We start from the raw sequence: 72,089 nt of genomic DNA on the forward strand, positions 1-72,089 counted from the left end.
GCAAAATAAACTCTTGACAAAATGTTCTTTACTTCCCCCCGTTACTGTGATTGTGACCACCTTGAAGGGCATACCACCCCCTCACCCCAATGCCCCCGGGGCGCATCCTTCCGCAGACACGGCTCACCTGCAGAGGCCGCTGACTTACTTAAATGACCTGATGTGCAGTTTTACTGCCTTCTTGGAAAGGAAAGCGATTTTGTAGGGAACACAGATCTCCCCTCATCCTTGGGCAATAAGGGATGTAAACGTATCTCTGGCCACACCTTTTGACAAACAGAAGCTCTCTTCTTTCTACCCATCCCTCTCCTCCACACAGGTCCCTCATGGATCATATTCTGTCTCCTTTCCTCCCCGTCTTCCACCAGCAGACACACACCACCCTGCCTCCTTTTTCAGCAGGAGACTCTGACTTCCCTTCTGTTCAGATATTCACGGGCCTCTCCGTGAAATGTGGATGTGAAAACTAGAGGCGAGAGAGTAAATTATCATGGTCAGCAGTGATCAAAAATAAATGGGGCAAAACTGTCTCATGGAGAACTGATGAAAACCAGCTGAGTCCGGGAAGACGGCTGGCTCCTCTTGTTCTCACAACAGAGCAGGGGCTACATTGGGACTGCACCCCCAGATGCACTGGGGTGACTGGTTCTCATGTGCCCACTGGATGGTCATCGTCACAGTGGCTATGCATTGGTTTAACAGACAGTAAGGGCACTTGAACCCTGAGCAGAGCCTAATGACCACATAGGGCATTACAGATAATTTTTAAAAATTTATTTTATTGATGTATGGTTGATTTATTCTATGGAAGTATAGTTGTTTTATAGTTGTGTTAATTTCTGCTATATAGCAAAGTGACTCAAGTACATATATATTAATGTTCTTTTTCTTTTTCATATTCTTTTCCATTATGGCTTGTCACAGGATATTGAATATAGTTCTCTGTCCTGTGCAGTAGGGTTTTGTTATTCATTCATTTTATATATAATAGTTTGCATCTGCTAATCCCAAGCTCCCAATCCTTCTCTCTCCCCATTCCCTCTCCCGTGTCAACCGCAAGGCTGTTCTCTTCGTCCATTACAGTTTATTTTGACTGAATGAAGAAAGGAAACACAGGAGAAGAGATGGGGAGGGAAGGAAAGAGGGAGGCAGGGGAGGAGAAAGAAAATGTGGGGAATAAAGAGGAGTGAGGCTCCCTGCTCATCAGACACAGAGCACATGCATCATTCTGCAGCCCCGGTGCCCTGGGAGGGAGCGGTCTTTACCTGCATCGTGCAGGCGGGCCAGGCTGCGCTCAGAGCTGGAGGTCACCTTGCTTGCAAAGGTGGAGCAAAGCCTTCAACTCAGAACCAGGCGAAAGGCAAAGACATTCATTTCATTAGTGATGGGCGACAGTCTGGCCAGAAAATAACCTCTTTTTTTTTCTGAATTTACTCCTGGAAATGACATAAATGTCAACTGGTTGCTTCAGACCTTTAAAGTTGAAGCTCAGATGACCCCAGCCCGACGGTGACGGTGGCCTCCACTGCACCTTGGCTGTCGGGCCTCACAGACCTCCCCCTGTCGGGCACAGGCCCCGAGGAGCCCTGGAGGGCCCCCAGGGGCGCAGGCACAGTCCTCTTGTCTTTATCCTCACGAAGTCACTTTGTGCTCTGGCTTCACGTCGGCTCAGCGGGGGCTCCGGTGTGGCTTAGGGACCCCATGCAAAGCAGGCGTCAGCTCCACCGCCAGCCCCTTGGTATGCAGCGCTCAGACCAAGGTGCCCGAGCTGACATGCAGGACAATATTCAGAACAGGCTCAAGGGACCCTGGACTCGGCATGGAAAACCACTCCCTCATTCTCCTTCCGTCACAAACAACCCCAAATCTCTCTAAATTGACTCCTGGGAGGGGTCTGGCAGGGCCTTTCCCTAACAGGCCCAGACTTGTCTGAATTCCAGAGTGGGCTCAGCTAGAATCCTCACCCTCTGATTCAGTGTAGGAAACAATTTCCTACCTACTCTCTCCAGTAAGCTTGCAAATAATCCCGTGAATCTGGCAGGGAACTGAGTTCTTTCTCCTTTGCAAGTGGAGAGGCTGAAGCTCGGAAGGCCACGTGGGTGGAGGGGTCAGGGTCTGACCCCTGTCTTCTGAAAGCGCGGCTCCCCTCCTCTGCTGCAACCCCCTATCCCACTCCCAGGCCCCCTGCCATCCCCTCCTTGGAGGCTGGTGGACACGAGCGTGAGTCTGGAGTCAGGGAACCTGTCTTCCATCCCTGGCTCCTTAGTCAGTTCCTTAGCCTGGGTCTCTTTGTCTGAAAAACAAAGGTAGAAACCATGCTACCCCTTAAGGCTGCTGTGAGGATTAAATGGAAGAATTCCTACCAAGACCTGTGCCGAGCTCCTGACACGGAGACGCTGCTCGCCGGCCGTCGGCTGTCCACACAGATGCGCTGGAGACAATGACGTCCCGCCTGAAACATGCAGCTTTAAACAGCCGTTCACCCTCCATTGGAGGAAATGTTCCATGCATGACCTCAGTGGGACACGTTCGCTATAAAATGGGTATAAAAATACATCTTATTCCACAGAGCTCTTGTAAAGATTAAACAACAAGAAATGTGATGACTTCTCTGGAAACTATGACGGGCAAATCAGTTCTTACTGTCATTACCGGCCTAGAGCCTTCTTTGCAAAGACTGTTAGGGAAGATTCTCCTAGGTTGGAAGAAGAAACGAGGGCAGGCCCTGTTGACTGAGGCCCCAGGGGGGGCAAGCACATTGCAAACACTGGCTCCTTCTCAGGTGCAACCTTTTTACAGATGGGGAAACGGAGGCTCAGAGAGGCCGCCCAAGCTGCCCACGGTCCCAAGGCTTGCGAGTTGAGAACCAGGGGTTCAAACCCTGCTCCATCCACCTCTTCTAGGCATAAAGATCCTGGAGAAAGACCAACGGAGCCGCTTCTCATCCATCTCCATGGAGATTTTCACTGAAAATGGAGACTTGCTTTGGTAAGACGGGAAAGAAAGAAATGGTCCAGAGGAGGCCTTCCTAGAAAAATCCCCCAAATGAAGGGCCAAGCAGGGGCTCCTTGGCCGGGACTGGGCTGGTGAGGGGGCAGCGACAGGTTGGAGTCTGAGGCAGCACAGGGTGAGTTATCACCTGGGGCTCAGAGGCTGCCACCCCCCACTCTCCTGCCGCCCAGGCCAAGTGCAGAAACCAGATCCCAGATGTATCGCCGAGAGGCCACGGCTTAGGCTGGCGGCCTCTTTGTCAGACAATGGCGCCCTCTGCTGGCAGCACAAAGGGACGCGGCTTCAAGGAGATGCCTCCCCCCGCAGCGCTTGTTGATTTGGTCTCAGTCCTGCCATCCCACGGACTGTAGCCCGCCAAGCTCCTCTGTCCACGGGGTTTCCCAGGCAAGGATACTTGAGTAGGTTGCCATTTTCTTCTCCAGGGGATCTTTCTGACCCAGGGATCAAACTCTCGTCTCCTGCATTGCAGGCTGATTCATATACATATGGAACTTCTCTAGTGGCTCAGACAGTAAAAAATCTGCCTGCAAGGCGAGAGACCTGGGTTCCATCCCTGGGTTGGGAAGACCTCCTGGAAGAGAAAGTGGCTACCCACTCCAGTATTCTTGCCTGGAGAATTCCTGGAGCCTTGTGGGCTAGAGTCCATGGGGTAGCAAAGAGTCAGACACGACTGAAGCGGCTAACACTCTCACTTTCACACACACACACACATATGGCCCTAAAAACATCTTCAGCCGTGTGGGATACAGATCTTGAAAGAAACAAGTGAGGCAGAGCTGGCAGAGACCAGAGCCCTGAAGACCCCAGAATTCCAAGACTGGGCATTGGCCGTCTGGGCACCAGAAGTCACAAAGAGCAGTGGCCACAGGGCCGGGAAGACCCATTCCACACTGGCCGCTTTCAGCACGTGGGGGCCCCTCTTGCTCAGCGGCAGAGCCTACCCCAAGGTCTGGTGGAGCCTCTGCCCAGCTCCCAGTCCATGAAATTTCACATCTTCCCTGTGGCTCAAGGAACCCAGGTCTCACTCTGTCCCCCAAGTGGGTCCCCCAGAGCCAGATGATATTAGCATAGGAGGACACAGCGTGGGGTCAGGTGAGACATCCCCATGTGGCTTCAGAAACCACTTCATCAAGAACAGGTATCCAGGGCGAGGTCTGCGAAACTGAAGGAAGTTTTATGACCTGAAGAAAGACCTTCAGAGTTGGAAACTCTGGAAGGGAGTTAGGGGCACGCCTTCCCCAGTGATGTGAAGATGGTGGAACTGACTTCATGGATGTAAAGTGAGATTTATTTATCCATATTCTTTACCATTGAGCCACCAGGGAAGCCAAAGTCCTTTAATGCTGACAATAAATAAGACATCTAATGTTAATAATAGAAATAATAACAGTGAGGATAACACACAGTAGTACCACAAAATGACCACAAAAAGGAGGCAGAGGAAGAATAGAGACTTTTATGGAGCTCTTAGAGCCAGGTTCTGAGCTAAGCATTTTATAGATCTAATCTCATTTGATCTTAAGTACTAGTATTTTTTGTCAACTTGCAGAAAAATAAGTGCAATCCAGAGAGGTTAATGAACTTGCCCAAGGTAAAACTAGATATGCCTGCCACTGCCCTACACTGTCTAGCCTGGCCCAGTTCGTCTCCATCCCAGACAGAGCCCTGATCACACCGTCCAGTCCCGTCCTTGTTTTCCTAGGCGGCAGCATGATGGGTGGACTGAGCGCAGCACCTCTGCAGGGACGTAAAAGCAAGCTCCCCGTGCTAAAGGGTTGCCAGCTTAGCAAATAAACACGCAGGATACCCCGTTAAAACTGAACTCCAGGAAAATAACATATTTCAGTATAAGGTGAAAGTAGTATAAGTAGATGATAGGATGGATGAGATGGCTATATAGCACCACTGATTCAATGGACATGAATGTGAGCAAACTCCAGGAGATAGTGAAGGAAGGGAAGAATGGTGTGCTGCAGTCCATGGGGTCGCAAAGAGCTAGACAGGACTTGGCGTCTGAACAACGACAATAAGTAGACCCCGAATGCTTGCATGGGGCATGGTTATAGCTGGGCTTCCCTGGTGGGTGGCTTGGATGGTAAGGAAACTGCCTGCAATGTGGGAGACCTGGGTTCAATCCCTGGGTTGGGAAGATCCCCTGAAGGAGGGCATGGCAACCCACTCCAGTATTCTTGCCTGGAGAATCCCCATGGACAGAGGAGCCTGGCAGGGACAGTCCATGGGGTTGCAAAGAGTCAGACACGATTGAGCAGCTAAGCACAGCACATAGTTATAGTTTAAAAAAATGCTGTTTATCTACAATTCAAGCTTAGGGACTTCCCTGGTGGTCCAGTGGTTAAGACTCTGTGCTTCCAATGCAGGAGCACAGGTTCAATCCCTGGTCGGGGAACTAGAATCCTGTATGCTGTGTGGCATGGCAGAAAATAGTAAAATATATATATATAAATGAAATTTTAAGTTTAAATAAGTGTCTTACATTTTATCTAACTCCTCTCCCCAGCTTCAAAAACCTAGACTGGAATCTCTGTCCCACCACTTTCTAGTTGTATAATCTTGGCAAATTATATAACCTCTGAGTTTTAGCTGCTGTAACATAGAAAATATATCTGCTTCTTAGAGTCATCATGATGACCGTGATCACCTGCTACTAGTCCTGATTCCGTGGACACATCAATAATCTCTCATAGCCTTGGGGCCCTCAGGAGCCAGGCTAGCCCAGGCTTGGTTAACCCAGCAGATCAACATCAGAGCCTGGTTGGCTTCTACATGATTCTTTCATACTTCTGCCTGAGGTTCGCCTCGGCTTCCAATACCACTTCCCATCATAACACTAGGTCCAAAGACAGGAAAAGGAATTTCCATCCCAGCCAACTTTCCCTCAGATCTCATTGTCTGAAATTGAGCATCAGAGGCTGGAGAAAATGAATAGCTTGCATTTTCAGCCTTAGGAGTGGAAGACAGTCTCTACCTGCAAAGAAAAGGCAAGAAAAACAGTCTCTGATAAAGAGCAAACACATTGTAGTCATTCTCTACCAAGCACTGTCCAAACAGGCCTAAAGATATTCATGCATCTAACCCTCATAAGATAAAATCATTGAATCGTAAAATCGTTATCGCATTTTACAGATGACAGAAGTGAGGTTCAGAGACGTGAAGGTGGCTCCTTGGACAGACGGGCAGATTAGCAAGCGGAAGGACGGTGCTCTGGGCCCAGGTAGGCAGCGTCGGCGTCTGTGAGCCTCGCCACTCCGCCGTCTAGTCTGACTCACCTCTCTCCTGGTGCCGCACGAGGCCCGGCACGGTGCGTCCCTAGCTGAGTCCCAGGGCTGGCTGCACAGCGGTCAGCCGGCGCACGTCAACAAGGACAGACTCCTGCCTCCTCTCCAACCTCCCGGACCCCCTCGCCGTGTGTGACGCTTCGCGAGGTCCCTGTGCAAACATTTGGCCGGTGGAGGGGGCGCTGTGCCCCGTGATCCGGGCGCTGTCCCTGCCTGCTCTGCTCCCATCAGTTACTGGAAAGAGGGTTGCTGGTGAGACAATGCAATAACCATCACGATTAGAATGCAAGAGATGTAAGAGCTGGTCTGGAAAATGACAAATGTAATATATTAATTATTCTTAGACTTTGGCATCTTACATTTATTATTTTACTATTCATGTATTCATATTTGTGTTTATTATGCATTAGCATGTATTATATTAATGTGTAGTTTTAATTATTATTGTTGGGGATTAAATTTATCAATGCTTACTGGATTGGAAATTAAAATGGGGAAATTTATAAAAACACTTATTTTAACTCATTTGTAAGCCCAGTACATCTAACATATCATACTTTATTTTTTTTAAATGTATTTTTCAAAACAAAAAATTTAGTGGAAGAGTGGCATCAATTTTTGTGCAAATCTCTTTAGTGTCTGGCTTAATAGAAGAGACCTGGATTTTTGTATTTGCTGCACACTCAATCTGTTGAGATATTTGGGTGAAGAATAGAAAGAAAATCTGGTCTCACATAAATATGTAGTTGGTAAAGGGAAGAGGACTTTAATAGCTTTTCTAGGTGATTGTGAATATTCTTCTTTGATATTATACCCCAAATTGACAAATGGCACTTTCTCAAAGGTTAGTGGCCATCTGGAATCTGAAACATATCATTTGCTATCATTTCAGAATCTCTTTCTCCTCTGGTTCATTACAATTCATTATTCTTTCTTAGATGGATCCTCACTCATGCAGAATTTTGTAGCATCCTGCATTCATTGTTTGGGAGTCATTAGTTCACTGAGTCATACTGATCTATCAAATCTTGGCATGTTTCATTTTAAAATACCAAAAGATCACTTTCACTAATATCACCATATGTTTTTTTCAGAAGAGTGTTTAATTATTGGAAAATTGTCAGGCTCACAGTGCTGGACATGGATTTTCCCAAATTCAATTTTTCACTGGCAAGTTCAGATTTCATCATTGGCAAAAATTGTCATTTTCCCCCTCCCCGCCCCTTGAAGTGATAAGCTCACGTTATTTATTTTCAAGAAAATGTCTTTCAAATACTTCCATAAGTTTGGGTAGTTTGTCAGCTGTGCTTTCAGGAAAATGTGGCTAGTTTAGCTCAAAAAAATTAGCAAAATGCTTTCCTTCAAGGCAACTGTCATACTTGAGTCTACAAAAAAGTGCCTTATGCACACTTCTTATTTTGTCATACAGAATAGTAAAAAGTTGTGTATGCAAGGGTTGAGATTTAGTAAAAGTGACAATTTATACAGCTTCCTCCAGACGTTTGTCAGTCACTGGCTTTTCCTTCCTTTTCTCTTCTCCTTTTTCCTTCCTTCCTTTTTCTTTCCTTCCTTCCTCCTCCCTCCCTCCCTCCCTCCCTCCCTCTTTCTTGCCCTAAGCGCCTGGTGGGAGAGAACACTGTGACGCTGTCCACACTTTGGGCCGCTCCTTTCGATTTTTCACAAAAGGTCCATGAGTTGTATCTCTATTGCCTTTGCACCCTCGGTACAAATACCAACACCGTGAAACATGTAAACAATGCCTCGGTATTCTCATGGAAAGAGTTTTAATCTTGCAGCCCACCCCAGAAGGAAGTTGGGGTGCCCCCTTGTCTGCAGACCACACTTTCAGAACTGCTTGTGGTGGTAGCCTGTGCAGGAGGTGACGTGGCCTGCCCAGCAGAAGGGCAGAAAGAGAGACAGGATGGAGACCGGACCGGAGCTAGGGATGGTGAGGTGTGTGAGTGGAGGAGAGAGAGCGGATGAATCAGGGATGCACACTGGATCTGACTGGGGGCAGGGAGGCTGGCCCTGGGAATGCTGGCAAAAGGCCAGGCTATGGCAAGATGGGGCAGATAATGACTTCACAGTTGGTTACAGTGGGGTGTCTCTGAGACACCTCTGGGGAGGCAGTTGGAGACTGGCGCTGGCTTTCAGAACTGTATGTGCAGAGGGTACGCATTGGTTCCTAAGAACACTGAGATTTTCCCAAGAAGGAAAACCTATTTGTCTTCTTATTGAGTGTTGAGCAAGATTAAATGGCTTTAAGTCAAGGCACGAAATAGTGTGGTTGGTGTTCACTTCTTATCCACAGGCAAAAATGCCTAGAGCTTTGCAGTCAAAATGTTAGTACTAGTGATGGTTGATGGTCCCTGGGCGCTCCCTCGGAAGCTTCTGTGGCCCCAGTGGGGCGCTGCTCGCCAGCACCCTAAGTCTGGCTCGTGGGGATCAGTCAGAAAGGTGGCGGGCGTGGGGAGGGCATCACGGTGCCAGGTGAGCTCTCGGTGAGCCAGGCAAGCTTTGTTTGAATATGGTCCATTCATCATCTGCTTCATGACAGGCACCCCGGAAATGACTGGGGGATGAATGGGCAGGTGATTGGGGAACCGGACTCAGGTTTGAGCTGCACAAACCCACGGAGAAACACAGGAGCAGCAAAGCAGGAGGGGGGACTGGATGAATCATTTCAAATGGCACGCAGAGAAGGCTGCAGTTTGGGGGGAACATCTCCACCAACCAGGTTACTACACACGTTCTCCTCCTCTCTCCAGCTGCTTTTTTGGAGAGCAGCCACACTGCATGAAGAGCCAAACCAGCAGCCAAAACATGTGGCTTGTCTGGGCTGAAGAAGTCGGGAGGGTTCATTTACTTAATAAATATGTGTGTGTATTTGAGTCCCACCAGCTTCTCCAAACTGTTTGCGCTCATGGTCACGTCTGTACCACGTCCCCTTGCCTCGGGTCTCAGTCCTTTGTCCAAAGAGCTGCGACTGGTGGGGTGGGCAGAAGGCACCCTATCAGGTCTCCAGGAGCCTGGCATGGCTCTGAACTCACACCTATCCGCTGCCTGCCCAGCGCAACACCCTCCTGTAAGGCCTTGTCTTTATACTCAGGCAGCCCATAGGTTATTTGTCTGTCTTTCTTTGACCCAATTGGAAAAATAAATAAAAGGGAAATTACACAAACATCTTCCCCATCAGTAGACGAATGCTCAAATAATTACTTTCCCATCATTCAGTGGAAAGCTATGACACTGGCAAAATGAATGCGTCTGATCAAGCTTCAGATTTGGAATGCTCTCCAAGATACATTGCTCAGTGGAAGCAAAGCAAATACACAGTGTGATATCACTGCCTTTTAAAAACAGATATGCACATGTATTTGTTCCTTTACACACGGGTGTGTGCATATGTGTGTGTGTACGTATGTCCATATGAGGCTTTCCAGGTGGCACTGGTGGATTCTTTACCACTAGTCAATGCAGGAAACATAAGAGACTCGGGTTCAATCCCTGGGTTGAGAAAATCCCGTGGAGGAGGGAATGGTGACCCACCTTCTCCAGGATTCTTGCCTGGAGAATCCCACGGACAGAGGAGCCTGGTGGGCTACAGTTCACAGGGCCGCAGCGAGTCAGACATGACTGAGTGACTTAGCATGCGTGTGCGTGTGCGTGCGTGTGTGTGTGTGTGTGTGTATATAAAATGGAAGAATGCAGTGGAAACCGAGGACACTGGTCTTCTGTGCAAAGGGACTAAAGGATGGCAGGGAAAATTAATGTTTATTGTACACTTTTGTGTTCTTTCTTAGTTTTTAGGGTAATGTGTGGATATTGGGTAAATAATACATGGCAGCGTTTATTAAGCCCTCACTGTGCGCCAGGCATGGTCCTAAGCGCTGTGTGTGCATGATCTTCCCTACAGGAGAGTTACGGCGCTGGCCTTGTTTCTGGGAGACAGCTGCCCAGCCAGGGACTGCATTGCCCAGCCTGCGTTTACATCCAGCGGCGGCCACGTGACTTGTTCCTACCAGTGAACTGTGAGCAGAAGTGAGGTGACATCACTAGGGTGGAACTCTTAAAAACAAGAAGCACAGTCCTGGTACCCTCTTCCAGCTCCACCACCAGACGCGGAGGGTTTGGGGCTCTGGGGGAGGGCAGAGCCACAAGATAAAGGCGCCTAGCCTCCTGAGTCACCTTGTAGACAAATCTCTCATCTACTGGGATTGTCCACATCGGACAGCGACTTAGAAATTCTAAGACATTAATTCTGTAGGTGGAGACATAGAATTGGAGGGTTTATTTCTTTTTGCAGCTAGTGTTGCTCTAACTTGTCTAAAAGGATTGGATTAGCTGTCAGAGGCAGAGTGAACTAGCTAGGAGCAGCAGTGTGTGGGGGGGAAGCCCTTCTGAGTGTGAATGGTGGGGTCAGATTTGGAAGAAGTAGACAGGACCTAGGAGGAGGCATGGCAGCCCACTCAGTGTTCTGGCCTGGAGAATCCCCAGGACAGAGCAGCCTGGCGGGCCACAGTCTATGGGGTCGCAAAGAGTCGGACACGACTGAGCGACTATCACAGCCCAGTGTAGACAGGATCTAGACCTCAGTAGGCAGAGGGTGAACGGAGTCGGGAGGGAGGGTGTGGAGGAGACGGGAGCGCAGAGGAAGGTGTCCATCTCTTCCCTTCCCAGCCGCGTGGGCAGCGATGCTGGTGCCAGGGGAGCACCAGGGGAGAACTGGAGTCTCCATTAGGATCCAGAGAGCCTGGACCGCTTACTCAGTATGAATTTCTGTCACTTGAGGATTTCTCAAAATTATATCCAATGAAATAAGTAGTATTTACTGAATATCATCTATGTTCACTTTTCCCCATTTGCCTTCAAAATGTCATTCTACAGTTGGTTTATTAGAAAAGTGAAAGTGAAAGTCACTCAGTCGTGTCCGACTCTTTACGACGCCATGGACTATACAGTCCATGGAATTCTCCAGACCAGAATACTGGAGTGGGTAGTACCCCTTTCTCCAGGGGATCTTCCCAACCCAGGGATTGAACCCAGGTCTCCCGCATTGCAGGCAGATTCTTGACCAGCTGAGCCACAAGGGAAGCCCCGTATCTAAATACAAGATTCAACACTGCATTTTTTGATATCTCTTAATTGTCTTTTAGTGAGGCTCCCCCTCTCACCTGCCTGCCATTCATTTCTTGAAGAAGCGGGGTCATTTTTCCGGTGACATTTCTCACATTTTGATCTTGGCAGAATGACTGCCGATGCAGATAAGTTCCCCTCCCCCACACGTATCTCTAAAACTCAGGACTAGAGGCTTGGCATTCCAGGTGAGTGATTTTTGCAAGGAAACCTTAAGGTAGAGCTGTGAGCCTCTCACAATCTGTGTGTCCTCTTGAGTATTTCCTTGTGTCTGGGTGGTTGCACTTCAGTAATGTCAAATGGCCCAGAAAGTTAAGGCGATGGCCACCAGATCGCCCCACCCAGTGTAAGTCGCCACACTGATTTGTCCCTTGAGAGTTTTAGCAGAAATTAGTAACCATTGCCGAGATGGAGTGTTTTATTTGTAAAAGAATTGAGTTTCTAACTCTATCATTGCTCCTGTATTTGTTAGCTTAGAGTCTTCCCCAAAGAAGAATATTCCGTCAACCATCTGCTTATCCTGAAATATGGTCTATAGAGGCAAGGCAAGATAAACATTTTATTCTTTCTCAGTATTTATCAATTTTCAGAATAATAAACTGGTATCCTAGCAACCTCCAAAAGTAAGAAGTAGTATCATTATGAACTCAGAGATTCTATACATTTGCTGTGTTTCAATCCAGTGCAGTCATTACTCTTTCTGATGCTAAAATTATCCCATCCTTAAGCCGAGGGAGGAGTCCTTCAAATCGGCTCTTTGATAACTTCTTACTTTTAGGCATGACAAGACGTGCCAGATTCTTCTTATACACTTCCTGCTCCAGATCTGAACGCACACACACACATACATCATCCTGAGCCAAGCCTTTTCCACACAATACTTTAGAGATAACGAAACAGGAACGTGGGGAAGTACCATGATTTGTCCAAGGTCACACAACCAGTGAGGGGCTGATGGGGTCTGAAGCCACAACTCTCACTCCCCAACCCTTGCCACTGTTGAAAAAACAAAAAAGGAAAATTATTCATGACACTTGTGGAAATGAGTAAGGAAGATGTTATTCAAAGGGGGGCATTGTCATGGTTAGGGGGACACTGTCCTGGGGTCTTGTAGCCAAGGAGAGAGATTGGGCTCGGCTCCAAGCATATCGTGGGCAGGTGAAAACTTATAGCCAAGGGGCAGAGGGGGTCAGTGCCTGGAAAATTCCCAAGAGGAAACTTCAGGGCAAGGAGGATTTAGGGTGTTATTAAATAAATGCTTGTTAACAGTGGAACCAGGTGCTAGAACACTGCTCTTCCCTTCTGCAGGGGACCTTTCCAATCCAGGGATCGAACCCAGGACTCCCTCATTGCAGGCAGATTTTTTTTTACCGTCTGAGCCACCAGGGAAGCCTAAAAGGGAAGTTTATCCCTTACAGGTCCTGAGGGACATTCACAATACCCCTCAAGAGGTCACTCGAGGAGGTCAAGGCAGAGTGCAGACAGAGAGAGCACATGCATCAGTGGGGGTCTTTGAATGGGGTTCTGGGGACTGAGGCTAGATCAGCCCCTTTAAACCAAAAGAGTGAGGTGCTGGCAAGCCCTGCAGGGGTCATATCTGAGGGGCACCATCTTATTTGTGGTCAAACAAAAAGCCCCCAAAGACATGAATGAATACATGAGCACAGAGGAATACTGTATCTCAGAAGCAGAGCCCCAAGCCTGCTCAGCCCTGAGGTTTCCATAGCCCTAAGCACAAGCGACGCCTCCGAGCGGTTCCCACACGGGGAGCACAGGCTCCCACAAGCTGGGAGCATCTGCTCCATAGAAATTGGCAAGTGCTGCATAGATTCCGGCTTTATCCCCTGGAAGCCAGTAGTGAACTGTGACCAGCACATTGCTGCCACAAGGGGCCGAAAGGGGAACAGGCGCTGTCTGCAGAAGCTCCCAAAGACCTACTTACTCCTCACACTAGGAAATACACAAATACAGGTTAATTTTTATAGCACACAGGGGACCGATCCCCGCTCCATCCCAGGAACAGCGTTCCTTCAGGACTCGTCTGTCGTCTGCGTAGCCTGAGCCACGGCACCAAGGGCTATGCTGCATCTCGGCCACTTGAGGGCAGTACAGCCACAGCCAAGTCCCCGCACAGCCTGGGTGACGTTCCCAGCTTCTGAGCTCCTCCCGGCCCCGGGATCCTCCCCTGTAAGGGGAGGAGCGGAGAAAGAGGGAGAAAACTCACCCTTAGTTTACTTAAACCCAAAGAATGTTGATTTCAGAGGTGGGGATAACAGTAACGGCCTTTCAGCCTGTGCGCTTGTGGGCTTGGTCACCCAGTCGTGTATGGCTCTTGCAACCCGGTAGACTGTAGCCCGCCAGGCTCCTCCATCCATGGGATTCTCCAAGCAAAAATACCGGAGTGGGTTGTCCTTTCCTTCTCCAGGGGATCTTCCCGACCCAGGAATCGAAGCCGGGTCTCCTGCATTGCAGGCTGACTCTTTCCTAACTGAGCTACGACAGAAGCCCGCTAAAATAAAAACCACTCAATCATGTCCGACCCTTTGCGACTCCACAGACTATACAGCCCACGGGATTCTCTAATTCAGAATACTGGAGCAGGTAACCTTTCCCTTCTCCAGGGGATCTTCCCAACCCAGGGATCGAACTTAGGTCTCCCGCATTGCAGGCGGATTCTTTACCAGCTGAGCCACCTGGGAAGCCCTCCGCTCAGCCTGTTACCATGTAAACCACGTGGTTCCCCTTGCAGTGTGGGAGCCATTGCAAGATCATGAGCCTCAGTTTCTCCATCTGGAACCACAGAGGATCCACAGAGGATGATACTGACGTCAGGGGGCTTTGTGATGATTAAATAATATGATGAATCAAGAGTGTACAATGGTGCCTGGAACGTGGCAAGCTCTCACCTACTTTCATTATTATGGCTTACGTAGGGCGCTGACCCTCTCGCTTTGTTCTCCAGTCCGTCCTCTGAGGGGAGCACTATTATTTTATAGAGTAAAACACTGACATAGAAAAGAAGTGACTGGCCCAGGCTGCATAGAGAGTGGGGTCTGGTCACAGGGACTTGGTCCAGTCTGCATGACATCTCAAAGCTCTCCTCCCCGCCTGGCACAGCGGGGATGACGGAGAGAGAAGAGAGTCTGCAGGCTGCCCTGGAGCCTGAGCCGCTCTGTGCCCCAGCCCCACAAGGGCGGGCCCCCTGGGACAACGCGTTCCCCCTCTCTGAGCGCGACTCCTTCCTTGTAAACTGAGGCTGGTAACCACAGGGTCGGTGTGGGATCCAGAGACAGGGCCATGGAGCTCTTCATAACAAGCTGCCCCTTCAGCTCTTCATTCAACTTGCACTCCAAATGCACACAATACCCCATGAGGGTGTGTGGTGAGCCCCCTGATTTTGCATAATGGACTTCTGATCCAGGGAGGGAAGACTGATTGAGCCCGTTTCCTCCTCTGGGCATGAGTATTGTTATTTGGCAGGGTCAGACATTTAGTGGGTGGGCAAGGTACCTGTCAACACCCTTCTCCTTTCGACCTCCCCACCAAATGCTCAAACACATGTTGTTACTGATCAGTCACTCACTCCTGTCCAACTCTTTGCAACCCCATGGACTGTAGCACACCAGGCTTCCCTGTCCTTCACTATCTTCTGGAGTTTGCTAAAATTCATGTCCAATGAGTCGGTGATGCCATCTAAACATCTCATCCTCTGCCATCCCCTTCTCCTATTGCATTCAATTTTTTGTTAGCACCAAAGTCTTTTCCAATGACTTGGCTCTTCACGTCAGGTGGCCAAAGTATTGGAGCTGTAGCATCAGTCCCTCCACTGAATATTCAGAACTGATCTCCTTTAGGATGGACTGGTTTGATCTCCTTGCAGTCCAAGGGACTCTCAAGAGTCTTCTCCAGCACCAAAATTTGAAAGCATCGATTCTTTGGTGCTCAGCCTTCTAAAAAGAACCCAACTCTCACATCTATACATGACTACTGGAAAAAGAATCAACATGACTATATGGACCTTTGTTGGCAAAGTAATGTCTCTGCTTTTTAATATATTATTTAGGTTTATCATAGATTTCTTTCCAAAGAACAAACGTTTTTAAGTTTCATGGCTGCAGTCACTGTCCACAGTGATTTTGGAGCCCAAGAAAATAAAATCTGTCACTACTATCCCCTTTTATTTGCCATGAAGTGATGGGAACAGATGCCATGATCTTAGTTTTTTGAATGTTGAGTTTCAAGCCAGCTTTTTCACTCTCCTCTTTTCACCCTCATCAAGAGTCTCTTTAGTTCTTTTTCACTTTCTGCCATAAGGATGTGTCCTCTGCATATCTGGGTTTATTGATATTTCTCCCAGCAAACTTATTCCAGCTTGTGATTCATCCAACCCAGCATTTTGCATGATGTACACTGCCTATAAGTTAAATAGGCAGGGTGATAATACACAGCCTTGACGTACTCCTTTCCCAATTTGGAACCAGTCCATTGTTCTGTGTCCGGTTCTAACTGTTGTTCTTGATGAGCATACAGGTTTCTCAGCAGACAGGTGGTGGTGATACTCCCATTTCTTTAAGAATTTTCCACAGTTTATTGTGATCTATACAGTCAAAGACTTTAGCATAATCAATGAAGCAGAAATTGATGTTTTTCTGGAACTCCCTTGCTTTCTCCATGATCCAACAGATGTTGGCAATTTGATATTTGGTTTCTTTGCCTCTTCAAAACCCAGGTTGTACATCTGGAAGTTCTTGGTTCGTGAATGCTCAAAGGCATACATGGATGCATGTGTTCCCATGCACACGTGCAGATGCACACAGGAGATGCTGAGTCTTCATTTGCGGGGCAGTGCCTTTCTCTGTTACCGAGCAACATACGGGGCTGCCTGGCAACCGGGAACAGCTCAGTGTGCCAAGCACGGTCCGAGGCCCGATGCCCAAGGCTCGCAGGGGCACAGAGAGGAGGGCCGGTCTGGGTCTGTCGAAGCTCACCCGGACTTTGGAGGCGCTGGTGCGTGAGCCAAAGCCTGAGTGTCCCATGCTGCCCACCCAGAGAGGCCAGCTCAGAGGGTCACAGGCAGGCGTCCACATCCTGTTTCCGAGCCAGACTTTGTGGTTCACAAGCCCGGGCAGAGCAGGAGCAGCCTGACGGGCTCCCTCTGCAGGGAGGGCATCGCGCGGGGCTGGGCGAGGAAGCGCTGCGGGAAGAGTCCACACTGACTTCCCGCAGCCGCTCCTCAGGTCTCAGCTCGTAGCCTCCCTCGAAGCTGAGGACCGCTTCTGCCCTGCAGGGTCTCATCACAAATGAGTGTCATGGACCTTCCCCCCGTCCCTCCCCATCAGGGATGCTGCTCCGAGGACTGACTAGGACAGAGACGTGCTGACTGGCCGCACAAAGATGCGCCTAGACCTCACTCCGTTCTGTCAGGTGTTGGAGCCCAAACCTTGCCTCAGCCCCGACTCGCTCCCCTACTCTCTCTCCTGCTCCCCGACTCTCTCTCCGGCTTCCCATCCAGTCCATCACAAATGCAGGTGCTCAGACTGGCCGGACTCCTGCTCATCCAACACTGCAGACAACCGCCCGGTGCAAGCCTGGATCATTTCAGCTGCTTCCAGCTTCCTGGGGACCAAGGGTCTCTGCATGGAGCTCCCCAGTGGCGGCCATCTCACTCAGAATAAAACTCAAAGTGCTTCCTTGGCCTGCCCACCTGCCCCCATAGCTCCCCCGACTCTCCCCTCCCCCTGCCTCAGGCACCAACCTCTCTCATCCACTCCTCAGACACTTTGCACCTTCTGTTCCCTCTGCCTAGCATGCCCTTCCCCAGAGAGCTACTTCCGGTCTCTGCTGAGCCCCCGGACAGACCTGCCTCTTGTTCCCACATGACTAGGATAGATTCCTCTTCACCTGCTGGAGAGCTGCCATCCCCTTCCGTCTTGTCCTTTGTGGCTCTCACTGCCAGTTCACACTTTGTATACTCACTGCGCGCCTTTCGCATGTGCAGACTCCGCAAAGGAAGGGAGCAGGCCTCCACTCAGCCTCCAGCTGGTAGTTCTCAGCCAGCAATGAGCAGGCCCCCAACAAATAAATCCTGAACAAAAGACTGAAGAGCAAACGGAGGGAGGGCTGAATACGTGAGTGAGTGAGCGAGTGAGTCTGGTGTACGCTCCAAGGGGTTGGTTCAGAATGAAAGGAGATGGCAAATGTTCTTCTGCACTAGCTTCCTCTCTGTACCACAGTTCCTCCAAAATCCCACACAACTGTCCTCATGGGCACACGCAGAATTCTTGTTCCTGAATTCATTCCAAAAACACTGATGCCGGGAGTTGAGTCAAAGAACTTGGGACCTAGAAGAATCCAATTGACTGCCCAGAAATGGTGCTCCAGGTTAGTTCTTTCCCCTCCAAAGACAGCCTGGTCCAGGGGAAAAAAGACTGCAGGGACAATCCTGGAATCAAACTCTGAACCTTCTTTCTCCAATCTATAGGACCTTGGGTATGGTCATTCACTGGCCTGTGCCTCAGTTTCCCCCCGTGTATAGTGGGCGCCATGCTCCCGCACACAGATGGAGTGCTGTGACAAGTAGGCAGGGATAAGGCCCTTTGGGGAGCCACGTGGCAGATGCTGGATGCACAGAGCACCCAGCACGTGGGGACACACTGCAATCCCAGTACCCTTTCCCCACTGCTGACCCACGACCCCAGCACCCTTGTCTCCTATTCCTCTGTGGAGCTAGGGACAGCAGGAGAATAAAACAACTTACTCAAGGCCATATATGGAGAGAGTTCTCTGCAGCTGAAGCTGGGAGACTCTCAAACCCTTGATTCCCAGCCTAGGACTCACCCACTGCCACCCACGAAAAGTGTTCATTTAAAAGACTGCCTGGAAACACAGTTCCCTGGGGGTGATGCTGAAGAAAGGAGCTTAAGTGAGCTCCACAGTCGATGAAATCTCCTGAGCTGGGATGGTGTTTTTTGAGAGCCTCTGATATGCCAAGCCCTTTGGTATAAATGCCTTCATTTGATTTAATCCTTACACAGCCCTGGGTGGCAGGGCATCACTCTACCCATTTCACAGAGGGGAAAGTTGAGGCTCCAAGAGAGGTAGCCACCTGCTCAAAGTCCCAAGCAGCTTACAAATACTGGAACTTGGATTCAAACTCAACTCTGTCTAAACCCCAGTTTTCCCCATTGTGCCCATCTACCTTTCTGAGTCCCCCGAAAGCCTCCCCTCTCCAGCCACATCCACAAGGGCTGTGACCCTGCTTTCTCCGCAGCAGGGACCTCCAGCCTAGACCCCTGCAGAGCTTGAGCAGGTAAGGTGGTGAGCGAGGTGGGCAGGGTGGGGAACCTCACTGCTAAAACCCTGCCAGACATGGGCTCCCATCCCTCCTTCAGAATGCGGGGCAAGAAACCTCGTTCAAGAGGAAATGGAAACCCAATTCTCATGGGAAATTGCCTTTAGAACGCCACTCACAGCTGCAGGTTGTGTGGGCCTCATCTGTAAGCCAGCGTCACTGCGTCACGTAGAGTCCAGTGAGAGGGGGAGAGCAAGAGGACGAGCTGTCCACACGGACAAACTGTCTCCTTTTGTTCTTTTCCCTTTCCTTCCTTCCGTTCTTTCCTTCATCCTCCCCCCCTCCCTCCCTTTTCCTTCTTTCTTCCTCACTGTTATGGGGTGAGTCATGTACCCCAAAATGTATACATTGAAGCCCTAAGCCTCAGTACCTCAAAATGGGGCTGTATTTGGAAATAGATTCCTTAAAGTGGTGATTAAGTAAAAAATTAAGTAAAAGGCCATGCAAGTGGGCCTTAATCCAACATGTGTGACCTCATGGGAAGAGGAGATTCGGACACAGCCCCACAGAGGGAAGGTCGCGTGGAGACACAGGGAGAAGATGCTCACCTGCAAGGCATGCTGCGAGGCCCCAGAGGGGACCAAGCCCGCTGGTGCCGTGAGCGTGAAGCTCCCAGCTCCAGACCTGTGAGGGAACACATTTCTGTTGTTTAACCACATGTGGTACTTATTACAGCAGCCCCGGCGAACTGATTCAAACTGATTCCTTCCCATTCTCTCTTTCGCTCTCTCTTCCTCCTGTGTCCAGTAGAACAGAAAAGGATCACATCGCGGAAGGAAGCAGAGCTCGCAGGGTGAATAGGTGACCCATCTGCGCCAGCAAGAAGGTAATTTGAATCTACCTTCACACCCTTCCCAGAGACCAAAGTGAAGGACACGCCTCTCAGGAATTCCGACACTTCCTCTCAGGGAATGGAATTTTCTTAGGAACAATGCTTGGGGATGTACAGTGAGACCTTGAGGGCTTGTCACTCCAGCAACAAGAGCTGTTCTCCAAGATGCAGGCCAAGAAGAATGAGGGTGGGGGACAGGGGAGGAAGGGTATCCAGAGTCCCTGTGTGCTGGGACCCCCCGCTGCCTCCCACCGCCAAAGCCCGTATAAAATTCTATGCAAGCTCACAAAACGGTGCAGATTAGTAGATCTTTTTTTTCCTATTTCTTTTAAACAAAAACATTTTTACTGAAAGATAACTGATTTGCAATTTCTGCTGTGTAGCAAAGTGATTCAGTTACATTCTTTTTCATGTCTTTTCCATTGTTGTTTATACCAGAGTATTCCCTGGGCTATACAGTTGGACCCTGTTGTTTATCCATTCTGTATGTAATAGTTTGCATCTGCTAATCCCAAATTCCCACTCTATCCATCCCCCAACCTTGGCAACCACAAATCTGTTCCAAACGAGATTTCTTATGAAACTTGTGAAGGAGCTGTAACCAGGGTCAGAATGAGACCAATATCTCATTTGTTGTTGTGGTTTAATGGTTAAGTAGCAACCAACTCTTTGTGACCCCATGGACTGTAGCCCACCCGGTTCCTCTGTCCACGGGAGCTCTCCAGGCAAGAACACTGGAGTGGGTTGCCATTTCCTTCTCCAGGGGATCTTCCTGACCCAGGGATCGAACCCACGTCTCCTGCATTGGCAGCTGGTGCTAAGCTGGTAGGGGGGTGAGGGCGGCGGGGGGACAATCAGCTTCTTGTGCGGCTATCCAGAAGCACCGCCGATCCCTGCGCTTCCCCTCCCCACTCCACCCCCCAAACCCATGAATCAGGGCCCTCCTTGTCCCCATTTTATACAAGGGGAAACGGAGGCTCTGAGCGGGCTTGCAGGCCGCGAACTGCAGTGCCGGGAATCTAATCGGTTTCCAGCCAGCCTGGCGGGAAGCTGGCACCTGCAAACAAAAGCAGCGGGCTCGCGGGCTGCGCGGGGAGCCACTCACCGCCAGGGGGCAGCGCGCGCCCGCGGACGCCTCCGGGACGTCCTTTGTCCGGGTGAGGCCGCTTCCCGCACCCGGCTCCTCCGCCCAGCGGGCGGATCCAGCCAACCCCGCGGAACCCGCGCTGCAGCCCGGAGCCGTCCTCTGCATCGCCCGCCTTCACTCCTCTCTTACAGACGGACTGGATTCCTTTTCATCTGTCGGGGCCTGGCTCAGGGATCTTTGCAGTCTTTTCCCTTTGCAGGTTCTCTTTCCTCATCATCTGCACACAGGGACCCATGCGCCACAGCCCAGCCCTCCCTCCATCATCAGCTCCATCCGCCGCCGTGAAGGCACCTTCTGTTCCAATGTGGATTCCAGCATCCCCAGTTGGTCCAGAGTGAGTCCGAGGCCTGTCCTGGTACAAACGTGGAGGCTGCAGGAGTAGCCAGGGTCTGTGTCCCTCCTCATGCTGATTGCAGGGGGCTGATCCCAGAAGATGGACCACCTCTTGGGCAGGACCACCTCTGGGCCACTCCGGTTCCCCCAGGCCCATCTTGGCACCAGCCGGGCAACTACGTGCGGGGCCTTGGTGCCTGGAGCCCCTGCGCCCGCATTTCTCCTGGCGTGAGTGTGCCTGTGCTGGAAGGCTTTTACACACTCAAAGTGAGCCTCAGCCTGGGGCAGATCGTTTGGAAATCAACAGAGCTTTCTAGCATCCCAGCTAAGGCAGGGTGTCTCCACTACTGCTCCAGATGAGAGCCACCCCCTCCCCCCCAACACACAGGCATACACCAAAGTTTCTCTGATTTGATCTGAACATTTATCTTCTGCTCATAATGTTCCCCATGTGCTTTTCCCCATTTCCCCTCAATCGACCTTGCCTCACCCATTGCACAAAGAAGGGAACTAAGGCCCAGAGCAGGGGAGGGACCTGCAACCCCCTCCTCCACCCAGAAGCCCACTTTGTATTCCTTCTGGAACCTGCCCATCCCCAGGCCTCCTGCATTTGCCTTCAATTCCAAACTGTTCCCCAGCTCTTTCTTATGGCTCCCCATCCTGATTCTTCGGAGGGTTCAACACATGTCTACTTTCTCAGCGGACTGTTTCTGCCTGTCTCCTGTTCTCAGTTCTGAGCTCCATCGAGCAGAAACTGTGAATTTTGTTCACTATGCTATTCCCCACACAGAGCACTGTGCCTAACACAGATTATGTATTCAATTAAATGTGTTAAATGAATGAATGAAACTTTGAAACAACCTCAGGGAGGATGTGACATCAGCCCACTCATTCCCATGCCACGGATGAGGAGACCCAGGCTCAGAATGCTGACTGGTATAGAAAAGAAGGAACACTTCTGTTCCATATGAATCAAGACTTCCCTCTCCGTCTCTCTAGTTGCTCACTCATGTCTGACTCTGTGTGACCCCATGGACTGTAGCCCACCAGGCTCCTCTGTTCATGGGATTCTCTAGGCAAAAATGCTGGAGTGGGTTGCCATTCCCTTCTCCAGGGGATCTTCTTGACCCAGGGATCAAACCTGGGTCTCTTACATGGCAGGCAGGTTCTTTACCATCTGAGCCAAAGGGGAAGCCCACCAAGATGTTTACTAAAGTGTATTTGGTTAAAGGGTTTATCAATGTGAAATTACATGTCTGTGTCTTGAAAACACCTTGCATGTTTTTAATTGATCTGTGATTATTTTATTATTACTATTTTTAATGTAAGTATAGTTGATTTACAATGTTTGGTCATATGCAGAGTAAAATGGTTCAGTTCTATATCTATATATACATATACATATTTAGTTATATATATATATACATATATATATATATATAGGCTTCCCTAGTGGCTCAGATGGTAAAGTGTCTGCCCACAATGTGGGTAGACCTGGGTTCGATCCCTGGGTTGGTTGGGAAGATCCCCTGGTGAAGGGAATGGCAACCCACTCCAGTACCCTTGCCTGGAAAATCCCATGGATGGGGGAGGCTGGTAGGCTACGGTCCATGGGGTCACAAAGAGTCAGACATGACTGAAAGACTTCACTTTTTTCACTTTTATATGTATGTATATTGGGTGGGCCAAAAAGTTTGTTTTGGTTTTTCCATAACATCTTATGAAAACCCTTAGCCAATTCAATAGTATAAAAGAATATATATATTTATTCTGCTGCTGCTGCTAAGTCGTTTCAGTCGTGTCCGACTCTGTGCGACCCCATAGACGGCAGCCCACCAGGCTCCCCTGTCCCTGGGATTCTCCAGGCAAGAACACTGGAGTGGGTTGCCATTTCCTTCTCCCTATATATATTCTAATATACATATATTCTAATATATAAGTATCCCAGTCCATGGGATCACAAAGAGTTAGACATGACTGAGCAACTGAGCGTGTGCACGCATGCACACACACACACACACACACACACACAAACACACATATATGTGAGACTATATATACGTATTCTTTTTCAGGTTCTTGTCCACTTTATATGTTTTAATGACAGAGAAAGAATGGACTAGAAGAGCTGACTTAGTAAAATGCATCTCAGTGAACCGTGTGAAGACGAGGGTGAGGGAATGAGGGGGCCTTGGAGCGTCCGGGCTGTGGATCCGTGACTGTTGGTGGGGTGAGCCAAGTGCACAGCTGGGCTTTGACGAAGTGGAGCCCAGGGTCGGGCTGAGGCTGCAAAGTCCAGGCACCGTCCACACTGCCCTGGTCACAGCCCCGTTCCTCTTGCTAGTGAGGTGGTAAGAATAATAACTCTAATCACAGGCAAATGAAGCAAAGAGTGGGGCTGGGTCGGCCACTGTCTTGCTCGCTGCACCCGGGGTAGGGTGTCAGGAGGAATCCGGGAGGTTTGCAGGGAGCTTCAAGTGCTAGTGCATGGCTAAGGAGATGACCACGCTGCCCGGTGGGTTTGGAGGCCTATGAAGCTGCCCTTTGGGGGTGAGTCTGGATTACCCTCCCTGTCCGGCTTGCCCCATCAGCAAGTGAGAGAAGAGTGTGGGGGGAGAAGCAGGAGTCAGCGCGGAAAGTGGGGCTGCTTGCCTCAGCCTCGCAGTGGTGGTGGGGAGAGGATTGCCGGGCGGCTTCCTCCGTCTGCCCTGCAGCTGCCAGAGCTGTGAACTGCATCCTGGGGCGGAGCCAGGAGGGGCAGGGAGCCCTGTGGAGCCTAACTCGGGCAGGCTTTTGTCTTAAGTCCTAGTCGTTTGCCATGAATTACTCCTCTGGCGTCAGGGATCCCATCGGGCTGTCCACCTCACTGGCTTTTAATTTACGATGCTTCCCGACAGGCGGCTGCTGGAGTCAGAGCCAGAAGACGCTCAGGAGAGCCCACAGAGGTCGTTGTTCCCGTACGCTTTTGTCAGGCCCACGGCACATGCCCAGCCTTGGGCTCAGAGCTCCATGAACTGGCCTCCAGGAAGTCGAAAGAACTGGCTTCAAACCTCAGGTCTGTCTCTTCCCAGCTGTGTGACCTTGGGAAAATCACTCAACCTCTCTGGTCACTTTTCCTCATTTATAAAATGCAGCCAATCACTCATAGCATTTTGTGTGGAGCAGCTGAAGAGTAAGATATGAAATGTGGATGTGACTAATGGGATTAGAGCAGGGGGGCCCTGGGTTTCTGACCAGTGCCTTCTCTCCATATCAGAAGGATCGAAATGGTGGTAAGACCAAGTAAGTTATGGGCCTTTGAATGCTGGACAGTGAACTTGACTTTTCTCCTGGGAGCCATGGCAGTTTTGCAGGGAAGTGCTCAGACCTGTGTTTCAGGAGAGATCTGTGGAGGGTGGGTGGGAGGGGAGAGGCTGGAGACTGCAGGCCTTCAGGGAGATGACCAGGGGTCCCCCGAGGAGATGGGTAGAGCTAGTGAACACAGGGCCTCACAGAGGAGCGAGGAGCCACCCTATTCGTGTTGATGTTCCTGTGGGGGTCATCACGGAGCTCTGCCACTGCAGATGCACAGCTCCAGGCCCTGTTACCTGGGGGCTTCCTCACTCAGCTAGGGGCTTCCCTGGTGACCCAGACAGTGAAGAATCCGCCTTCAGTGCAGGAGACCCAGGTTCAATTCCTGGGTTGGGAAGATCCCCTGGAGAAGGGAATGGCAACCCACTCCAGTATTCTTACCTGGGAAATCCCGTGGACAGAGGAGCCGGGAGGGTACAGTCCAGGGGGTCTCAAAGAGTCAGACATGACTAACACTTTCAACTTTCACTCAGTTTTACCCAAATTCTTACTTCTGTCCCTTTCTGCCCATTTCACATAAAACATCAGGATTTAAGCGTTTTCTTGTAAAGAAGGCCACCTTGTGTTGGAAAAGGGCGAGGAGAACAATGCAGACATGAGATCTGCACTCTGCTCCTCCCAGCGCTCACATCCTCCCATCAAACCACGTGGAAGACTGCATAACCATCCCAAAGATGACCACATCCTGGCCCCCAGAAGCCATGGGTGTGCACTTCACATGGTAAAAGGACTTCGCAGGTGACTGAGTCAAGGATCTTGAGGTGGGGAGATGACCCAGTGGCTTAGTGTCATCACAAAGGTCTTTATAAAAGGGAGGCAAGGAGACAGATCAGAAGACATGGTGCTACTGTGTTTGAAGGTAGAGAGAGAAGCCCCAAACCAAGGAACACGGGTGGCCTTGAGAGGCTGGAAAAGGCCGGGAAACAGATTCTCTCTGCTGGGGTTTGAATGTGTGCATCCAACATTCATATGTTGAAATCTTAACCCCCAGTGGAATGGTATTAAGAGGTAGGGTCTTTGGGAGGCTAATAGCTCATTCCACCTTCATGAAGGGAATCAGTGCGTATAGAAGAGACCCTACAGAGCTCCCTTGCCCCTCCCACCACGTGAGGACACAGTGAGAAGTGTGTGGCCTTGAAGAGGGTCCCACCTTACCAGGCTGGTCCCCTGACCTTGGACTTCCAGCCTCCAGAACTATGAGAAATAAATTTCTGTTTTTTGTAAGCTGCCCAGTCTGTGGCACTTAGTTACTGCAGCTTGAATGAACTAAGACACTCTCCTAGGACCTCAAGAAGGAGCAGAGCTCTGCTGATACCTTGATGTTAGCCAGTGACCTGCATTTTGGACTTCTGACCTCCAGAGCTGTAGGAGAGTAAATATGTAGGTGTGAGGCAGTAAATTCATGGTACATTGTTACGGCAGCAGAAGGAAACTAATGTATGCCTTCCCCAACTCTGGGCCTCTGTTTCCCATTGAGGCTGTGGCCACAGAAAAGCTTCAGGCACCGGCTGCAGTGCGTGGAGGTCAAGGGGAAGTGGAAGCTGAGCAGGTCTCTCTGGGCAGCTGGACTTTCCCTGTGCCCACTGCAGATGCGGCAGAGGAGATGCGCGGAACTTGATTCTTGCCTCTTAGCCCGTAGAACCAAGTGAGATGAGCAGGTGAGAGTGGCGGTAGGAGCTGGTGGGGCCCCAGCGCGGAGACCCGGGCCAGAGGGCAGCCCTTCCCGCACAGCCAGCTGGAGAAGCGGGCCTGGGTGGCGCGGATCATCCCACTCTGCTTAGAGAATCAGGACGATGGATGCTCCTGTGAAATCTCTCAGTCCTTGGATGTTGCCAACCAATTAGAAAAGAATTAAACATGGAGCGAGCCAAACCAAACACATCTGCAGCCCAACCTGGCCTCCAGACCATGGCGATGCTGCCTGCAGCTTGATCAAACTCTGTGCTTCGGCATCAGCCGGAGCTGGGCTGGAATCTCAGCTCTGCCACAGCCAGGTCACCTGGGCAGCTCGCCCGATCTCTTTGAGCCTCAGTTTCCTTGTCTGTAAAAGGTATATGAGCACCAACCTCATGGGTCGGGGGAAGACTAGATATTGAAGTGTATGTAAGCTGTCCCAAGCAGGGCCTGGCATGGAGGGAGCCAGTTATCACACGATCCTTCTCACTGTTGTTACCGTCGTTTACTGTGTGAGCAGGAAGTCGGCTTTCCATCCCTCTGTGCCCTACGCTGGTCCTTCCTACAGGAAGGACCTCTGTGTCAACCATTGATGGGCCTCAAAGCCTGAGCCCCAGAGAATCCCACAGTCTGCCGTCTCTGAGTTCACACCTCAGGGCACAGATCCTGGTGCAAGGACACAATCGGCAAGGTGCTACAGAGAGCCACTTCCCATCACCGCTCTAAGTCAGCACCCCACCCCGTCCCTCCATAAAACCATGCTGGCAAACCATGCTGGTCCTGCCCCACATGCCAGACTGAGGTCCAGCTTGCAACGCACATCCTCTGCACCCCCAAAATACTGCGTAGACTCAGTGTTCCCAGACGTTCGGGTCCTTACAGCATAGCCAGTGTCTTCTATCTTCATTTGCATACTGTTTTTCTTTTAATTGGGCTTCCCTGGTGGCTCAGCTGGTAAAGAATCCGCCTGCCATTCAGGAGACTGGGCTTGATCCCTGGGTCGGGAAGATGCCTTTGAGAAGGGAAAGGCTACCGACTCCAGTATTCTGGCCTGGAGAATCCCATGGACTGTATAGTCCATGGGTCATAAACAGTCAGATACGGCTGAGCGACTTTCACTCACTTTCTTTAAATTGACCCATTTTCTTATATAAATGTAGCTCTCACTTGGAAACGTTATATGTAAAACAATGGCTTTGATGAGCTAATTATTTTTTTCTCACCGATGTTAAGAAAAAAAGTGTCTCTGTTAAAAATGTAAAAGCTTGTCAGTATGATGATGGCAAATCATCCTGCCAGCTCTTGTGATAGCTGGGGTGCCCTCCTCAAGATGTGCTGAGGCTAAAAGACAGTGAGATCTCACATCCTCGCTGCTTCTCCCTGAGGAGGCTTCTCCCAGTTTTGGTTCCCCTGCCATGGGGATTCACAAACGGTGAAGAGCAGAGTCCAGGAGAAGGTGAGAACACGCCTGCAGGTGCCATCATCAGCTCTTAATTCTCTAAAACAGATTTTTTACCGTGCATCTGAGTAATTCATTCACGCCTTCCACCTGGAAAATGGTTTCCAGCCCTTTCACTGGAATTCGGGGTGTAAACTAGCCATGTGACTTCTGCAGCTCTCTATTTCTCTAGGACCAGGTCCAAACCCAACGTGGATCTCAAGGCTCTTCAAGGCCCCGATTTTCCCCTCCTGCCATCCTCTCCTGTACTCTTTATCCAGCCACTGAAGGTTTCCCTTCTGTGATATTGTCCATGCTGGTCACTGTTGGGAGAAACCCTTTAGCTTTTGCTTGCTGAGGAAACTCCTATTCAACCTTAAAAACCCTACTCACCGTCACTCTTTGGTTGGCGTTTTCCCTGACACACCCTCTGAGCTCAGTCTCCGCAGAAGAGTTGCTTCCTCTTTCTCCCCCACCAAATGCCCCACATCCTTCAGCTCTGTGTGGTCTTCTCTGGCAGTACCTTGCACGGAGCCCACAGTACCCGTCACCCAGCTGATGACAGCATCCCCAGTAGGTCTCCTCACTTCCCCTCCAGCCCCTTCTACCTCTTCTGACCTCATCTCCACAGCAGCCAGAATTATGATAGAAAAACCTTAGTCCAGAGCACATCACTCCCTGTTTAAAATCTTCCAGCAGTTTCACTGTACACAGAATCAAATCCAGCTCCTCTAAAGTCCCCCAAGGCCTGGTGTGATCTAGTCCCACTTACCTGTCTGGCTTTTTTCTTGTCCTCTCTCCCTCAGCTCACTGGCCCAGACTTCCTGCCTCGGCATCTGCAGCTGCTGGGCCCTGGCTGGAGTGTTCCATGCCTACCAGCCTTCCAGACATGTGACCCACCCGCCCGGTCCTGCACAGACATGTCCTCCCTTCACATGCCCGTCACCTCCATCTGGCTGAGTCAGGACTCCCCCGGACTATCACCTCCCAGGGAAGTCCTCAGTGCCTCCCCTGCGTGACTGGGTGCTCCTGGAGGCAGGAATTGCACTGCATCCACCTGTGTGTCCTCAGGCTGGAGACAGGGTGAGGCCTAGTCCATGTGTGGGGATAAACCCACTGAGCCCCCGAGGAAGACCCACCTTCTCTCACGATGGGGGCCCTCAGCCGGCCTCACCCAGGCTCATGCAGAGCAAGTGTGAGCACCGCTGGCTAATGAGGGAAGTTCCTCCCACAGGGAGGTTCTTGGGGCTCAGGCACACTGCCTGCCCAAAGACCAGACAGTGGCTTTAAAGAGAAAGCAGCCCACGTGTCTTTGGGGATTATGGAGACAGGGGCCTTGCAGGCAGTGAGTGCAGTGAACAGACTGATTGCAATGAGCTCTGGTCTGGAGTCAGGAGCACCCAGGCTGGAGGCTTAGTCCTGTCCTGGTTCAGCACGGCCCTGCCTGCCCTGCCTGAGCTGGGCCATTTCCTGGGGGCCAAGATCAGGGGTCTCCAGCTTGGGTTCAGTACAGGTCAACTTCACATACCTCTAGTTTCTTCACCTCCCAAAATAAGGATAACGATTCCTACCAGGCTATTGGGATGAAATGAGACAACACAGCAAAGAACCTCATAGGGCCTTGCCCACAGAAGTTAGGCCCCACTGGGACTTGCATGGACCTCAAACCTCCTTTTATTATTACTATTAATTACCTATTTAATGAACTTATTTATGGGAAAAGGAAATGGCAACCCACTCCAGTATTCTTGCCTGGAGACTCCTGTGGACAGAGGAGCCTGGAGGGCTGCTGTCCGTAGGGTCGCACAGAGTCGGACATGACTGAAGCGACTTAGCATGCATGCATGAACTGATTTATTTGTCTATCTTTGGCTGTGTTGGGTCTTTGTTGCTGCATGTGGCCTTTCTCTAGTTGCGCTGAGCAGAGGTTACCCTCTAGTTGTGGCTTCTCATTGCCGTGGCTTTTCTTGTTGTGCAGCACAGGCTCGAGGGTGTGTGGGTTTCAAAAGTTGCAGCACTTGGGCTCAGTAGTTGTAACTCACAGGCTCTAGAGTGCAGGCTCAGTAGTTGAGGTGCACAAACTTAGCTGCCTCGAGATATGTGAAATCTTCTCAGACCAGGGGTTGAACCTGTGTCCCCTGCATTGTCACATGGATTCTTAACCATTAGACCACCAGAGAAATCTTACCTAAAACATTCTTGCCTTTATGGGTCCTTATTTTATTATTTCCTCATAAAATAAGCTTAAAAATGTATGCAATTGGTATAAAGATAAATACAATTCAGGTTGGAACTGTGGTGTTGGAGAAGACTCTTGAGAGTCCCTTGGACTGCAAGGAGATCAAACCAATCAATCCTAAAGGAAATCAACCCTGAATATTCATTGGAAAGACTGAAGCTCCAATACTTTGGCCACCTGATGTGAAGAGCTGACTCATTGGAAAAGATCTTGATTCTGGGAAAGATTGAGGGAAGGAGGAGAAGGGGGCAAAAGAGGATGAGATGGTTGGATGGCATCACCCACTCAGTGGACATGAGTTTGAGTAAACTCCGGGAGTTGGTGATGGGCAGGGAAAGCTGGTGTGCTGCAGTCCATGGGGTCACCAAGAGTAGGACGTGGCTGAGTGACTGAAGGACAGGGAGGCCTGGCATGCTGCAGTCCACGGGGTCGCAAAGAGTCGGACATGACTGAGTCACTGAATAAGAACAATTCAAGTTGGATACTATTCATTTTTTCTTTTCTTATTTTAAAATAAGCTGAAACATTTTCATGGACTCCTAGGATTATCTGCTCCCCACCACACCACCCTTCATGTCATCTCCCACCCCAGTCCCTGCCTGCAGAGGGTCCTCGGCTCTGCCAGGGTCTCAGCCTGGGGGATGAGGGTCCACCCATGCCAACTGTGCCTAGTGTATGAGTCAGCTTGCTAACTCACTCAGTGTTTGTTGAACATGTCCCATCACTGGTAGTGATAGACTTGTTGGTGCCAATAACTTCCCTTGTGTTATCATGGTAAAGTGGCTTCAATAGAGTCCTCCAAAAACCCATGTCCCCTCAGAACCTCAGAAGGTGGTCTTCTTTGGAGTCAGGGTCCCTGCAGATGTCATTAAAGACCTCAGGACAAAATTCTCCTGGCTCAATTCAAAGATTGGTGCCCTTCTAAGAAGAGGTGAGGACACAGAGAAGAAGCTGATATGAAGATGGAGGTAGAAACCGGGATGATGTGTCTATAAGCAGGTCCAAGGATTGCCTGGAGAAGGAAATGGCAACCCATTCCAGTATTCTTGCCTGGGATATCTCATGGAGAGAGGTGGGTTGCAGTCCATGGGGTCGCAGAGTAGGACGCAACTTAGCGACTACACAGCAACAACCAGGATTGCCAGCTGCACTTCCCTGGCAGCCACCGGGAGCCGGGAGAGAGGCACGTCTGCAGCACATCTGGCCTCCTAATCTGGGTGAGAAGACATCACTGTGTGGGAAGCCACCCCGTTTGAGATCATCTGTTACGGCCGCCTTACACGCTGCGCATCTTCCCGGCAGCCCCGCCCGTGAGAAAGACACTTCGTCCTCCACTTTAGACATGCACAAGGAGGCTCGGGAAAGGCCAGTAGCTGGTCAGAGCTACCCGGGTCCCCCCGACTCTGGTCAGAACAGGCCAGGCACGGGGTGAGCCAGGGCACAGACCCCAAGGGGAAGCCGTGTTCTGCTGCGGATGACACTGATAATTAGAAGCCCCATGGAGACGTGCTTACAGGGGACCTCAAAAAAGAAACACGGTGAAAGCACCCGGCTTCTGCAAACGCAGAGCTGCCGGTGGACAAAGCCTACAAAAGAGGCAGCACTGCACCCTCGGGCCGCTAGGTTTGAACGAGAATTTTTTCTGTATATTTTCCAAAATTTCTCTGACGTTATGTTTTTCTGTGTTTTTTGTTTCTCTGTTTTTGTTTTTTGATAGGGAAAACACAGAGAGACCCTCCCCCCTTCCGAAAAGCCACATAACAGAAAGCCAAAACAACCGGCGCCGGGCACAGAGCTCCCTCCACCCGCTCTGAGGATGCTGCTGCCCAAACTCCATTTCCCTCCGGTGTCTGCGCTGCAGGAACCGCAGCCCTGCTGAAAACACCCCTCGGGCGAGCAGGATCCGTTGGAGCTGGCTTGTCAGCGAAAGGACAAAAGGAAAATTCTCTATCCGCGTGTTGACGTCAGACCCGCTGCCAGCGTCCAGGACCCCGTCCAGGGGGGGTGGGGGCGGGAGAGGTGCTCAGAGTGGGGTGAGAGGGGGAGCAGAAACCGCCCTGGGCACCACTGCGGAGGTGCTGCATTTTCACAACAAGCTGTATTTTTCCAGAGCGCCTATTGCTTATTCATTAGTTGTTCCTAGACTTGCCTGGTGAGAGGCACGTGGCAAGGGCGCTGAGCCGTCTGGTGGGTGGTGGGCGGCTGACCCTTTGAGGTCAGAGGTCCCGGCTGAGGAATCCAGTCTTCAAGGCCATGCTGATTCCTTTCCAGAGCCTGAAGACATGTTCTTTACTCCAGTCCATTGTTCATCTCTATATAGTGACAACTCTTTATAGGGAGCTCCTCCCCCCAATACAGTTCTAGACCGGGACATCAAATGGTGAACAAGATAAATGAGACCTCCACTCATGCGCACTCACAAGCTGATGTGAGTGACTGGAGTCATTATTAGATCACAAACAATACCAATGTCAAGAACTAGGTTTTTCCATGAAAGGGACGTTTGAGCTAATAGCTGAGAAGTGAGGAGGTGCTGGGTGAAGAGAGGAAGGGTGGGACCGTGCTGGAATAACATCCAGGCAGAGGGGATAGCATATGCAAAGGCCCTGATGCAGGAGGGAATGTGGACCTTTCAAGGAAGAGAAAAGCAATGTATCTGGAGCAAAGAAAGTGATAAAAGAGGGCTATGGGAGATGGAGATCCAGAGAAGAGGGTCAGGGAGGAAGAATCAGTGTTGATAGGATGGGCAGTGGGTTAGGTCTCTGGCTGTCAAACAATAGGAAACACTAAAGAAGTTTAAAGCTGAATGACATGATCAGATCTTCACCTGACTGGGGACCTTAAATCATGGCTGGAATCCTTAACACACACAAACTTTGTGGCTGGGTCATTTCCCCCTTTGTAAAATTTGAGTCAACAGGACCACCTCCCTGGACCTTTACAATTTAACTAGTTGTCTACTTAATGCCACGTGGACATAATCTTCCCTGCTGTGGATGAGGAAACTAAGGCTCAGAGAGGTGAAGTGACTTGCCCAAGGACGCACAGCAGGAGAGTGGCAAAGATTGGTATGAACCTGAGTAATTCACGACTATCCAAAACTCTCTCATTCCACGAGCTGGAGTGTGACTGGGTTAAGATAAGGGATGGAAAGTGGGCAGAATGAGGCATCAGTTCCCTCTCAAGTCGAGCCTTGTCAGATACACAGAGAAAAACACTAGGGGGACCTCTTTGTGTGTGTGTGTGTGTGTGTGTGTGTGTGTGTGTGGTTCTAGTTATTTTTGGCACCAGGGGAATTTAATTAAGAATTGAATTCACAGCTTTCCCGCTGAGAGCAAGCCAGGGTTGCAGGATGGAGAAAGGGAGTTGAAGTCAGAATAGACTGCAGACAGTGACACTAAAATAATGAAGCAGAGCCTTGGGGCCTTCCGCTGGGGCCAGGGAGCAGGCACAGATGCTATTCTGGGCCCTGGTCATGCTTTCCCAACACAGTGTGTTAATGTTCTGCGTTCCCAGGCAGAATTCTTTCTGGGTCTGAGATGGAGTGGACTCTCAGATGCCGTTGCCCTTGGTGATGGCAGAGACTGTGTCCTTGGACACAGGCTGTGGAGGCAGGGGGCCATCCGGGAAAGAGCCTTGGACGTGGAGCCCGCCCCCCACCCTGCTGCTACAGCAGCTCCATTCCTCTCTCCCTGCCCGCTTCTCTCTCCATCCGGGCCTCAGCCTGCCTCCTGAGTTCCAGATGCCATGGGGCTTTGCTCTCTCTTTAGGATTTCAGAACGTTTCCTGGAGCATCCGTCCAAGACAGGCAGCTGTGCAATGAATCTGGTTTAGAGATGAGTCTTGTTCGGCTATACTGTTTTAAAAACATGTGAACTGAAACTTGATAATACGAAACTTGGTGCAAAGAGATGGCATCATGACAGGCCCCGAGCTAAGCGCTGGGGGGACAGTGTGGAGAAGACAGAGGCCAGGGAGATAGGTGGTGAGCAGGTGTGTATGCACAGCAGTGAAATTGGCTGGTGATAAGGGCCTTGAGCGGGGAGTCAGCGAGATGGGGTAGAATTATGATACATTGAGTGGTTGGGTGCCTACAAGGCTGAGGAGGAGGCACCCAGTGAAGCAGAGGAAGGCATGCAGCAGAAAGAGGAACTGACCTTGAGGGAGGCCCTTATGAACTTTGTCCTGAGAACCAGGGGTCCACAGTTAGGGAGGAGACGCTGCTGTCGGCAGAGATGTCGCTGTTGCTAACTGATTGGTTGTTTTTGCTGTAACTGCTACATTGAACAAGAATGCCTTACAGGAGTGTCAAAGACAGCTTTATTTTTGTCTCCTGCTCCCCAGCCTCTCTTGCTCCTCCCTCCTAAGTGATAGAGACAGGTTTAAGCCCCCCAAGTCCCCTGTGACCACCTCAGTTCAGAAACGAAGCGACCACCTGTCCATGTGCACACAGCTGCTCTTCCGTGTCACACCGTGGGTCAGGTGGGAAGAGGCGAGATGTGGTTTAGACTTGACAAGATGGCTTTGCATTCTCCGGCCAGGTAGGGGGCTAATGATGTTTTCTACGAGGGGGTCTCTGTGGGTTCTCCGGGAACCCTCTGGTTACACCTGCAGTGCTGGTGATGGCTCTCATTTAGACGACTTGTCTCTCCTCAGGTCCTGGTTCCTTGGCCTCCCTCCAGTCAGCACTAGCTGTCCCTTCTAGGAGATCCTTTCAGCAGGAGGTAAGCTTTCAGCTAGCCTCCGCTACTGCTGAGGCCACATCTGGCCCAAGGAAGCACTCAGGTTTTTTGGCCTTGCCTGAAGTAAGTCAATTACATCATCATCATCACTACCATCATTACCACCATCACCATCATCATCATCATCACCGCCATCATCACCATCACTATCACCATCATATTCTTAAAGAACCAGCTAACAAATGCCTTAGGAATGGTTTGCCATTTGATCTCTATTTCAATCACTACTTCACCACCACTTTTCTGCTGTTCTTAAGACCAACTTAAGAGAAAAAATTGAGTGCCAGTGGTGGGGAGTAGGAGGCAGTCAAGTAAGATGTTAAGATTAACGAGAAAAAGAGCATCTGAGAAACACCTTCTCTCTGTTGGAGAAGCTTGTAGCTGTCTCTTTAAGTCATTTCAGAGGCTCTGAAGATTTGAGGTCAGAGAACTCCTGAATCTTCAAACCTTGAGGCAGAGATATTTTCTGACACAGCTGCCCTGGCCTTTTCTGACTTCCTGGAATAGCTGAGAAGAGCTGCCAAGATGAGTCTTCTTTGTAGGTTAAGTGACTTCGGTGATTCTTGCCGTTGGTGGCATCTTGGAGTCATGCAAGGTCCAGGGGCAGCTCTGAGTTTGAGCACCAGATCCACCATCTGCATGTCCTTGGGCGGGCACTTTGCCCCTTGACCCCAATTTCACATTGGGTCTCAGATGGTGGTTGCAAGAATTACACTAAGTAATATATGCCATGTGATTTTCTTAAAATATATTCTGAACTTAGTTCGGGGTATAAACATGAAACTATTGTTTTTTTCCCATCCCTGCTTTCAGCTGTATGTCAGTGAAACGTGCTTTTCTAGCCTCTGTCAACAACTTGAGCAGATGATGGATTCTTACGTGTTCCCTTTCCCTGGATCCAACCCAGTCCATCTTCTTCTGATCACTCTCCTTTGTAAAGTCACTAAGTGGCCTCATCTAGTCATTCAGCAGATACATGCTGGCATCTGTTCCTTGCTGTGTGGCACAGAGATGACATGGGCGGGTTCCCTGTCACCTCAGAGCTCAGGGCGAGGAGGGCACTCACACAGGCCAACTCACCAGAGCCCTTAGATGGACAAGGTGAGACCGCCCTCGAGGCATCACTAAGAAGGAAGTTTGATCACCACAAAACCACCCCAAGCCCATCCCATGCCTCCTGGACTACATAAGCAAAAGATTAGAGGTAAGGAGGGAAAGATCTTTGGAATTTTGAGTCAGCATCTGAGTGCAGAAAGCAGGACCTCATCCCTCTCCTCCAGGATCCAAATGTGTGCCCACGTTAATGCACAAGTGTTCAGTACCTTTCACACAAAGAGCATCAAAGCCCATCAGTGTTGTCCAGAGAAACAATGATGATCAAAGGTGGAGGACAAGAGGAGCCAGTGAGCCGAGGTATGGGTACTCTTCCCCATCCCTCCTCTTGCTTGTCCCTGGAAGAGGGAGCAGGCAGGAAGGATGTCAGAGACAGATGGTAGCAATCCACCGTCCAACAAGTTCAGGATGGAAAGAAGGAATCAAAGAGAAGACTTATACCCTCTCCCCAACTCTGAGTCCCCTAAGCCTCCAGTCTGGCTGGCGATCAGGAAAACAGAGGAGAGAGGACAGAAGTTGTAGTTCTACATGGTTGACACTGGACTTCTAATGACCTACAGCATTCAGAAAGCTCTGAGCATCAGCTGGGCCCTTCATAAGTGGTACCCCATTCTAACTTCACCACAGACATGTGTGAGTCAGGACTAATTTGGTGGCTACTGAAAGAAGACTGGCCCAGACTAGATTAAGTGGAAAAAATATTCATTGCTCAGGTTACTGGGGAAGGAAAACAGATCCGCTCTTGAGGGATGGGCTGCAGGAGCCAGTGTCCCGCTGCCAGTTGTCCAGTTCTTTGCCTCTCTCTGCCTCTCCAGCTTTCATCTTCCCCTCTGTTTCTCATTGCCTTGATTATTTTGTATTATTTATGTCCTTATCCACCAGCACTAGGTAGCCACTGAGATGCCTGCAGTAGTTTCCAATTGATGCTGTAAACAAATTACCCTAAACTTGGTAGCTTAAAACAACACAAGTTTACTGTCCTATAGTCCTGGAGGCTAGAGGTCCAGAGTGGGTTTCACTGGGCTGACATCAAGGCGTTAGCAGAGCTATAGTCCTCTGGAGACTCTAAAGGAAAATCCTTGGCCTTGGCTTTCCCAGTTTCTAGGGACCTCTTGCCCTGCTCAGCTTGAGGCCCTTCCTCCATCTTCGATGGCCAGCTGAGTCCTCACATGGCATCACTCTGATGGCCTTCTTCCTCCTCCTTCCACTTTTAAGGGTGCTTATAATGATATAGGGCTTACCTGGATAATTCAGGACACTTCCAATTTTAAGGCCAGCTAATCAGTCAACTTATTTCCATCTGCAAACTTAATTCCATTTAGCCATGTAAGGTAACACATTTGTAAGTTCTGGGGTTCAGTATGTGGACATCCTTAGGGGCTATTATTCTGCCTGTTGCAATGTCTAACAGGCATCTCAAGTCCTTATCTGAGCTCTTCTTTCTCTTCCCCCAGAAACTGGCTCTACCTGTGACCACCCGTGTCTGAGCTGATGGCGAGCCCATCCTTCAGTTGCACAAGTCACTGGGACCTGGCTCCCTTGTTCTCACATCCTGCGCCCAACCTGTCCGCTCCTCCGGTGCACTCCCCCATCAGCGCCTACTCACACTCTCCACAGCCTGGACCAGCCACCATCCTCTCTCTCCTGGATGATGGCAAAGGTCTTCCCTCAGGCTTCTCCGATTCTAACTCTTGCCTCCTGCAACCTGTTCCCAGCAGGGCAAACAAGGGGCCCTTTGAAATCCTAGATCGGATTGTGTCACTCTTGGTAGGTAGCTCCACCCGCGCCTGCACTTACTGAGAGGGAAACAGGAATCAGAGCAATGGAGGTCAAAGTGCTGGTTTGTTCCTGGGAAAGCTCTGCTAGAGGACGTGGCTCAGGTGTGACAGTGGGCTTGTCAACTCTTCTGAGTTGCATACACTTGCCCAAAACTTCAGGCACGGCTCTGATAAGGTGGCCAAGCAAGTGAACCAAAACATGCTTTTCCTGAAGGCAGGCAGATGTGGAGGAGAGGTAGGGGACAGGTCTGAGCCAGCATCATCTCTCCAACTTCTCACTTGAAGGAGAGAGTAAAAGATGGAGAGAGAGGCCAGGAGGGTTCTGGGGATGTTCCTCCACCAGGAGACTGTACAAGTGGGAAATAATTGTTCCTTTTCATTTTCTACCTATGTGTCAGAATGATAAGATTAGTTTTCGTGGTCCAGAGAAGTTCAGGTCTACACCCAGGTCTGTCAAGGGAGGGGATGGATTTGGACTTTGGGAGCATGGAAACTGGAGGATGTTAGTAACATATGCTTCAGTATGGAAGGTATTTCTGACATGGCTCCACAATCCACTTCTGCTAGTCATGTCCTGGTGTAATCCCCTCCCATAAAAAGTGATGGAATGTCCCTTCTTAGATATGATCACACAGCCGTTGAAGGACTGAAGTTCTTAGCCTCCTATCCTATGCAATATTGACTCCTGTCTACAGTACACAAGTGATCTTAAAGGCTGATGCTTCTCCAGTAGAGCTTCAAAATATCTACAGCCCTGGGTGACACCTTGCTTGCTCCTGTGAGAGACCTTGATGCAGAGGCCAAGATAAACCATGCAACCCCTGAATACAGAAACTGAGGTTATAAGTTGTGTTAAGGCGTGATGCTTTGGACTGATTTCTTATGCAGCAATAGCTAACTGATGCATGGTCCCTTAGTACAGAGGTCAGCATCTAAATGTTCATAGAAGGGACAGTCTTTTTTTATATATATCTGACTCCAAAATCACTTCTCCAGCTGTCTTTCAAGAGTGGCTGAGAGGGACTTCTCGGGTGGTCCAGGAACTAAGTCTGCACTCCCAATGCAGGGGGGCCCGTGTTCGATCCCTGGTCAGGAAACTGGATTCCACATGCTGCTACTAAGAGTTCGCACGCCATAGCTAAGACCCACATAGCTGAATAGCCATAATAAATAAGTAAATAAGTAAATATATACATAAAAAAGAGTGACTGAGAGATACTTCTAAGGTTGGGAATGTTTTCAAAATATCTTACCTCCTGTGGTTCTTTTCTATTGCTAAGTCTCAGAAAATTGAGGGAAAGAGGTAGAGGAATGTTCTCCTCCCCTCGTGCTTGGGAGTCACCAAGAGGCTGCAACTGAAGTGAACTGAATTTTCCTCCCTACTGTGATTTTGCTGGTCCTGAATTTCCTCCTCATCCCATGAATTTAGTTGCAGCAAAAATTCAACCCTAGCTGAATAGCTCTAAAGCGGTGCCAGATAAAAACAGCACAGCCCACATAGAAACAAGCCTCCTATATCACAGTTGCCATAGAAATAAGGGAAAAGGTGACTAATAAAAAAGCTTCGCCTGGATCTTGGTAAACAGACCCAGCCATGGTGCCTGGGAAATTGCTTACATACAAAGCCCTCTAGAGCTGTCTTCAGATGGATGGTTACAAAAATGCTGGTTACACTGGGTTCCCAGCAATGTTGTGCATGAACTCATAAGACAAATCATGTTCTAAAGGTATCTAATGAGGTCATGTTTCATGTGTGATAATAATTTGTCTCGGGGGATTAGCCAACCCATTCCTCCATAGACTGTATCATTAATTCTCCCCAGGGGGGCACATATCCAAGCCATACAGTGAGGTTTTGTCATGGGATCCTGCTGAATCTAATGAGAAAGAGAAAATATTAAATAGCAGTTATTGGAATGTTAGGTATGAGCCACCATATCAAGATAAATTCCCTGAAAGTGGGGGCACAGAGAGAAACAGACTAGAAAGTGGGAGAAGGAGAGGAAAGGAAGACGAGTCCCCATAATGCCACTTGAACATTTAGATCTCTCATCCTTAGAGTTGTTGGTCCCTAGTACCAACCAACTTCATTTTTATTTAGGTGGATCTGGGTTGGGTTTCTGTCCTCTGCATGGGAAAGAGACCTGTTAGAGGTTGAATTGTGTTCCCTCAAAAGAGGTGTTGAGATCTTAACCCACAGTACCTTATACTGTGATCTTATTTGGAGATAGGGCGATTGTAGATACCATAAGTTAAGGTGAAGTCACCCTGAGATGTGATACATATGAATGGAATTTTACTCAGACATTAGAAAGAATGAAATAATGTCATTTGCAGCAACATGGATGCACCTAGGGAGTGTCATGTTGAATGATGTAGGTCAGATCGAGAAGGAGAAATGTCATATAATATCCCTTTTATGCAGAATCTGAAAAGAAATGATACAAATAAACTTACTTACAAAACAGAAATAGACTCACAGGCTTAGAGAACCAGCTTCAGTTTGCCAGGAAGAAGAATGGGGGAAAGGGTAATTAGGGCATTTGGGGTTGACACGTATATACTGTTATATATAAAATGGATAACCAACAGGTCCTACTGTACAGCACAGGTAAGTCTTCTCCATGTTATGTGGTGACTTGGATGGGAGCGGAGTCTGGGGGAGAATGAATACATGTATACGTGTGGCTGGGTCCCTTTGCTGTCCGTCTGAAACTGTCACAACACTGTTAATAGGAAAGAGTCCAGTATAAAATAAAAAGTTTAAAAAGAAGTCAATCTGGAGTAGGGTGACCCTCCAATCTGATACAGTTGGTGTCCTTGTAAGATGAGGTAAAGACACAGAAGAGGACACCATGTGATGACAGAGGCAGAGGTTAAAGTGATGTGGCTGGAAGCCGAGGCATGCTAAAGCTTGCCAGCCGCCATCAGAAGCCAGGAAGAGGCTTGACCCTGTGACACCTTCTTTTTAGTCTTCGCGCCTCCAGAACTGAAAACGAATTTCTGTTGTTCCAAGTCAACCAGTGTGTGCTACTCATTTAACACAGCAACCTTGGAAAACTAATCCCACCCCTCATAGGAATGCGGGGAGAGGAAACCAAAACCTGGCGGCAGAGGCTGGGATACTGTTCGGCTCCTTCCATCTCTCCCTCCAGCTCTGTGGCTCTGTGTAGGCTTCCTCACGTTGGCCGTCTGGTCTGTGAAATGAGGAGCGCAGGGCTTCTGCAGTGCTGTGAGCGCGTCTGACAAGGGGCCTGGCCATGCCTGGTCCTCAAAGACCCTTTGCCGAAAGAAAATGGGACCATTAGGGGCACCATCAGGGTGTCAAACATGAAGGCCCGCTCCTGGCTGTTGCCCTTTTTCTTTTCATTTAGGTATAAACTGAGATTTCTTTAGGCTTCTTTTTCTTGGCTTCACTTCAGTCTCAGAAAGTCTCCTTGCTGAGACTTTTATTAACATATTAGGTCCCTGTTTAGTGTCCCAGGAAAGGTAGTGTCCTTCCTTCTCCTCACCTCAGCCTTCTGAACGGGTGGATGAGTGACAAATAACAACAGCTGAAACACGGATAGTCTTCATGTACCTGAAGTTACTTTTCAAGGGCAAGAAAAGGAAGACAGAGGCACAACTTTCAGCATTTCTTCCACTTGGGGTTCTTAGTGGAAGTGGGATTCTTAATGAAATGGGACAGGGACCTTCAGATTATTGAAATTCCTTATTCTGTGTCTTGCGGGGAGTCTGAAAGGTACTCTGCTTCTTCAGAAGTTGGTGGAATGGGGCATCCCACAATGGGAGGATTAAAAAGAAGAGAGAAGGAAAGGCCCTGTACAAATAAAAATTTCTAGATTATGGTGGTTCTAGAGGTATGAAGCTCTAAAGTCTACTCACATGCTTCCAAGGTGAATCAGTTTTGAAAAAATTATTACGCTCAATCATATTTTTCTGCTCTTGGCGTCTTCTTTCCATATCCTCAATATTTTCCAATGGGAACAGCCCACTTGTAAATGACACTTTAGGCTCTAACTATGGTCATGCATCATTTTTTTAGTAAAAAAAGTCCATTATTTTCCCTCCACTCTACTTCAAACTAGGCACAAAGTCCTGAGATCAAGTCTGTGCACCCAAATGATGGCTCGTTGCTATGGCCTGATTGATTGGAAGACCAGTATGTAGGCTATGTAAATGATAGCAATTACATTTGTATATGTTTTATATTTTACCTGCTTTGTTTTTTTTTTTTTGGTGTTATTATTATTCTCAGTGTAATTCAGGTCACCTGGGTCTCCTCAGCCCTGCAGATCAGACTAGCAAGAGCCAGCATTCCATAGTGTTGAGAAGATGAGACTCTTCTGTTAGATTTCTGCCAGTTTGGAGTGGCTCCCGCTGACTCAGGTCCTACAACAACCTAAGCACAAAACTCAGTCCCAGAACTGGCAGCTAGAGGAAACTGCTTAGGCCAAACAGTTTGGGAATCTCTGTAGTTCTCAGTGAAGATGTGTGGGTCACGGTGGCTTCCTGGGTGGCTCAGCGGTAAAGAAGCCACCTGCAGTCACAGGAGTCACAGGAGTCACAGAAGATGTGGGTTCTATCCCTGGATCAGAAAGATCCCCTGAGGTGGGAGGGCATGGCAACCCACTCCAGCATCCTTACCTGGAGAATTCCAAAGACAGAGGAGCCTGGTGGGCTACAGTCCATGAGATTGCAGAGTCAGACACAACTGAAGTGACTTAGCATATATGGGTCATGAATTGTGGGAGAGGGATGGTATTTGCCCACACTCTTTCAGCCAACGTTATCTCTTACTTTCCCTTAGGATCAAAACAAATTTTTAAAAATCTTTTAGGTTTAAATATGCTGGGAGGTGGTGTGGGGAGGGTCTGTCCTTCCACCTTAAGTGACTCAGCCAAATGCAATTAGATGCTTTCTTCTAGAGAAATACCGGTGAATAAAAATGTCTTTATTTTTATTGTTACATTAGTAAATATACCCGGGAATTAAGTTGCTAGAGCTGTTGTAACAAAATAGTAGATGATTTAAACAAAATTTATTGTCTCAACAGAATTTACTGTCTCAACAGTTTGTGGATCTAGAAACCTGAGATCATGGTGTTGGCTGGTTCAGTTCCTTCTGAAGATTTTAAGGAAGGGTTTGTTTCAGACTTCTCCTTGTCTTCCTGTTCATGTTTTTCTCCTTGCATGGGTGTCTTTCTCCAAATTTCCCCTTTGTATTGATCCAGGTATAATGGATTAAGGCCCACCCAAATGACCATGCTTTAATTTGATTACCTCTGTAAAGACCCTATGTTCAAACAAGGTTGCATTCTGAGGCTCTGCGCATTAAGATTTCAACATAGGAATTTGAGACGGAACACAGTCCAATCCATAGCAGTCCCATTATCCAATTCAAGAAGTTCTGCATATGAAATGCCCCGAATTTTCATGAAGAAGTTGAAAGAATATGCACGTGTCTGGTGATTTTTATGTGGCTAAGGTGGTTACCATCTAGCCACATTCTGAAGCTGGATGTAACCCCTTCTGGCAGCTGTCAACTGTCGTCTGTGAAGACCTTTCTCACAATGAGAGCCTCATGACAAGTAGGGCTACTTTTCCAAAGCTGATTTCAGAAGCCAGAATGTCAGCTTTTGCCTTTTGAGTTATGATTGTTGCACATATGATTAAAATCTTGATCTTCAAAGTTTAAGTAATTTACACCTTTGGTGATTTTCTCCAAAGGGATATCAGCTTGGCTGAATGTGATGAATGTTTAATTAACTCTTATTGTTGGCAACACAGGATTTCCCCATGACTGTGAGCTTAGAGAGAGGTGTTCCATTATGTGGCTAAATATGCTGTCACCCTACTGAACTATGGTGAATCTGAACTCTCACCCTGCCAGACAGAGTAAAAATAACTCCAGATGGCTCAGAGGAGTGATCCCAGTGTAGACTGAATTTGCACGGTAGAGACAATGAGGTCGGAGAGTATGGTTGCTCCTCTGACAACCATACTTAGCTCAAGTGTCATTTCTTGAGTGAAAGTTATGCTGAAACTTCAGAATTTATATTTGGTGTATGGAGTCGGGGGTCAAGAATGAACTCAATTATAATGACACTGAAACATTAATAACTACTTTTGTGCTCAGTCACTGGACTGTAGTCCACCAGGCTTCTCTGTCCATGGGGTTTTCCAGGCAAGAATCCTGCAGTGGGTTGCCATTTCCTTCTCCAAGGGATCTTCCCAACCCAGGGATCGAACCCTCGACTCCTGTGTCTTCTGTACTGCAGGCAGATTCTTTACCACTGGGCTATCAGGGAAGCCCTTAACTGCCTTTAGCAGAAAGAAAATCTCAGCCTCAGGGAAGCTGAGATTTGCCCCAAGACACATGACTCCAATCGACTGCGCCAGAGTTTGAACTTGGATTTTATGCTCCAAAGTCCTTTAGACTGTATAATAGAGGTCTAGCCCTGTGGTGGCATCTGCTCCATTTGACTTGAATTTTCTTTTGGGAATCACCATTTCTTCAGTCTCAGGTCATTTAACTCAAGTGAGAATCATCTATTACACTTTAGTTAGGCTTGAACACCTACCCAGCCTGGCCAGGCTGAATCATAACATTGGTTCAGGGGTGGGCTTGTGACTCCATACAGGCCAATGAAATCTGACAGAAGGGCTCTGTCCCCATGCTGAATTGGGAGGTGGTGATGGTCATCTTTGGGCCTCCCAGGTGGTGCTAGTGGTAAAGAACCTGCCTGCCAGTGCAGGAGACATAAAAGACATGAGTTTGATCCCTGGGTTGGGGAGATCCCCTGGTGGAGATCATGGCAACCTGCTCCAGTATTCTTGCCTGGAGAATCCCATGGACAGAGGAGCCTGGCGGGCTACAGTCCACAGGGTCATGAAGAGTCGGACACGACTGAAGTGACTTGGCACGCACTCATGGTGGTCATCCTTACCTACTCTTGGGGAGAGCCTAACTGAGAATGAAAGACCTGGGAAGAAAATAATCATGGCTGAAGCCAAAATTATCCCTAGACTTTTCAGTTGAATGAGTTAATAAAATTTCTTTTTTGTTGTTGTTTGTTTGAATTGAGTTTTTTATATTTGTGCTCAAAAGAGTAGAGATTGATTCAATCCTTATAATTTGAAGTGTCCAAAGCACATGATCGGATGGTGTCAGAAGGACCAGTCTTGTGGATAGGGAATATCAGGAGCAAAGGATCTGTAAAGTCAAGTGGGCATTGGTCGGGATGTGAAGTCTTGGGGTCCTGTCTTGTGATTGGAAATCTGAGAAAGTCCAAGGCAAAATGAGATGAGCTGGCCACCTTAGACTCAGAAGTGTTCTTATAAGAAGAACCCTTATAGACTTTCTCCCCATATGGGCTTTGGCAATAAGTGACTCCACCATCTTCCAAAGTGCCTTCCTCTCTCTTCCCCCAAACCAGTGCATTCCCATGCCTGTCCATCTGGTCCTCTTTCCTTCAAGCCCTTTCTGTTTGCTCACCCGCCGCATTTGAAAGCTGCAGTCAGTGATTCCACTGGGGAGGGAGGTCTCCCTTCTTCTGGGTGAGCCTTGTCAGTGCGTGTGGCTCTGTACTGCCGGGCCCCTGCTTCACTCTCTGTCCTTCCAGGCAGCCCCCATGTTTCTGCCTGCTCTCAATTTGGTTCTAGCTCTTCTGAACTCAAATGTATATTTTTTTGCCTCACGTGTAAGTTGGGATTTCAGATCTTTGCCTCTTCCAGTTTAAGCTGCAGCTGTTGTTGTAAACTAGAGTGTTTTGTTTTGGTCTGTAGACTTTTAAAAGATGCGAGAGAATTAAAACTGAGGGCTGTTTTGTGCTTAGTCACTCAGTTGTGTCCGACTCTTTGCAACGCTATGAACTGTAGCCCGCCAGGCTCCTATGTCCATGGGATTCTCCAGGCAAGAATACTGGAGTTGGTAGTCATTCCTTTCTCCAGAGGATCTTCCTGACCTAGGAATCAAACCTGGGTCTCTTGCATTGCAGGCAGATTCTTTACTGTCTGAGGCACCAGGGATATCCTGAAATCAGAGGAATTTGATTAGTCTACTGCCACAGTCTACTGCATAGCCATTTCTGCCACACCAGTGCCATTGAACTTTAGGAACCCAAGCTTCCTATCTCCTCGGTCTCTCCATCAATTGCTCTCAGGTGAGTGGGCTCAGGAAGAACTATTTACCAGACATCTTGTCATTCTTAGAAACTGTGTTAAGTACTTTCATGCCTCCATGACTTTGCTTATGCTGTTTCTTCTGCCTCAAATACCCTCTACCTCATTCTCCATCTGGAAAAATTATCTGCATCTTTCAAATTCATCTCAAATGTCAGCCTTCCTTAAGAAGCTTCTCCACCTCCCTCCCCCCATCACCACCAACTTATCCTGTTGCGTTAATGCATCTCTCCTTCTGCTGCATTATAGCATCACTTGCTGAATCTCCCATATTGTAGCACTGATTCCATTGAGCCCAACATACACACTCTCTCTTACTAGACCTGAGGTCTTCAAGGTCAGAGAACGGGCCTGATTCATCTTTGTGTCCCAAACATCCGGCACAGTGTTTGGCATAGAGGAACTGATCTCAAATCTTTATTGAATGAATAAATAAATAAAATAGTTTATGCCAGGCTTGCACCTCAGACAGCTTCATGGTGTTGGAGAACTGGCACATAGCACTTCTAACCATTCACAAAGCCAGCTGACACTGCAGGCGCGGGCCCCCAGTTAGGAAGCACAGGGCTGAGTCTGCTTCATTATTATTTTTTTAAAGAAAACAATATGATGCTTCCTTAGTGCTTCCCAAAGCACCCCAATCAGCACACTAATCACTCTGAAGTGTCATCTGAATCTGCCAATTTCATAAATTTGCATATTTTCCAATCAGTTCCTCACCCCCTCCCCCCTTTCATTAGCTATTCTTGGAAGAGCCACACTCTTTCCATATTGCTCAAACCAACTTGATTTTTATTTCTCTTTGTAAAGACAGATTTGTGAGATGATGAATTAGTCATTGCCAATTTCATGCGTTTATGCTCTGTGCGTTTACACCTTATATTTATTCAGCCCCATTCTCCCCTTCTGGCTCCAGATGGTGTGGCAATACAGCCTCGGATATGGAAGGGGGAAAGCTCTCTCTCCCTCCCTCCTCCCACGATTTCAGTTCTAGCTCAACTGTGCCAGGTTTGAATGGCGCAGCACTCTCGCAAAACGCGGCTGCTTGGGCAGATTTCACAGCCGCTTGGGAACCGGGAAATGTGAGTGAGATGATAGGAACCATCAGACACACTCTTTTCACTCCAGCCACTGTCCTTCTGACAAAATCTCAGTGGATGATATTTTTGATAGATTGGCAGGTATGTGTTTTTCCAAAGCTTTCATCATTCAAGCTTTGGGCCACAAATGCCTCAAGAGAAGGCTGACACAATGGAACCATGGAACAAAGGAATCAAATCACTAGGTTTTCAAAAGTCAAAAGTCCTGGTGGCAGAGGAACACATGATCAGGTCAAACCAGGACTTCCTGCTTCTTCTGGAGACCGAAACGGGAGTCCAGATAAGAATGTGAAACAAGAACTATAATGGCTGGAGGAAGGATCAGAGACAAAGGTATGGTCATCCTTGTGGAAGGCACCGAACACCTGCCCATCTCCCATGGCTGAGCCCCAGGGAAGGGAACAGACCACAGAGCATGGGAATCCCAGGTGACTGGGCTGTTAACTAGGAGTGTTTCTAGATGGGGCCAAGGGAGGCGGCAAGGTTGTTTAGTTCCACATAGCAGTCCCCAGACTCAGTAGAGTAATCGATGCCTCACATCTAGATGAAGGACAAAAGATGCAAACAAGTCCTCAGCATCTCCTGTGACCAGAGGTGTTCTGACTCCCATGACAGGGGCAGAAACAGAAAATGGGGCAGGATCTGGGACAAGGGGCGTCAGGAGTGAGTAAGGGTAAAAGACAGGCGCTGGGGAGGACCACCCAGGGAGGTATGGAGTGGTGGATGCTCAGCATGGACATAGAATCACCCAGGAACAGAGGACCCACCGCTGAGATGGCATGGGTGGAGATGGCATTAAGGTGTGCTTCAGGGCAAATTGAAGAGGTTTCTGTCTTACACGTCTGTCCTGGGGCCTAGAACACTATCTGCCCTATTGAGCGAAAGTCCATGAGTTGACTTCAAAAGCAAAATGAAGTGTTAGTTGCTCAGTTGTGTCCGACTCTTTGCGACCCCATAGACTGTAGCTTGCCAGGCTCTCCCATCCATGGGATTTTCTAGGCAGGAATAATGGAGTGGGTTGCCATTTCCTTCTCTAGGGGATCTTCCTGACCCAGGGATCGAACCCGAGTCTCCTGCATTGCAGGCAGACTCTTTACTACCTGAGCTACCAGGGAATTGACTTCAAAGTTTCAGTAAATCCAAAATTCCTGGAGGAAAATGTAAAGATCATTCAGGGAAACCACATGTTTTAGGGATCTGGACATTTTATGTACTAATTTGGCCAGAGTCTGAGAGCCCCTAAGGAGAGCTGGGTCTCCCAGGCCTGCAAGCTTACCAACACCTACATAAGCTATTGATTATATCAGAAAAGCTAATCACATTTCTCAACAGAGGTCCCCACACAAATACATTTTACAGAGATATTTTTAAACATCTATGGTTTCTCTGTGTGTGTCTGTGTATGTGTGTGTGTGTGTGTGTGTGTGTGTGTGTGTGTGTGTAAGAAAGAGAGAGAGAGACTATGCAGAAAATAAAAAGAAGAAATGAAAAAAGCTTCTGGGAGCAGAGGGTCTTCAACTTGTTGGGATGGTGGAGTCCCTGATGATGTTAGGCTTTTCACAGAGCACGGTGATAGGGGGACATCTGGACCAGGAATGATACTATAGGCAGAAATATAACCAGGAGTTTTATGTTGCACATAAAGCTTAAATATAGTTAATTTGAGGGCTATGAAATATAATGAATTATAAAAGGAATGGTCAAAATAAGCCCAGTTGAAATTTTCCAAGTTTTCTCAGGCTCTGTTTGCATCCCATATGTTACTTGTGCACAATCTCAGTAAAAACTGGCAGGAAGAGTGGGAAGAAAATCTATGGAAGAAGCATCAGCCATTGTTTTCACTTGTTAGGCAAAATGGGGATAGAGATAGGGAGGGAAGATGAGACGATTTGCTTTTAGAGGCAATTTGAATTTGGTGAGTGCTCACTGAGCAAAAATGCTAAGCCAAGAACTCCCTGGGACCACGTGTGGGCTCCACCCAGAGTAGCTGAGGGGCCACAGTGACAATGACTTGAGAGGCCAGAGCTCTGCGATCCTATGTTTGATACACTCTGACCTGTCTGGGGAACTCTACGGAAGCTGTGGTTGGAAAATGGAGAAATAGAGAAAGAGAGAGAGTAGTTGCTGTGGGCAGTGAGGCAAGAGGCAGTCATGAATGGAGCATCATTTGAGGACCACAGCTCCAGTGGTTTAGAGCAGAGGGCAGACTGCTTCTCTGGATCTACATAAATAAAACCCTGGGATGTGGCTGCTCCTGCAAGGTCTAGAATGTCATATAGCCACCCTCCTTTGTTCAGAAGATCTCAACTCCAAGTTGGAGGAGAGAGAGAAGCATGCAATGTTAGCAAGCAAACAACCCTAAAGAGAATTTTGTAAAAACAGCAGCTCTATAGGACATGAGCTCTCTACACCTCACCATACATTCTTATCATTTTATCACTCCTTGTTCAAGCAAGAATTATCATCTGAGACCCTTCCAGAGCTGGCACTGTGTAGGACTCAGTGAACATGTAACGGACAGAAGCAGGGCCAAACTTGACCGTGTGGGTGATGCGCGTCCAGGTCCTCAGTGGGCACATCAGCTTGCCCTCCAATCCCCACCTCCCAGAGCTCTCCTCCTTGGGTCTGATGTGGTCTTTGGAGGCAGCAAACTCACTTAGAGATTTATGCTATAGATCATGCTATAAAGCTTATAGATTTATGCTATAAAAGTATAGGCTTCGACTTGCAGCAACATGGATGGACCTAGAGATTATCATGCTAAGGGAATTAAGTCAGAGAAAGACAAATGCATGATATCACTCACATGGGGAATCTCAAAAGTGATACAAATGAACTTATTTACAGAACAGAAACAGATTCACAGACATAGAAAACAAAGTTACTGCTACCAAAGGGGAAAGTGAAGATGGGGGGTGGGGGGGGTAAGTTAGGAGTGTGGGGTTAACACATGCATATTACTGTATACGAACAATGACCTACTGTGAAGCACAGGGAACCCTACTCGACATCTTTTAATAACTCATAAGGGAAAAGAGCCTTATAAGGAATATATATATCCATATCCATGCATATGGATAACTGAATCATTTTGCATACCTTTCAAGCTAATACAACACTGTAAGTTAACTATAGTTCAACTAAAAAAGTACTTTAAAAAACCATCAGCTTCACTTTCCCGAGAGACCTATGCAGAGGCCAATGACAGAGACCACACTGGATGTAAAGACAGTATGTGGCTTATTTATTCTGAGGTGAGTCACTGACCTCAAGGAACTCACAGTCAACTGGACGGATGGAGAATTGAAGGGTGACAATGATAGCAGAAGGTGGTCTTTCCTGCAGCAGGAAGTTGGATTAATTTTGTCTAGTGGGAGAAGTATCAATAACTTCAGGTATTCAGATGACACTACTCTAAAGGCAGAAAGTGAAGAAGAACTAAGGAGCCTCTTGATGAAGGTGAAAGTGGAGAGTGAAAAGGTTGGCTTAAAACTCAACATTCAAAAAACTAAGATCATGGCATCCAGTCCCATCACTTCATAGCAAATAGATGGGGAAACAATGGAAATTGTGACAGACTTTATTTTCTTGGGCTTCAAAATCACTGCAGATGGTGACTGCAGCCATGAAATTAAAAGATAGTTGCTCCTTGGAAGAAAAGCTATGACAAACCTAAACAGCATATTAAAAAGCAGAGATATCACTTTGAGGACAAAGGTCCATATAGTCAAAGCTGTGGTTTTGCCCATAGTCATGTATGTATGTGAGAGTTCCACCATAAAGAAAGCTGAGTGCTGAAGAATGTTTTCAAAATATGCTGGAGAGGACTCTTGAGAGTTCCTTGGACTGCAAGGAGATCCAACCAGTCAATCCTAAAGGAAATCAGTCCTGAATATTCATTGGAAGGACTGGTGCTAAAGCTAAGCTCCAATACTTTGGCCACCTAATGCAAAGAGCTGACTCATTGGAAATGACCCTGTAGCTGGGAAAAACTGAGGGCAGGAGAAGTGGGCAACAGGGGATGAGATGGTTGAAGGGCATCACCGACTCAATGGACATGAGTTTGAGCAGGGGAGGAACAAGATGGCAGAGGGGTAGGTGGACATGGAGTACATCTCTCTCCATAGATACATCAGGAATACACCTGCAGACACGTAAGTGTTTGCAGAATACCAGCTGAGAGAGGACAGGAGTACCTGACCAGAGGTAAAGAATATATAGAACCACGCAAAACTCTGTAGGATGAAGGAACTAGCGGGAAAATGGAAGTGTTAGTAGGACTGGAACTTCCTTTGGCAGATGGGGGAACTGAAGCAGGGGTCCAATCCCCACATGGGGGCAATTGTCTGAGTCAGAGGGAAAATATTTAAGGCTGAGAGTGAAGCAGCTGATCTGAGAATCAGACAGTCCTTGCCACAGCCGTACACACCCTGGACAGGGACGTGGGTCCCCTGGAAGGTGCAGTGGCTGGGAGCTGGAGCTGAGGGATTGTGGAGCAATCCCTACACGAGGGCTGCTGTTGGCTGTGGAGAGACAGACTGAGGGGACGTGAGGGAGGAGACTGTGGTGAGTTTGAGCAAACTCCAGGAGATGGTGAAGGACAGGGAAGCCTGGCGTGCTGCAGTCCGTGGGGTCGTGAAGAGTCCATACAACTAGGCAACTGGACAACAACCAAATGCCTAAAGGCTCACTTGACATACATTCAGTACCTGATCCAAGTTTCACAGAGAATACGAAGGACAAAGATGGTCTTTGCCCTTGGGTCTTCCTGGCCTAGGAGGAAAGGCAAAGAAATAAATGAGTCAGTGCAAGGCAGAGCATGAGGTACAGAGCTGGGGCCGGAATCAGTCTTCCTAAGTGTTGTGGAGAACAAGAATTGCCTCCGTAGGGGAGACGAGACCAGCAGCTGTATTTTATTTGGACACTATATTTTCATATTTTAAAAAGGTAACTGCCAAGAGTTTCCAAAAGGAACTGTCAAAGAAAAATGCAGATTTTGGATCTCTCTTGAAACATCGGAAAGTTCTAGCCACAGTGGCCCACATCCCCCCGAGATTCATGTGCAGAGCTGTGCTGCAGGGGTCCTATTCGGACGGGTCAGGTTCTCACCAGTCCACATCCACTGCTGGCTTCCTTCTCGTTAGCAGCGTGGCTCCTGCAGGGACCTGAATTCGCGATCCTCAATTCATACAAACACCAGTCCTGTGCTTAACATATAATAGGCCCTCCACCAAGGGGGACTCAAGATAATATTATAATAACAACAGTGATTATTGTTATTCTCCCATTTCATTTCACTGCCCGTCTCCTGTGTTTACCCCCCAAGAGTTCTGAGTACCTTCTTGTACTCCTGAGAACTTGATGACCTCTCAGCCTTTCATTCCAGCATCACAGACACAAGAAAAATAGCTGAGCAGACCCAGCTTGCAGTGACAAAATCCCACAGCGGGAGGGACCATGGGGACAGCTTCATAGAGGAGCAGCGAGCACTTGTTCCATGCAGACCCTGGCAAGCAGGTCACAGCCAGGAGCTGACCACTGCAAAGACAAGAGGGCAGCAGCAAAGACCCACATGTGGCTTTGCAGCAGATGGGGCACAAGCCCATCCTGGCTGGCACCTCATTCATGGTGAGTGAGTGCGTTCCTAGAACAGCCAAATATGGCTTCTTGGTTGGGTCCCATCTATCCAGACACCGGTTTTGCTTCATCTTCTCTGGTTAATCATAGTGTCTCTGGGGAACAACTCTGCATTTATGACTTTGCTACCACATTGGGTACTCTCATTCTTCCTTACCCCAACTCTCTCTCTCTTTATCTGGGCTTATTATGTCTATAGCCACCAAGCATTGCCGACAGCTGCTTCACTGCTGTTTTATGGATGTCAGCCCTAGGGAGTGCAGTGTTCCCTTTAGCATTCTGTGGATGGTGTGCAGAATGAACGTTTAGAGACTTGAACTTAATGTAATACATGTTATAGACTGAATTGTCTCCCTCCACCAGCCACCACTTCAGTTAAAATGTTGAAGCCCCAGCCTTCACCATGACTGTATTTGAAAGTGAGGCCATTAAGGAGGTTATTAAGGTTAATTGAAGGCCTTGGAAGAGGAGAAGGAGACACAGGGGCATGGTGAGGGGCACACGCACAGAGGAAAGGCCACGTGTGGGCACTGTGGAAGGCGGCCGTCTGCAAGCCGGGGAAAGAGGCCTCACTAGAAAGCAACCCTGTTGGCACCTTGACCTTGGATTTGCAGCCTCCATACTGTGAGAATATCCATTTCTGTTCTGTTAGCCGCCAGCCTGAGATATTTTTATTATAGCAGCCCTAGTCAACTGCAATGTGAACCAGGGAAGAATTGATAATTGGGACATCAGAATGCAAGCTCACATATGATGTTGCTCAGAGTGAGGCTTAAGCTTCAGAGTTGAAGAAAAATGTTAGACACATAATAGAACTTGAAGGTATAAGAAATGGCAAAAAGTTGTAAAGTTCCAACTAATTGAAGACTAGGTAACACTGGCTGAGTAAAACCGTAGCTTTGGGATAAGGCAACCCTTATCCTTAGGTTTGGGATAAGGCTTTGCCCCAAAGATAAAAACTTCCTGAATTGGGGAAAGTCAGCTTCTTTGAAGTCAGGTCCCCACTGGTCAAAAACAGACAGCAAAACTTTGTTTTAGTTTTCTCTCAATGTGTCTGCCAGTTCCACAGGCTGTGGGCATCTTAAGGACTGCTTCTGGTTTGTGCCAAACTCCTGATCCCAAGGACCCAGCCAGACCTGCCACCAGCAGGATAGCAAGTGGGGAAGAAGGACATGGGTCTTGCCACTTAAGAGCTGTGTGCCCTTGGGAAAGTTATTCAGTCTCTCTGAAACTCAAATTCCTCATCTCTAAAATGGAGATGATAGTAGCATCTATTTTTAGCTCTTGTTTTGAGAATTAAATGAAGCAGTCTCTGTAAAGTACTTGGCACACTGCTAAGAGCTAAACGAAAGTTTGTCATTAATATTAGTGCTGAGTAAATGCTAGTTGAATAAAAGAGTGAATGAATGTTTAGTCAAATGAATAAATGAGTAGCTGGTAAATGAGTAAGTAGGTAGAAGGGAGATGGATAGATGGTTGGATGGATGAATGGGCGAATTTTTCCAATCAGTGAGTGTATTATATATTTACAGTGAATAAAATGATTGATAGATGAGTAGGTAGATGGATGATAATTGGATACATAAACTGTTTGAATGAGGAGTGGTTAAGTAGCATGACGGGGAGTGGGTAGATGAATGGACTGTGGCTGATTCATTTGACATCATTTGCTCCTTAGCAGAGCTGAGTGTTCCAGTCTCTAAGGTAATGGGCAGAACATTAAGGATAGACAGTCAAAGTGGCCTTGAGAATAGGAATTTTAGTAACTCTGAAGTGGCAGTTTGAGATAATTCTCCTTTTTCAGGGGAAAGCCTGAATAGGGTTCGTCAACAACTTTCCTCTTAAGGACACAGGGATGAGAGGGTTGTTTTGTGGGGGGAGCTTTGGCAGTTTCAGCGTTCCTGGCCATTGTACTTCCCCTTCTCAGAAGCACATTTACTTCTAATCTGATAAGCAAAAACTCCTTGAACAGCAGTCAGACCTGGCCCCCAAGGTACAGCATTATTTGCAGACAGGCTCTGAGTAATCTGTCATACTTTTTTAATTACCAAATGCCACCCTGGAGATAATGAGCCTTTCTGCAGAGTCTGGGCAGGTTTCAAGTCAGACTGGCAAACTGCCAAGAGAGCATTTGCCACAGGAATTTCATCAGAGGCTCTAGTTTCTTTCAAATAATCCAGAGATTGTCTTGGCATCTGCAGAAAGGCCATGGTCTCTGGCAGCCAGATGTCTGTGGCTTCATCCACACAGCGTCAGTGGAGTGTCAGGGCATCCAGTGGAAGCAGAGCTGCAGGTTAGCTCTCGTGAGCCCAGAGGGTAAGACAAGCTGTGCTCCGTCGTACACACCTGTTCTCTCGGTCCTTTTCTTTCCTTCTTTTTTTTTTTTGCCTCTGTTGATGAAAAAATTAATCAGTTGATCTAAGAAAGAAATGGAAAGTTTTATTCAAGCCCAAATGAGGGTTATAACCTGGGAGCAACCTCAGAGAACTCTTCCACCTGTTAGAGGTCAAAGCATAGCTATATAAGCTTTTGAGACAAAGGGCCATACCTTAAATACTGCATTATTGACAGTTTACACGATCTGGATCTACACATACGAGGTGAGTAGCAGGTAATGGGTCACCCTGGCCCTTCCCAAGATTCAGAAGGAAGGTTAGAGCCCCAAAGGAGTTGTCCTGTTGACGTTAGGACAGTGTTACTCTTGATAACTGATCAGATATTTCTGCTGAAGGGGGGATGTGGTTAATACATAATGCAGACACACAAAGGGTAGAGAGGACACTAAAAGGCAGAGAAAAAATTTTATGTGTAAATTTCCCTTGATTTGCCTCAGAATACAAATTTTTATCTCACCACCCCCACTTCAGTCATTATTTAAAACCACAGCTTAAGAATCCCATGGCAGCATTACTGTTCTGCGGAATACAGCTTCATCCCACACATACACACAGCAGAGGCTTTGGACCTTTCTTTGAGAACTCCCATTTCTCAGTCTGAAACTGAGAAGGACCCCGAGGGGCCCTCCCAGATACAAAAGCCTTTCTGTGTCCCCCATTCCTTCCTTGTAAGAAAAAGGCTTCAGCCATCCAGGCCTTCCTTGCCTTTCAAAGGGCAGTTTCAAATAGTTACTGGTTAGGGGAGTGAGGACATACAGAAATGAAGGAAAAGCAGTCAAGAAACAGTCGTGCAGTGATGGGCAGGGTCCTGGATCCCCCTCTGGGCATGCACATAATCTGATATATATCTCTGACTTATTCCATAGGAACTAAGGCCCCCGCCCAGGTGGAGGATAAGTTCAGGCTGACCACAAGCACGTGGACCCCAGACTGGTTGGAACCAGAAGGTTGATGATTGAGGTTCCTGGAACACTATCTTATTACCTCACCACCAGCCAATCAAAACAAAGTCATGTACCCCACAGCCCTCCCCTCATATTTGCCTTTAAAAACTCTTCCCTGAAACCCATCAGGGAGTTCAGGATTTTGAGCATGAATTGCCCATACTCCTTGCTAGGCCCTGCAATAAACCTTGTCTTTGTTCCAAACTCCAACGTTTAGGTCTGTCTGGCCTCACCATGTGTCGGACACATGAACTTGGGTTTGACAACAAATTCTCTCCATGTTCCCCTCTACATCAGAGGTTACAGCAGACTCCACCAGGTCATTGACCTGGAAGTAGGCTGGGCATGCTTCCAGTTCTTGGGGCCTCAGATTAGCCCCCGAATCCGTCTGGGTCTCTGTCCTGTCTCTAACTTGGGACTAATAAACCCTTTCTCATAAGCTTTTTTTAAGAATAAAATGAAATTATGTATCTCTGTACCTCTTTGCTCATATCAAAAACTTAACAGAAATGCTGAACTGCATGTTGCCGCTCATTCAATTTTAAAGTCTTGGGGTTACTGACTATTGTTATGGCAATACTGATTGGTACTAACACAACAGAGATTATTGTTTTTATACTGCCAATTCTTATGCAGAGTACTGGGTCAGGGGAGTGAGAAGAGTGGATAGTGTGATGTAAATCATTCCTCTGTGACTCAGCAGTCCTTGCCTGCCTCATTCTCCCGTGGTCCTCTTAGGTACGAAAGCTAAATACTGATGTTTCCACTTTTCCTGCTATTAGGAGCTACATGTGACAGATCTCTGGCTAGTGAGTGTCCCTGCATGCACGCTAAGTTGCTTTAATCATGTCTGATCTTTGCAACCCCATGAACTGTAACCTGCCGGGCTCCTCTGTCGATAAGACTCTCCAGGCAAGAATACTGGAGTGGGTTGCCACGCCCTCCTCCAGGGGGATCTTCCCAATCCAGGGATCAAACCCGCATCTCTTAGGTTTCCTGCATTGGCAGGCAGGTTCTTTACCGCTAGTGCCACCTGGGAAACCCCTGGCCAGTGAGACGTGAGCATTAATCTGCTGCTTAGTTTCAGGGAAGGTGGTTGCCTTCCACATCAAAGGGACACACATAAGAAATGTGTCCTGATCATCAAGTCTCATGGTTCCCCTTTCTGGTCCTCCCCACACAAGGAATGCACAAGGCGGGACTCAGGGTGTTCCCTGACATCCCTGGCTACAGATGATCCACGGTGTTGTAATGATGCTTTATGCAGATATGCCCAGAGTGGCCCAAACTCTTTAGGCTAGCAAAATATCTTGGGAGTTTAAGCCACTATTGATTTAAAGTCTTGCCAACTGCTTCAATTTTACAAAAACCTTGACATTTTGGCCACCTGAATGCTGGCTGAGCAGTATCCACTGTGTCTGGCCCTGAAAGCCTTTTTCTCTATGAGTGGCTTCAGCCTTGAGAAGCTCCCAAAGGTAGCCAGGCCTGGGAAGACACCTCCTTTAGGCTTTGGGAGTTTTGTTTATCATTTTATTTATTATTCATTTTTAACAAATGAGTATATGACTTCCTTTTACCTCACTTTAAAGAGCTCTTTTCTGTTCTTTAAATAACCTGTGTGTGCTAATTAGTAACTCATAAAGAAAATGAAATAGTGTGAAATTAGGCAGAGTGAATTATTCATGGCTGTGATTTCTGCTGTCACCTTCCAATGGCATCTCCATTTGAGAGAAAGAAAAAAAAAATAATGAGAGAGTGAAACCCACCCCCCCCTTTGTCTCTTTCCCTCAATATAAGCCCATTTACTCTTGTGGTTGAACTGTGCAATGGTAGCTGAGCAAAATAATGATTACAATAATTACAGTCATCATCTTAGCCAGTGGGGTTTGGTTTTGTTTCTGTTAGTAAAAAGAAAAAAAAAAAAAACTGGTAGTATATCTCCTAATTTTTCATTTTCTATTTATGTGACAATTGCTTATTGAAAATTCTACTGTGTAGTAATTCCTGATGTTTTTGAAGGGCTTAACCCAGGCAACATTCCCTCCAAGAAGCCTCTGTTTGGATCATGTCCCCTTGCCAAACTCAACCCCAGTGGGGATGGGAACTGCTTAGGACTCATTATGCTGCAACCTTTGTGTTCCCAGATCTGCCCTCACTTAACAGGGACAGAAAGGGGCCATCAGGGACCTGCGTGTGAGAACACGAACCCTTTAGGTGATCCTACAGCCTGTCCTGCTCCACGCTGGCTTCATCAACCTTCAGATAACCTTTGTGTTTCCCCAGAAGCAAGAAAAGATGCTGAGTGACTGGCAAGGGAACTTGGTCTACTTAGAATTCCATCCTATAAATAAATATCCTGAACAGGTTTCTGACTCAAATATTATTCTCTTAAGGGTTTGGGTATTTTAAATTGGTCCCTGAGGCCAATTAGCTCTAAGTCACTTCCAAGATCCATCTATTCATTCATTTTTCCGTCTGACACACTTTATTGAATACATTCTCTGTGCCAACTCTTTATCTGCAGATTCAGTGGAGAAACAAATAGGTGCATTTCCTTCCTTGGATGATTTACATTGTTGTGGGGGAACATAGGCAATAAACAGAAAACCAATAGACTTTATAATAAAATGTTGGGTGATGATGAAGTGAAACTTGGGTGTAGGAGTCAAGTATACTGTAAAACACCCTATAATGCATGAGATAACCCTCACAACCAAGGACCTTCTAGCCCACAGTATCAAAATGTCAAAAGCTCAGGCTGAGAAACCCTGCTTTGGAGACATTTGACATCATGACCTAGACCTGAATCAGAACATTCAAGAAGGCATGGAGAGTTTGGATGGAGAAGCAGGCCTGAACTAAAAGGCTCCTAGTTTGTGTACCGTGCACTGTCTAAAGTAACTGGGATGAGACCAAAGTAGGATTCAAATTCCACCTCTGTGACAGGTTATCTAACCTCTGTGCCTCTCATTTTTCATCTGTAAAATGGGGCTAATGATGTCTAATATCAGAGATTTTTGATGGAGTAGGATAGATAATAGAGTGCACAGTCGATAAGGGGAAGATAAAATTCTTCTCCTTTTTTTTTTTCTTAAATTGTGGCAACCCCCACTTCCAACTACTTAATACATAATTCACCCTCCTGACAATTTCCAAGTGCACAGTACGAGACTGACAAACACATGCACATCGCTGTGCAGTGGATCCCAGAGCCCACCAGCCTACCTCTGTGTCCACCAAAGAGCTCCCCACTTCTCTCCCCAGCTCCTGGAATTCACCATCCTACTTCCTGTCTCTGTGAGTATGACTACTTTAGATTCCACATGAAAGTGGAATCACGCAGTATTTACCTTTTTGTGACCAGCTTATTTGACTGAATATAATGCCCGCAAGGTTCATCCATGTGGTACATGGCAGAGTTTCCTCCTTTCTTGTGCTGAATAATATCCATGATATATAAGTATCATGTTTTTTAATTCATTCACCCATCAATTGACAATTAGATTTCATCTACCTCTTGGCTATTGTGAATAATGCTGCCATGGACATGGTTGTGCAAATATCTCTTTGAGATCTTGTTTTCAATTCTTTGGGATACCTAGACATGAGATTGCTAGATTATATGGGAGTTTTGTTTTTTAATTTTTGAGGAATGTATATACCATTTTTCATAGCAGCTGCACCATTTACATTCCTACCAACTTGTGTACCAACATCATGCAGGTCTCTAAGTCCTCCACATTCTCTTCAACCATTATTTTTCTGTATAATTTTGATAGTGGTCATTCTATTGGGTATGAAGTCAGTGTGGTTTTCAGTTGCATTTCTCTAATAGTTGGTGCTGTTGGACATCTTTTGTATGCTTCTTGGTCATTCTCATATCTTATTTGGAAAACTGTCCATTTTGAATAGAGTTATCTGTTTTTTGTTTGTTTGCATTTTGATTTATTTTTTTTTGCTATTGAATTTCAGGATTTCCTATGTATTGTGAATATTAACCCCTTCTCTGATATATGATTTGTAAACATTTTCTCCCATTTTGTTGCCTTTTCACTGTTGTTTCCTTTGCCATGCAGAAATTTTTAAGCTTGATGTAGCTCCAGCTGTCTAATTTTGCTTTTGTTGCAGGTGTTTTTCATGTCATATCCAAGAAATCATTGCTAAATTGAGAGTAAAAAGCTTTACCTTTATGTTTTTTTCTAGTGATTTTATACTTTCAGGTCTTACATTTAGATTTTTAATTCAGTTTGAGTTAATTTTTATATATGGTATAAAATGATTTTCCAACTTCTTTCTTTTGCATATGAATATCCAACTTTTCCAACACTACTTGTTGAAGAGATTGTCCTTCTCTCACTGTTTAGTCTTAGAACCCTTGTCAAAGGAAGATCATTTGACTATACACACAAGAGTTTATTTCTGGCCTCTCTATTCTCTTATGTTGGCTTACATGTTTTCCTTTATGCTAGTACTATACTATTTGACCACTATAGCTTTATCATATGATTTAAAATGAGAAAATGTGAGGTCTCCAGTTTAGTTCTTACTCAGGATTGTTTTGGCTATTTGAGGTTCTTTGAGATTTTATATGAATTTTTAAAAATTTTTTATTTCTGGAAAAAAATGTCATTCAGGTTTTGATATGACATTGAACCCACAGATTACTTTGGGTAGTATGGACAGTTTAACAATATTATGTCTTCCAGTTTTGGAAAACAGGGTGCCTTTCCATGTGTTGGTTTTGTCTTTAATTTCTTTCAGCTATGTTTTGTAATTTTCCATGTATAAATATTTTACCTACTTGGTTAAGTTTATTTCTATGTATTTTACTCTTTTTGATTCTATTGTAAGTGGAATTACTTTCCTAATTTCATCAGATTATTCATTGCTAGTGTCTGGAAACACAACTGATTTTTGTGCATTAATTGTATTCCTGCACCTTTGCTGAATTCAATTTCTAGTTCTAACAGTTTGTGTGTGTGTGTTTGTGTGTAATTTTTAGGGTTTTCTATGTATAAGATTATCTGTGAGTAAAGATAATTTTATTTCTTTGTTTCTAATTTGGATGCATTTTCTTTATTTTTCTTGCTTAATTGCTCCAGTAGGGCTTTTAGTACTATGTTGAATAGAATAATTTGAATGGGCATCCTTGCTTTGTTCCTGATCCTAGAGGAAAATCTTTCAGTTTTTCACCATAATGTTAGCTATGGGTTTTATTATGCTGAGGTATTATAATTTCCTTCTATTCCTACTTTATTGAGTTTAATTTTTTAATCATGAAAGAGTGTTAAATTTTGCCAAATTGCTTTTTCTGCATCAGTTGAGATTGATCATGTGATTTTTATCCTTTATTCTGTTAATGTGGTGCATTATGTTAGTTTTTGTATGTTGACCTATTCTTGCATCCCGTGGATAACTCCCACTTAGTGGTCATATTATACAATCCTTTTCATGTGCTGCCGAATTCAGTTTGCTTGTATTTTGTTGAGGATGCTTTCACTGGTACTCATCAAGGGTATTGGTCTGAAGCATCTTTGTCTGGCTTTGGTATCAGGGTAATGTTGTATTCACAAAATGAGTTTGGAAGTGCTCCCACCTTTTCAATTTTTTGGAAGAGTTTGAAAAGGATTTGTGTTAATTCTTCTTTAAATGCTTCATAGAATTTGCCAGTGAAGTCATCAGGTATTAGGCTTTTCTTTCTTGGGATGCTTTTTATTTTAACTCAATCTCCTTATAGTTGCAGGTCTATTCAGATGTTTTGTTTCTTCATGATTCAGTTTTGGTAGGCTGTATATTTCTAGGAATTTAGTCATTTCTTATGGATTATCCAATTTTTTATTATAATTACTCATTTATTAACCTTTTTATTTCTGTGGCATCAGTTGTAATGTCACGTTTTCCATTTCTGATTTTAGTTATTTGCATCTTCTATTTTTTAGTTAATTTTTGCTAAGGGTTCACTGATTTGATTTACCTTTTCAGAAAACTGACTTCTGTCTTCATTGACTTTTTTCTGTTGTTTTTCTATTCTCTATTTATTTCTGCTCCAGTCTTCATTTTATTTCATCTGTTAAATTTGAATTTAGTTTTTCTTCCTGTTTTAGTTCCTTGAAGTATAAAGTTAAGTTGTTATTTGAAATCCTTCTTTATTTAATGTAAATATTGCTATAAACTTCCCTGTAGTATAGTACTACCTTTGTTTGCATCCCATGTTTTGGGATTTTTTTTTTTTAATCTCATTTGGTTTTTACTTTTTACTCTCATTTGTCTCAAGACATTTCCTAATTTTCCCTGTTGTTTCTCCTTTGGCCAATTGGTTGTTCAAGAGTGTTTTAATTTCTACATATTTAAAAAATTTTTCAGCTTTCATTCTGCTGTGGATGAAAAGTGAAATTATTATTAATAAGTCAGAACTTATTAGAAATATTTCATTGAAACCTTAGGGTCTAGAGTTACTAAAACCTAGGGAGAGTAGTAACTAGAAATGACTTGGGAAGTATTTATTATAAATAGATGTAGATGTGTGGCATGCTTTTAACATACTCTTTTATATGCCCTATATACAGTTTCATTATTTAATTATTTTTGCTTTTTATTGTGTATTTGCTTTTATTCATGTAAGGATAAAGTGTTCTATCAGGTCTTTTCCTACCCTTACCTGAAGTCTGCTTTTCAGGGCTGAGTGTCTCCTTTCTGGGTTCTCATTCTGTAGGGCATCCCATTCCCTCTAGAAGCTAGTCCTTATACCTGCACTTAAAAGGCTTTCAATGTTTACAAATAATGTGGAAATGGGACAAGTAGAACATTCAGAAAGGCAACCTGTGTTACACATAGTTTTTAAATGTCAGCTCATTTAATATCATCATGTCTTATAAAATGGGGGATTCTCTCCAATGAGTAATTGAGAAAACAAATTCAGAAGGGATAAGTGCCTTGAACAGGGTCACTCAGCCAGGAAGTGGCAGAACTGAGACTTGACCAGGCCCATCTGATTCCAAAGCCAACACCTTTACAACGTCATTGCCTTCCATTCTGGAGTGACTCCAGAAAAATTAGTTCATACACAAACTGAGTGAAAACATATCTTTATGAATTTCAGATAAGGCTAAACAACAATAACAGTCCTCCCCTCCCCTTACACACACACACACACACACACACACACACACATACACACACACAAATTAATGCTCATCTCTGGAGAACAGAGTAACTCTTTTTCCATGGTCTTTATTTAAAATGTGATGGAATCACTATTGACATCTGCTTAGAACTTTTCTGAAATTAGTAAATTCTTTATTGAGATCTGGAGGAAATGTATTTTAGAAGTCAGAATAGCTAAGCTAAAAAAATTTTATGAATCCATTTCATTGCACAAATGGTATGCTCTTGCTGTATATGTTAATATTTCCACAAGAGTCTGCAAAAGAATTAAGAGCACATCACATGCTGTGTTGCATGCAGGGCCACGAGTAGTACAGAGAATTCAACCTTGAGAAAGGTTGGAAATGATTCTTGCAGTTGGAAATGAGCTCCAGACAGTTTATCCAGCCTCCCGTCCACTGTAAGAAGCCTCTCTGCAGCGTTCTTAGTGAATGGCTCTTGAGGCTCTGCTTGAATACTTCTAGGAAGAGGAAACTCGCAACCTACTGAAGCACCCAGTTCCGTATTTGCTAGAGAGTCTCCCTGAAAAGGCACTGGACTAGAAATCAGATGAATTTAGTGCTAGTTCTAAAACTTAGTAGCTTGATGACTGGCAATTCAGTTAACTAGAATCCTTCCTCCTTGACGGCCTCAGTTTAGGTCAGTTCACTCATTCAGTCACGTCCAACTCTTTGTGACCCCATGGACTATAGTGGGCCAGGCTTCCCTGTCCATCACCAACTCCTAGGGCTTGCTCAATCTCATGTCCATGAAGTCGGTGATGCCGTCCAACCATCTCATCCTCTGATGGCCCCAAGGGCATGCCAACATAGCTACTTATCTCCTCCATTTAGTCTTCTCCGGGCTGACACCCATTCAATTTTCAACTTCCTCTTATACAATCCCGTTATAGGCTGAGTGTCTGTTCCTTTAAAATTCACATGTTGAAGTCCTAACTCCCATGGAAAGGTATTCGGAGGTGTGGCCTTTGGCAGATAATTAAGTTTAGATGAGATCGTGAGGATGGGGTCCTCAGGATAAGATAGTGTCCATAATAAGAGACACCAGAGAGCTTGTTCTCTCTCTCTCCTTCTGTCATGTGAGGAGACAGCTAGAAGGTAGCTATCTACAATCCAGGAAGAAGGTTCTTATCAGGAACCAAATTTGTTCATCTCCTTGGTCTTAGACATTCAGTCTCCAGAACTGCAAAAAATAGATCTGTTGTTTGTCAGTGTATTTTGTTATAGTAGCCTGAGATGAATAAGAAAGGTGCCTTCAGATCTCTAAAGAAATACACCAATGGAAGATGTTCCCCTAAAAGCAGATTCCTCTAGTTTCCTAGAGATACAATTTCCCAAAGTCGATAAGTAACTCTTCCCAACAATCAGTACAAGTAGATTTATTCCCTTATTCCAGCCTCTTGGATGTAATCAAAGCCACTTCCTATCCATATGTACACCTTAACCATAGTCTGCTTTTGTCCTGTAAAAATAATTATAAATATTAGTTTATCATCTACTCATATAGGCTAGATGTTGTTCATTGAGTTTCTTAACTAATCAACCATGACAACCTAGCAAGGTGGTAAAACAGACATAGTTTGCTTGATGAGCACCCCTTTCATTTGATGAACTAACTTACACCTATTCTGTGTGGTGTAGATGAATCTGGTACAGTGACCTGGGTCACAGAAGAGGACGTGTAACCCATGTGACAGCAGTTAACTTTGTCCTCCATTTGCTACATAAATGCTTCAAGCAGATTTAGTCTCCTACCGGAAACAACTAGAAACCTGGACAGAATATATGAAACAATTTTCAGCCATGAGAATCAGGTAGGGCATTTTAGGCTTGGTTCCCCATATTGTTGAAAGATGATTTGCCAACTTTTCCTAGGGCTATCTGTGTTTTTATCCATCACAGAGAAGGAGGAAACATTTATTCCAGCATCCCAAACCACACTGGGAGGGAGACGAGTTTAACTGGACCAACAGAGGCAACAAGGCAACCACAAAGATCTTTGACCCAAGGATGGAGGGTGCTGATTGCCCCTGAAGTTAGGGCTGTGGTCAGTCTCCCCACAGCCCTGTGGCTACATGAAGAAGACGTGGTCTCCTGAATGAAAGTTAGAGAGCTTAGAACGCTACTGACATGGATGAACAACCAACAGCCGTTACAGTATACAGCAATAGTAGACCAGTTACACAAAGTATGGTTCACCTGCAAAATGGAATGCCTTGTAAGCATTGTAAGTAAGTATTATACAGATCTATTTCTGTGGGGAAATGTTCATTTTAAGCAACAAGTAAGAAGATGCAAGATGTATTACATGGAAGCAGCCCTTGTTTTTTTTCTCAAAGGATGGATGGTTGGAGGGATGAATAGATAGCAAAAAATAGCTGGAAGGATTATGCCAAAATGTTAACAGAATTATTTCCAAATGGTAGGAATTTATATGTTTTAAAGCTTTCTTCTTTCTTCTTAATTTTTAATTTATTTTTCCATAATGAACATTTGTTACCGATATTACAATAATACTAAAAAGAAAAAAACTTCCAAAGAAAAGTATCTTCTTTCAGCATGATTTTTTTTTTTTTTTGCTTTAACCAGATACCTCATTTTAACAAAGCAAATACAACCAAAAGTCCCTTTCTCTTCCCAAAGGTACAGATAAATCTCAAAGCAGCATTTTGTTAGGAGAAGGCAGATGGCAGAATAATGTGAAGGTTTGAGGAGAATGAGATCAGCCATCTCCCCTCCCTCTAATTCATTAGTCTTAAGCAAACGAAGATAAAATGGCTCAGAGGACTCTGACCAATGGAATACAGGGTCCATAAACCAGTTCTTCTTGGAAGAGTAAAACGAGCAGGTTGGTCAGCAAGAAGCCCCCGTTTGCACTCAACTTGGAAGAAGGGACACTTCTATTCACTGGTCATCAGACAAGCCAAGGTGTACCATTGGCCAGAGTATCAATTCAGTCTGTCCACTTTGGGTTCTGATAACAATGGTAACATTAATAGAAGCCAAAAATGAAGACCAAATACATTCCTTTCATGCTTTATTTCATTTAATATACCAAACAACATTTGGAGGTATGTTCTACCATTTTTCCTACGTACCTCATAATAAAACTGAGATCAGAAAAGTGAATTGACTTAACCAAGCAGAGTCCAAGTTGGAACACAGAGCTCTCTGGGTTTAACACTGCTCTTTCTACTTTGCCATATCACCTTCTTGATCTTTGTACTAATTGGCAACCAAAACATGGAGCTCTTTCTTTCTGGATATAATTTGCAATAGTATTTGTATTTACTATGAGGGGTTCAGACTGAGGTTGATGGTAATTGACTCAATTATCCAAGGTTGCCTGGAGAGGGCCTGGACCACCTCTCCACCTCCCACAGGCTTGCAATGTGCTCATTCCAATGAAGACCAACAGAGAACCAAAGCTCTATGAGATTATTGCTTGGACTTCTGGTAAAGCTGTTTGGGGTACATGCTTAGCACAAGGCCTAATAACAGACTTGCACTTCTTCCAAAGCACTACCTAAATAAATATTATGATATTGTCATTACGCATGAACCACTTGATACAGGACCATGGAAATAGCCATCATGCTCAGGTGTGTATAGAGTGAGCAAGCTGGTCAGCTGACCACATGACAGGGGAAAAAGCAAGAGGCTGGTCCAGCCGACCCAGGGCAGCTGCAGGAAAGAGACTGAGCGACCTCTCCTACCCTCTAGTCTGTGTACCCCAGCTCTAGGCAATCCTATTTAGCCTTCCTCCTTGTATGGGGGCAAGGAGAGACATGTGGGTAAAAGGATCAGGGGCTTACTTGTCTTGGACTATTTGCATTCAACTGAGGATATAAACTGTTCAAGAAAAGGACAATTGTTTGGGCATCTCAGTGTGTATTAAGGAATCACACTTGGTTTCCACTCCATTTTTAAAAAGTCATTCTGAAGAGAAGTCATTCCTAAATGTAATGAGATGGGCTGTTTTTGTAGGAATTCTCTCCCCGTCCTTCTCCAAGCATGAAAGCAAATGGAGTCAAGTGGGCATGACCTCTGAGAGATTTTGGAGCCAGAAATAGACAGGGTTCTTGAACACACTGAACCACGGGAACAGATGAAAACATCAGCTCCATTTCCCTTCAAAGCATTTTGAATTAATTTTTAATTCACTCTCAGCCTTGTCAATTATGAGGAGATACCAGCACCAGAGGAACAGCTGTAGCCTGCAAGCCCTAAAACAGACTTAAGAAAAGGCAGGAACCATGTTCCTGGCTTGTGATGGAGCAGCAGCCATGGGCCTTTGGGAGAAACATTTTAGCATCCTTTTATATGATTGCTGCTGTTAACATCCTAACCACCAGTGGAGGACTTAGGACTTCATGACAGAGTAGATTCCCGTTCATGGAAAAGTGAGCTGGTAAGGATGACAACAAGAAAAATATAATTCTGTGTTGTAACAGATTCTTACTATGTGCTAAGTACCATGATAATATGCATATATATATTCTCATGTTTTTTAAAACTGTAGCAAAATCCACATAACATGAAATTTACCATTTTAGCATTTTTAATATGTGTAGCTGAGTAGTGTTAAGTACATTTGTAGTCACCTTGTTGTGCAACCAACCTCCAGAAATCTTATCATCTTGCAAAACTGAAGTCTACCCATTGAAAAACAGTTCCCCATTCTCTTTCCCCCCAGCCCCTGGCAACCCCCACTCTACTTTCTCTCTCTGACTGCTCTGGCTACCGCATGTAAGTGAGCTCACATAGTGTCTGTCATTTTGAGACTGGCTTATTTCATTTAGCATAATAGCCTTGAGATCCCTCCATGTTGTAGCGTATCAGAATTTCCTTCCCCTTTAAGACTGAATAATACTTTGGATGTAAATATCACATTTTGTTTACACATTCATCTACCAATGGACACAGGTTGCTTCTAGCTATTATTATTCAGCGATGTGACCATCAGCGTGGGTGGACAAACTTATCTTCCAGATTGTGCTTTCAATTCTTTGGTGTATATACTCAGAAGTGAAAATGCTGAATCACATGGTAATCCTATTTTTAATTTTTTGAGGAACTGTCATGCTATTTAATGTATGCACATTTCCTCATTGATTCTCATAACAACTCTGTAAGACAGAGATAGCAATGAGGAAATAGACTTCAGAAAGATACAGCACCATTTTACAGATGAAGAAACTGAGACTCAGAAAGGGGCAGTGCTTAAGAGCTTGGGGGACCGTGGTGGGATCGGATCCCAAGTCTCTCTGGCTCAAACATACTGCCCTCGACCAGAAGAAAAAAAAATCCTATTTGAGCTTCTCTTTTTCTTTTTCACTTCCCAAAATTTTTTCACTATTTCAAATCTCTAGCCCTTTTAGTTTAGTTCTAATCAAATAACTAAGCAAACAAGAAAGAAACTTTTATAAATAACCCGGCTGGAGGAAGCTGCACTTTTAGTTCCATATACCTAGCAATGGTGTTTGTATAGAAAATACATTTCTGGATCTGGTCTAGGCATCAAAGAAAAAGAAATGGAAAGACTCCAGGAAAGTCCAGTAGTTCTCTTGGGACAAGAACTTACAAAAATAGCGTCTTATATTGAACCAGAATCAAAATTGGTAGATAGTGCGTCAGATGGTTCAATGGAGAAGAAAAGATGGAAAATGACTGCATATGGTACCCATGCACACTAATCCCCTAAATTATGAGCTTCATCTTGTACATATATATTATTTATATTATTGAATAGAATACATACAGTTTAACACCTCCCAGTTTAGACAAAGAGAACATTACCAGAACATTTGAGATTTCAGTTTGTGCCTCCTCTGTCATACCCTTCCCCCTTCCAAACACTCGGGACTATCTAAATCCCAAATATTGTATTAGTCACTCATGGATATCTCTTTATAGGTTTATTCTTATCTATGTATGCATCCCAAGTCAATATTCTACATATTAGGATTTGCCAGTTTCTGACCTTTACATAGAGGAACTTCTGTCTGAACAGATGGAATCACACTGTGATATTTTTCAAGAGTTGATCAATATTTTGGTTTTGAGATTCATCAGGGTAGCTGTGGTTCATTTTTACTGTTACATAGTATTTCATAACTTGCTTCCCCATCCCCTTGCTAATGGACACTTGGGTGGTTTGCTTTAAATTGCTATTGTAAACAATATAGAGATGCACATTACTCTAGGGTACATATATAAGTGGAATTGCTGTCTTGGACAGTAAGCCCATACTAAGCCTTACTATATCTTGTCAACTTTTCAGAGAAAATTTTTTTTATCATTCTCAATAGCCAAGATACAGAAAAAACTTGAGTCTATCAACAGATAAATGATAAAGAAGGTTTTATGTCTATACACAATGGAATATTACTCAGTCAGGAGAAAGAAGGAAACCCGGCCATTTGTGACAGCACGGATGGACTGGAGGGCATTGTACTAAGTGCGATAAGTACACCTCATATGTGGAATCTAAATAGAAAGTCAAACTTCTAGAAATAGTAAAAAAACTGGATGTCAAGGACTGGGGTGTGGGAGAAATAGGAAGAGGTTGATAAAAAAAGAAAAGAAAAATCTCCAAAGAATTCATACTAATTTATATTCTTACTAGGAATATACGTTTTTCTATTGTCTTCATGCTCTCCAATATTTAATAGCTTTAATTTTTTTTGCAATGTCTGGGTATTGAATGGTATCGTATGGCCATTTTATTTTGCATTTCACTGACTATGTAAAAGATATTCATCCTCTCATATGGTTTTTGATGCTTGTGTTTCCTCACCTCTGATTGCATGTTCACATTTTTTTGTCTCTTGTTCTACTAAGCCACTTGCATGTGGTGGCCCTGCTGTGTTTTCTATTTTACGTCTCCAAGGTCTTTGTATATTCTGCACACTAAGTCTTTGTAGATTTCAAATACATTTTGCCAGTTTTTGATTTGTCTCCTCTCATTATGGTGTCTTAATAAAAGTGAAATTTATAAAAACTCTTTATGGCTTACAATTTTGTTTTACATTTAAGAATAATTTCCCTACTCCAAGTTCTTGAATTAATTTTTAAAGTTTTAAATTTTTCCTTTCACATTTAAACTTTTAATCCACCTGAAACTGATTTTTAGAGACTCCCTGGTGTTCAGTGATTGGAACTCAGCGCTTTCACTGACAAGGGCCCAGGTTCAATCCTTAGTCAAGGAACTAAGATCTTGCAATTTGCACAGTGTGGTCAAAAAAAGAAAATCAAAATTGATTTTTATATGACGAAGACATTATGATTTTATTTCTTCCACACAGAGAACAAACTATCCCACCACTAATTATTGAATTGTTCTGCAGTGCCAGCTCTGTTGTATACCAAATTGTCATGGGTGTGGGATCCCTCCAGGTGCTCAGGTTCCTGTGTTCTTTACCACTGGTCTATTTGCCTAACCTTTTGTAACATCAAACTGTCTTGCAACCTGACTGAGCAAATCCCTCCATTTTGTTATTCTTTTGGAAAGATACTTAGCTATTCAAGTCCTTGATATTTTCATTTTGGAATCAGTCTGTTATTCTCCATGAGAAATTATGTTGGCATTTTGATAGGTAAAATATAAAATCTAAAGATTAATTTTGGGGAAATTTTATATGTATATTTAACTATGTAGTCAAAGCCATGGTTTTTCCAGCATTCATGTATGCATGTGAGTGTTGGACCATAAAGAAGGCTGAGCACTGAGGAATCAATGCTTTGAATTGTGGTGCTGGAATCAAATCAGTCAATCTTAAAAGAGATCAACCCTGTATATTTATTGGAAGGACTGATGCTAAAGCTGAAACTCCAATACTTTCGCCACCTGATGCAAAGAACTGACTCATTGGAAAAGACCCTGATGCTGGAAAGATTGGGGGCAGAAGGAGAAGGGGACAGCGGAAGATGAGATGGTTAGATCACATTACCGACTCAGTGAACATGAATTTGAGCAAACTCCAGGAGAGAGTGGAGGACAGAGAAGCCTGGTTTGCTGCAGTCCATAGTGTCGCAGTCAGACACACAACTTGTTCAGCCAGACTGAACAACAACTATATATATATATATCTTGATAATATTCTTTCTGCTCATAGTCCGTCTTCCCACTTATCTGAATTTTTAAAGAATATCTTCAATAAAAACTACAAATTTTTTATATAAAGACCTGGCATATCTTTCTACAGGTTTTATACTTTTGTAACTATTATTTTTAAATTTAAAATTTCTAATTACTGTTGGTGTATAGAAAGGCAATTGAGTTTATATTTTGGTGTTAGAGCCAACAGTCAAATTTCTTGCTAAGAAATTTCATTAATAATTTCTGTGTAAATTATTTCTTGGTTTAGGTAGACATTTATATTATTACAGTTTATTCTTTTCTGTTACTCACAGTTCTCATTTCTTTTCCTCCAACATAAGACAATTAGCGGAGACAGAAAACTTCATTGTGTTCAGTTCAGTTCAGTCACTCAGTCGTGTCTGACTCTTTGTGACCCCATGGACTGCAGCACGCCAAGCCTCCCTGTCCATCACCAACTCCTGGAGTTTATTCAAACTCATGTCCATTGAATCAGTGATGCCATCCAACCATCTCATCCTCTGTCATCCCCTTCTCCTCCCACCTTCAATCTTTCCCAGCATCAGGGTCTTTTCAAATGAGTCAGCTCTTCACATCAGGTGGAGTTTCAGCCTTGTGTTATTCCAAATGAAAAAGAAGTGCTTTTAAGATTCACCACTGAGTAGAACATTTTCAATAGTTTTCATTTTGTTCACCTTGTTTTCTATAAGCTTTATCAGGCAAAGGAAGGTGTCTATTCTATACAAGCTTTGTTTTGCTGATAATCATGAAAGATGGCTGCTGCTGCTGCTGCTAAGTCATTTCAGCCGTGTCCGCTCTGTGCGACCCCATAGACGGCAGCCCACCAGGCTCCGCCGTCCCTGGGATTCTCCAGGCAAGAACACCGGAGTGGGTTGCCATTTCCTTCTTCAGTGCATGAAAATGAAAAGTGAAAGTGAAGTCGCTCAGCTGTGTCTGACTCTTAGCGACCCCATGGACTGCAGCCTATCAGGCTCCTCCATCCATGGGATTTTTCAGGCAAGAGTGCTGGAGTGGGGTGCCATTGCCTTCTCCGTGAAAGATGGCTAAATCTTGTCAAATCCTTCTCCTATTTCAAACATGATGTTCAGATGGTAATTTTTTT

The sequence above is a fragment of the Muntiacus reevesi genome, chromosome 14 (assembly GCF_963930625.1).
Source record: "Muntiacus reevesi chromosome 14, mMunRee1.1, whole genome shotgun sequence".
NCBI lineage: Eukaryota > Metazoa > Chordata > Mammalia > Artiodactyla > Cervidae > Muntiacus > Muntiacus reevesi.